Source organism: Castanea sativa, chromosome 8, assembly GCF_040712315.1.
Source record: "Castanea sativa cultivar Marrone di Chiusa Pesio chromosome 8, ASM4071231v1".
NCBI lineage: Eukaryota > Viridiplantae > Streptophyta > Magnoliopsida > Fagales > Fagaceae > Castanea > Castanea sativa.
In genome coordinates this window covers 30,577,311-30,637,264 of record NC_134020.1, presented here as the reverse complement: position 1 = coordinate 30,637,264, position 59,954 = coordinate 30,577,311, and the positions used below count along the sequence as shown (strand labels likewise).

Genomic DNA, 59,954 nt, shown 5'->3' with positions numbered 1-59,954 from the left:
TATGTGTGGACTTCACAGATTTGAACAAGGCCTGCCCCAAGGATTCGTTCCCAATGCCACGTATTGATCAACTGGTGGATGCTACCGTCGGACATCCTCGGATGAGTTTTCTGGACGCCTTCCAGGGTTACCATCAGATTCCCTTGGCATTGGAAGACCAAGAGAAGACTGTTTTCATTACTCCGACCGGGAACTATCATTATAAGGTTATGCCATTTGGGTTGAAAAATGCTGGGGCTACTTACCAAAGAATGATGACCCGAATGTTCAAACAGCAACTGGGGAAGACCATTGAAGTATACGTGGATGATATGGTAGTGAAGAGTAAGACAATACCTTCACACATGAAAGATCTGGCCGACACCTTCCAGATGCTAAGAAAGTATAAGATGCGCCTTAACGTCTCAAAGTGCTCTTTTGGCGTAGGGTCTGGAAAGTTCTTGGGATATATGATTACTCATAGAGGCATAGAGGTAAACCCAGTGCAGGTTAAGGCTATTCAGGATTTGCAGCCGCCTCGAAACCCAAAGGAGATCCAAAAATTGACTGGGATGATTGCCGTATTGAATAGGTTTATCTCTCGGTCAGCTGACCGATGCCATCCTTTCTTCCAGTTGTTGAATAAGTGGAAAGGGTTTCAATGGACCGAGGACTGCGTGTTAGCTTTCCAACAGCTTAAGCAATATCTTTCTCAGCCACCCATTTTGTCTCGCCCCGAGGTGGACGAGGTTTTGTTCGCTTATCTGGCAGTGGCCGTCCACGCAGTGAGCCTAGTCCTTGTAAGGAATGAAAGCGGGGTGCAAAGACCGGTCTACTACGTTAGTAAGTCTTTGAATGAGGCCGAGGTGCACTATCTGCCCTTGGAAAAAGTGCTTTTGGCCGTAGTTCACGCCACGCGCAAACTTCCTCATTATTTCCAGTCTCATACTGTGGTGGTCCTGACCCAATTGCCTCTCAACGCGGTGTTACGCGATGTCGATTACTCGCGGTGGCAAAATGAGGAACCATTTTGGGAGCCTTTGATGTTAAATACAAGCCTCGCACCTCGGTGAAGGGCCAGGTCCTTGCTGACTTGGTGGCAGAGTTTACCGAATCATTGCTAGAAGAAACTCCAAAAGAAGCACACATGGATGAAAAATCAGTTGGTATGATCACAGCTGCAATGCCTCCGATTTGGAAAGTGTATGTGGATGGGGCGGCTAATCAGAGAGGGTCTGGTGTTGGACTTGTTCTAACGTCCCCTGAGGGAATTGTCTTCGAAAAATCTTTGAGATTGGCATTCTCGGCTACTAACAATGAGGCCGAATATGAAGCAGTCTTGGTAGGCATGCAGATGGTACGTAGGATGGGTGGAAAGGAAATCCATGTGTTCTCGGACTCTCAGTTAGTGGTCGGCCAAGTGATGGGGACCATGGAAGCTAGAGACCCCAGAATGCAGGAATATTTGGTCCAGGTCAAGCGTCAGCAAGCTGAATTTGACTCCTTCGTCTTAGCTCATATTTCTAGGAGTGCAAACACCCATGCAGATTCTTTGGCTACGTTGGCGACTTCCTCGGTTTAGGACTTGCCTAGGGTTATCCTCGTGGAGGATTTGTTGGAGCCAACTCTTACCGTCGCCAATACAGTTCATATTCATCTGATAAGGCCTGGACCTAGTCGGGATCGACCCGATTGTAGCTTTTCTTAAGAATGATATCCTTCGAGGACAAATCCTAAGTAAAATACGTCGAAAGGCGCCACGTTTCCTGGTTGTCCGAGGACCAGAGCTGTACAAACGATCTTCTCAAGACCGTACTTGTCCGTGCGTGCACCCCGAATCAACGGAAGCATTACGGAAGAACCGCATGAGGGGATTTGTGGGAAGCCACACTGGGGAAGGTCCTTAGCCCATAGAGCTCGACTCAGGGTTATTGGTGGCCCAATATGCAGAGAGGTCAGGACTATGCTAGAAAATGTGATCAATGCCAGAGGTTAGCCCCTAATATTAATCAACCTCGTGGGGTTCTTAACCTCTCTCTCCTTGGCCCTTTGCCCAATGGGGATTGGATATAGCGGGGCCATTTCCGAGAGTCTAGGAAACAAAAGATGGCTTCTTGTGGAACAGACTATTTCACTAAATGGGTCGAGGCCGAGCCCTTAGCAATTATCAAGATGTTGATTCCAAGAAGTTTATCTGAAAAATATTGTCACTAGATTCGGTATACCACACACACTTATCTCGGACAATGACGTGAGGCAAACAAGGCCTTTAGGCAATATTGTGGTGACATGGGTATCATAAATAGATATTCCACCCCAGCTTATCCTCAGGGAAATGGGCAAGCCGAGGCCGTTAATAAGGTCATAGTCAGTGGGCTTAAGAAAAGGTTGGACGATGCGAAAGGCAGATGGGTAGAAGAACTCCCTCATGTTCTGTGAACGTATCAGACCACACCGCGCAGGTCCACGGGAGAAACGTCATTCTCTATGACTTATGGAGCTGAGACGGTGATACCTCTGGAATCTGGTTTTCCCACCCTAAAGACGAGCTCTTTTAGCCCGGAGAATAACAATGGACTCCTGGAGAAAGGTCTTGATTTACTCGAGGAACGACGCGAGGCAGCCATGGTCCAAATGGCTTATTATCAACAGAAGATAAAACGGGGATATGATGTCCACGTGAAGCTAAGGCCACTTGCACCTGGTGATCTTGTATTAAGGAAAGTTGTAGGCACTTCTAAGAACCCAGCTTGGGGTAGGCTAGGACCCAACTGGGAAGGCCCCTATCGCATTGTTTCAGTAGCAGGCATAGGGTCATATCGGCTAGCTGACCTAGATGAAAGAATTGAACCACGCCCATGGAATGTAAATAATCTTAGAAGGTATTATTATTAATAAAATGTGCTTTTGTCAGTTAACATTTCAAAGTTATGATTACCTCTGACGTTTGCAGCTGCTATTCTTAAGGATCAAACAGAAACTTGGTTAAGTGTAGTCCTCGGACCACAAACCTTGTGAAAATTGATATCTTATCATTTGTTAAACAGAACCTTAGTTATGCCGGGTCCTCGGACCTCCTACTTTGGGAAAATTAACATTTGAAACTGCTATTCTTAAGGATCAAACAGAAACTTGGTTAAGTGTAGTCCTCGGACCACAAACCATGTGGAAATTGATATCTTATCATTTGTTAAACAGAACCTTAGTTATGCCGGGTCCTCGGACCTCCTACTTTGGGGAAATTAACATTTGAAACTGCTATTCTTAAGGATCAAACAGAAACTTGGTTAAGTGTAGTCCTCGGACCACAAACCTTGTGGAAATTGATATCTTATCATTTGTTAAACAGAACCTTAGTTATGCCGGGTCCTCGGACCTCCTACTTTGGGGAAATTAATATTTGAAGTTACTATTCCTAAGAATCGAACAGAAACTTGGTTAAGTATAGTTCTCGAACCACAAACCTTGCCACTGTTCTTAATATCTTATCATTGTTTTTATTCTTATCACCCGTTTTGTGGAAATCATTATCTCACCATTCATTAATTTAGATCTCAAGTTCTTCATTTTTAAGTGTTAAATAAATTTTTGTGAGGAATGGTCTTCGGACCTTACATCCTACTGAAAGCAATATGTCAGATTACAAAGGTTTACCTCATGTGAGTTGTCTAACCGTGACATTATTTGATGTCTAAATTAAGTTATGTGACTGTTTTGAAGTCATAGTGGTTTGCATTGTGGAGTTATACTTATTTATACTGTTTTCCCTTTATCTATTTGTTATTGAAAACTTTTATGGCAAGCACAAAAAGAATAAAGTAAAATAAAGACGACATGAATGAAAGTTCAATAAAAATTGTCTTCATTAATTATATACAAAGAAGGGGAGTACAGAAGTTCCTATACTAGGCCCTAAACTAGGGAATGTGGGTCTTGAAGTGGAGCCTTGTCGACTCGTACTCTTCAATTCCACCAAAGGTGGACAAGGCTTGTTTCCCTTTGTCCGTTGAAGGCATGGGGCTCCACACTTTGGATCTCGCTCCTCCTGCACCACCACACTCGTCCTTCTCTTTATGGGAACCTTCGTGTTCGTAGGAGCAGGAACGAGCTCTTCCACTACAGGAGGAAGGGCAGGAGAGGCAGCAACAGGAGGGTCTTCAATTTCCTGTATGTCTAAGGGAAGCCAGATGTTCTCGGGCTTCCTCAGCTCGGAAGCTTGAGGAACCCCTACCGCATTCATGGCCTCTCCCTAGACCTGTTGACAGTACTCTCGGTACAAGGCCGCGAAAGCCTCTGTCAGCTCTTCTTGCGTTCTGGTCACCCCCTCTTGATAACTGGCCTTCTTCGCAACCTCCAGTGCATGCAGATGGGCACGAGCCTCCTCCTTAGCCCGCGTAAGCTCCTTTTCCAAGTCAGAGCGTGCCTGTTGGACTTGGGCGAGCTCGTCATCCTTTTGACGAAGGAGCTTACGCTGCCCCTCCACTTGGGTTGCCATCGTCTTCAAGCTGGCCTTGTCACCATCTCTTTCTCTTTTCAATTCGGCCAGCTAGGACGTGATTTTCCCATTCTCTGCTAGGGCCTGGCTTAGAGATCTTTCTGCCTCTTGCCTTAGCTCCTGCTCCATCCCAGCGCGCTTCCGAGAGTCGTCCACGAACTTCTCGGCCACGAAAACCTCTTGGATGGACTGTAAAAAGGTTAGGAGGTTAAATGCAGTGAAGTGTTTACAAACCAGTATAGAATGTTAGTGTAAGATGGAACTTACCAGAGCTAAACCCCTCTTTAACTAGAGGAACAGCTGCGGCTGGCCCATCTTCTCCAAGGTTTCCATGTCCTTGGGCAGTAGAAGAGGGCGCTCTTGCACCTCGGCTAGGTGGTGAGCGTGGCCTTGCTGGACCACCCTGATGCTGGAATGGCAGGGAATGGGAGCGCCGTCTAGTCTCAAGTCAGGAGACCAGGTAGCTGGTGCTCGGCGCACCTCGGCCACTTCTCTGATCTCCCCGCTTTCAACTGAGCGGGCGCGCCCTTTGCCCTTGTCCAACTTCTGCTGCTGGGCAGGCGCGGGCTACTTCATCTTCTTTTGCTTTTCACCTCTAGCCCCCTCAGCCTCCGCTTTCCTTTTCTTCTTGGGATCTTCGGCTGGAGGCTTAGGGTCGGATGGAGGAGGAGGAGGTAATGGTAAAACCGGGGGAGCCTGGGACCCTCTTGCTCCCTTCTTTGCCACTCGGGCGCCTCTATCGGTCATCAGGTCCTTTAGCTTGTCCATCTCTTCTTCAATAGAACTGTCGTCTGGACGCGCTATCACTAGACCCGCGATCCCAGAGGCCTCGGCTTCTTCTTCTTCCTCGTCAGAAAGGATGACAAACGGGTTTCCGCGAGGTCGTGGGGAGTCCTCGAGCTGAAACTGGTCTATCTCCTCGTCCAATGTATTCGAGGAAGACACTCGCTCCTCTGGGACGTCAATAGCCTGAGAGTGCACAGCGAGGGGAACTGCCGCTATGGGCTGTGTGTACAACACTGTATTTGGGGCGTCAGGAATGTCGTGGTCGGCCAAAAAGTGGGGTCTGGCTACGTTAATTTTCCTACGCCTTCGGTCACCCGCGATTATGGCGTTTTCGATCTCCTGGAAGTCCGAGGAGACGGGATCGTACGCCAAAATCAAATGGGCCGCTCTAAGTTGTAGGTCTCGGCTTACGAACACCTCGGAGCGTAGCACTCTGTTCAAATCTGCAATGTTGCAGTGGCTTAAGCGCGGGCGCACGTTTTGCTTATCTGCAGAGAGAAACATCAAAATAAGAAAATACAGTCAGATACGTAGAACATACAATAAATCAAAATCAGACACTCAAGTGAATGCCAATACATATTCCTAGATGATTTAGGAAGTTAGGGGAAATTAAATCGTAAGGTGTCGCACCTGGATCTCCCCACTCAACAGGGCAGTGGGGGCCATCGTGCCAATTTCCAGAGACGATGAGGTAGTCATCCTTCATGCCTTTATTGGACTTAGGCAAACATGAGATCAACCTAACTACACTGGAGCGGGATTTGATGTAGTAACCCACTCCAGTGAGTTTGTGGCATTCGTACATGAAGACGACATCATGCCAGGTGAGGTTCTGACCCATTTGCTCGTTTAGAGCGTCGACGCTACCCAAAACTCTAAAAACGTTTGGGGCGCACTGATCGAGACACAACCGGTGGTTGCAGAGGTACTCCCTGGTTACAGGCTTCATTGGGAGGGTCATCCCACCTTCTACGAAGGCTACCATTGGGATGATAACCTCTCCAGCCTTCCTAGAACCAGCCACGGCTTCCACCGGGCAGTATTTTAAACCTACGTCGCTGGGAATACGATACTTGGCTCTAAAGCCTTCCATCCCAGATGCGGTATCAACTAGACACTTGAATTTTCCCATCAGAAAGGAACGAAAGGCAAGATTCTAAGAGGGAGAATGATTACAAGGGGAGCTGAGGACAGGGTCCGAGGAGAAAGGGTGAAGAGAAAAAAAAAAAAGGGAACAAGAACTTATAGATTTGAAGTTGTGCGAGTTTCCACGGATTTGTGTAGACAAAAGGTGATCATTGACGTTTTGATGGGATTAGCCTTTGGAGAAATAAATGAAGGCGCAGGTTCCCGAAGCGTCACGACGTGTGGGAAGCGGCCTCGAAATTGTATTTGTCCCGCCCAAATTTTCACGGAGTAACAAGGACCGTTGGATGCTCATCTCACCGTTGAATATGGGGGACAAGTTATAACTTACGGTAATAAATGCGCGCGTTTTTGAAAATAAAACCGCCAAGTGGCACCCTCTGGAACGCGAAGCGGTTTTCACACGTGTACTTATTTACAGAAAGTGTGGGGAATGTGTTCGTTAGGTCAAAACCCTATTTTTCTCCTCGGATGATGAAAAATAGAGTTTTGAGGGGCTATTGTGGGGAGTAAAAGGGCCCAAATGGGCATATGGGCCTTTGGACTGTAGCATGGAGGGCCGACCTGCTCCAGAATTAAACTCTACGAGTTAGCCCATACGGCGAGGATCCGAGGATACCGCCGAGGGAGAGTTTCACCTCGGACAAATCCAAGAGAACTCAAAACTTCATTATGAAGGACGAGACACAACCCTGGAAAGACTGATGGTTAAAGGGGGACATCTTGAATCTTCTAAATGCACCAGTATTAAAGAAAATATCAAGAGCAAAGGCTGCCACCTCCGCATTAAAGGCTCTGCACCTACCTCCCTGGCCGCATTAATGGGGAGGTGACTCCTGAACAGTGAGGTGGAAACTTCTAGTCACTGTTCAAAAAGTATCAGGGAATGAAGTATAAAAGGGGGTAAAGGCCAAAAAGAGAGAGAAGAAAAAAACGAAGAAAGAAATTAAGAAATTGTAATCTTTAAGGAAGAAAGAGAAATAATAAAGAAGTAGTCCTCGGCTCGAGTTCGAGGAGATCCATTTGCAATTATTATTCGTTATTTACCTGTTTTTGTTTATAAAAGTCTGTTATCAAGCTCCCAGTACTTCTAACCTAGGTTTCAAGCCCACACTCTACAAATTTTATTGTTTAAGGCTCATTGGGCCTGAGCCCGTGATTGTCTTTGGGTCCAGGTGCAATTGTGCACTTACAGTATCCATGCAATTTTCCTCAATGTTCATATTCAAAATATTTTTAGTATATAATATATTTGTGAAGCAAGCTCCCAAGCATTCAAATATAGTATAAGGAAATTCAGCAATATATATAGTATAAGGAAAATTGAAAAAAAAAATCTAAAAGTTTTTGTACAATTTTTTAAATTCATATAAAATAACTTCATGTTAACTATTAACAAATTTTCTCAAATCTATTAAATTATAAACCTCATTCATAATTTTGAATACAATTCTAATAGTTCACACTAATAAGGGAAAAAAATTATTTCATTTATGCGTGTGCAATACAATACATTAGTATCAAAGTAAAAGTAAAAAAAATACAAAAAGACTATTGTAGAGAATAAGTAAAAAAATACAAAAAGACTAATGTAGAGAATAAGTAAAAAAAAAAAAGTGAAATAAGGGTTAAAGGTTCACAAAATAGTATACAGTGACATATATTTATCAAATCAAGTCTCAAAGCCCATAAAAGGTTCTTCATGGCTTCAGCCTGTTGGCAAAAATACAATCACACATTATCATAAACCCAACACAAAAGCTCCAACTCCAAAAATCTCAAACAACCAATGGCTCATATCCAATCACAACCCTCACAAAATCCACATGACCTCTGACTTCCACATCAAAACCACAAGTCGTTTACAATCTTCCTAGATTGGAGAATCTCATATGTGCATTTGAGTTAGGATAATGTAAAAGACTATGGGCAACGGTATATAAAGGAGTAGAAGTGCAAGAGGTGAAAACCTAAAGAGGAAAAAATAGTCCTGGAACTATGTACCTAAGAAAATAAAGAGTCATTATCTTTTAATTGATGTTTATTTAGTAAATAAAGACTACTTATCTTCGTGAGAGATAGGTGAATAGTCTTGAAACGATGAACCAAAGAAAACAAAAAAGTCCATATCTTTTATTGCAAAAGAATCCTCAAAGAGAGAGTCACTTGGCAAAACTTCATGTTCTCTCAAATGAGGTCTCTCCTTATATAAATTTCATATATATATATTGAATATTTTGTAATTTGTGCAATGCATAGAAAAGTTCAACATAATATGAATTTTTAAAGATCTTTCGATTTTTGTGTTAAATATGAAATTTAGCAGGACATGCACCACTACTCTACTGAATAGGGAATTGCACCCTAACCTTGTTCGCTTAGCCAATTTGAGAGGGATGATGTGTTTTTAGGATCATATTATGATTTTTCGTGAGAAAATGCCACAACCCCTATCAATGAAGCTCAATAATTACCCATTCCAAGTTACTGGACATGGTATATATTCATGTACTGCATTGTTACTATGTGATTTTTCTGACAAATATTTTTCACTTCCTTAATAACTTAACTTTCAGAATGCCTTTGACCAACCCCATTGATTGGCCTTTGGCTTAATTGGTAGGTTGGCGCTCTGTCATAGGTCTTTGATTGTTGAACTTGTAGTAAGTCAATCACTTGGCTTAACTGAAATCCTTGTTGTTTCTATAATCTTTGTATTAGTTTCTATTTATGAATTTAAACTAACATGTTATGGTGAAACCCAAATAGAAAACTAAGGTTATATATGGTAACAGTTATTCTTTTCTATTTTCAAAAACTTGTTTTTGGGAATATAAAGAAAAAATAATTTTCTTGTATTTTTTAAATAAAAAACATGTTTGGTTAGTTGAACTGTTGAAGTGAAAAAGATGGTTTTTTGAAGAAAAAAAAAATAGAAAATACTAAAATATGTTGTTACTAGGTTTTGAACTTTAATGTTAATTCATTAAATGAGACAGATTTATTAAATTAAATACGTGTTTTCATTGATTTTTGAAAATTAGAAGCTGAAAACAGCATTTTGCATGTTTTCAGTTTCCTTCACAAATTGAGTTTTGAAAACAGTTTTTATTTTTTGCTCATTTTAAGTTGTCAAACAAGTTTTTTAGTCTCAAAAATAGAAAATTGTTTTTGAAAACAAAAAATAAGGGGAAAAAACAATTACCAAGCATATCCTAAGCATCATGAATACTATTTTATCAATAACAAAACACAAAACATCAATAGCTCCTATATACTAATTACCTGAGAAAGTAATAATGTGAATTGAAGCCCTTTTTTCTTATGTAAAATTTTGTTTTTTGTTTTTAAAGAATCTATATAATCAATTAACTTTGCATGAAATTTGTCTCGTCCTTGAGTATAAACAAGAGAAAAGTGTATGCATGGATTATATTGGATTAAAAAACAATTTAATCCAACCTAACTCTTTTAGGTTGAGAAATTCCTAACCCCAAAGTGTAAAAACCAACTTAACTACATGGGTTAGGTTGTCTAGCAAAGCTATACACAAATCAAGACAAATTAATCCTCATTTTTTTTTTCCTTCTTTTTATTTTTTTCAAATTAATCTTCTAGAAAAGTATTGCAACTAATTTAAATACTAAAACCATTAATCTAACAAAGCTTAGCTTAGCTTAGCTAAAAATTAATTTGATCAAAACCCAAACCATCACATAACCTAAAAATAGGAAATTTCAATTTAAAATTTAAAACCCACCATTTTTCTTTAATTTTCTATCAAAAGATGACATCTACTCTATGGTAACTATTATTTACCATTAGGTTTCTTTTTAATGTAGACAAGATTTGAACTTATATATATATATATATATATATATATATATATATATATATATATATATATATATATATATATATATATATATATTTGATGAGATGAACTTAAATTTTTTATTTTACAATAAAAAAAATATTTATCAATTAAGCTTAACGATTAGTTTGTACCATCAAATAATAATAAAGTTATCCAAATAGCTAATCCCCATCTCCTCTTGTCCCCTATTGTAAGTTTGTAACTATGAAATAGAGAACATTCATAAGACCTTAACTCATATTTTATTTTATTTTTTAAAACCACAATTTTGTTTGTCCACTTGTTTTTTACTTTTTTACTTTTTTTTTTTTGGTTTTGCTGTGTCACTTTTTACATTCACATGCATCAAATATAACTAGCCTCATCACACGCGCTTCGCGTGTGAGATGAGGCTTTTTTTTTATTTTTTTTTTAGTGGTAGTAGCAAAAAAAAACTCTATGTTTTTTATTATATATATAATTTTTATTTTGAGAATCTAATTTATATGTGGATAAATAAATTTGAAAATTAATAGGAAAGTGACCCTATTTTTTAGGCAATGTTTTAGTGGAAGTTAAGGTTGTATTTTTACCGGATTGTCCTTTAGTTTTGTTTCTATTTAAACATAAGAATGTAAGGGTATTTTAGAACCAAAAAAAAAAATCTTGATTGTTCTTTAGTTTTTTTTATTTTTTTTATTTTATCTATACTACTATTTAAGCGGCTGCACCTGTTTGGAGTGGATTTTTTTTGTTCCAAAATACCCCTATTTTCCTAGATTTAAGTAGAGATAAAACTAAAGGACAATAAAGTAAAAATACATCTTTAACTTCCACTAAAACATTGCCTATAAAATAGGATCACTCTCTCACTAACCCATTTCTCTTATTTAGAAGCAAATTTCATAAAAACACAAAACAAAACCTATCTATATGGGGTTCTCTCTCCTCAACCGTAAAATCAAAAAAAAAACCCACCCTAACTTTCCCACCCTATTCAAAAACTGAGAGAGAGAAAGAGAAAAGCTTCTCCAGAAAACTCAAAAACACAATTCGGTCTTAGCGGCTCCGGCCAAAACTTGGTTGGGTAAGTTCTCAATTTTTTTTTTTTTTGGTTTTAATTATTCCAATCTTTTGTTAAATTTGATTGAAATAGTCAGTTTATAATTTAATCTCCATTATGAGTTTCAAATTTAATTTTTTCACCTGTTTAATAGTGGAAGTGTCAAAGTTTATAACTTTAGTCTAAATTTTATAGTTTGTTATTGGGATTTTCATGTTTAGATTATGTGGAAATTATAATAATGATGTTGTAAGTGCACAATTGTACCCGGACCCAAAAACAAGTGTTGGGCTCAGGCCCAATGAGCATTGTACAATAAATTTGTAGAGTATGGATTTAAAATCTAAGTTCGGGATGTTGGAAGTTTGATTAACAGGCTAGAGTGCCACTATCTGTGCAAATGGTAAACGAATATGACAAAGAGACATCCGAGGACGTAAGCCGAGGACGATTTGTATATATATATATATATATATATATATATATATATATATATATATATATATATATATATATATATATTCTCTTTCTATGCCAAAGTTTACAATTCTTAGTTCCTGTTTTATCTCAGCAGAAAGTGTAGATCCCCTTTCTCTTTCCTCTCTCGTTTCCTTATATACTTCTTCTTCACTGGTTCATTCACGTGTCATACAAATCTTCCCCTTGGATACTTGTCTCATCCACCACCTTCTTGAAGTCTTCAAATAATAGCAGGGAGGCTGAATCCTACTGTTCAGAGGTCATTTCCCCATTAATGCGGCCAGGGAGGTAGATGCAGGGCCTTTAATGTGGTGGTAGCAGCTTTTTCCTTAGATATTTCTCACATGTCTTTGCTTCTAAAGGGTGCTTGGATCACCCTCTTACCCACCAGTTCTTCCAGAGTTCTGCCTCTAACCCATTTAGCAAGTCCCAGGGTCATTGATGGACTTGTCTGAGGAGACATTCCTCCTCGGACAACTCCTCGAACTACTACAATGCGGATTGACTTGTGGGCCTAGAGGCCCTGATCAAATCAAACTGGAGCCATCCAATCAGGCCCAAAGCCCAAATGTTTATTCAAGAGTTTTTACCCCCCACAATAGCCCCTCAAAACTTTATTTTGCCCCTCCCATCCGAGGGGAGAAATAGAGTTTTGATCCGACCAGCACGCCTCCCACACGTTTTGTAAACCGCCACGCGTGTATGGGTCATTTCGTTCCCTGAAAACGCTTTTGACGCTTCGAAACCTGGAACACGCACATTTATGACCGCAAGTTACATCATGTTCCCCATGTTCAACGGTAAGATGAACATCCAACGGTCCAGGTTGGCCCTGAAAATTTGAGCAGGACAATTTTAATTTCGAGACCGCCTCCCGCACGTTAAAACGCCTAGAAACCAGCGCCTTCATTCATTTCTTCAGAAATCAATTGTATCAAAGTGTCAATCATTACCCTTTCTCTCTAGAGGCTCGTGAAGAATTGCATAACCAAATCTCGTAAGTTCTTACTTTCTTTACTCATTCCTTCTCGGCTTCTATCCTCAGCTCCCATCTAAACCTCTTTTCTTCTTTAAACTCTCATTTCCGCTTTTCCCAGATGGGTAGGTTTAAGTGTCTAGTTGATACCAACGCTGGTATGGAAGGTTTTAGGGCCAAATACCAAATTCCCAATGACATAGGCTTAAGATACTGCCCAGTAGAAGCCGTAGGTAACACTAGGAGAGATGGAGAAGTCATCATTCCCATGATCGCCTTCATAGAAGGTGGGATGACTCTCCCCATGAGAAATGTGACCAGCGAATACCTTCGCAACCATAGGTTATGCCCAGACCAATGAGCACCAAACGTGTTTAGGGTTTTAGGTAATGTCGACACTCTGAACGAGCAAATAGGCCTAAACCTCACATAGCACAACGTTGCCTTCATGTACGAGTGCCACAAACTCAAAAATGTAGGATATTATATTAAATCCCGATCTAGCATAGTTAGACTGATTTCCTGTCTTCCTAAATCCAACAAAGGCATGAAGGACGATTACCTCATCGCCTCAGGAAACCGGTATGACGGTCCTCACTGCCCAGTCGAATGGGGAGAGCCAGGTGTGACTCCTTAGGAGTTAAATTTCTTAACCCGTGATTAAATCCCGTTACCTTTACCGTTTCAATTCATATTGCACACTATTACTTCTTGTCTTAATGTTTATCACTAATCTGACCATGCTTGTTTTCTCGGATGCCTTTTTTCTCACAGATGAACAACACGTACGTCCATACCTCAGCCTTTGCAACGTTGCTGACTTGAACCGTGTCCTCCGCTCCGAAGCATTTGTCAGTGAGGACCTACAAGTGAGGGCTGCCCACCTGATACTGGGATACGACCCCATATCAGTGGACTTCCAAGAAATTGAAAACGTAATCATCACAGGGGATAGGCAACGCAGAAGGATAGACGTGGCAAGTCAGGCTTCCTTAACAACCGCGAACTTCCCGACGATCCCACCACCATTCTGTACATGCGCCCCATCGCAATGATTCCCCTCTCGGCGCACTCCCGGACAACCGCCGTCTGAGAAGAGCAAGCGTCCTCGCTACACTCGTTGGACGAGGAGATAGACAATTTTCAACTCGAGGACGTCGAAAGGCCTCAAGGAGATCCGTTTGTCATTCTCTCGAACGAGGAACATGAGCCCGCCGAGACTTCGGGGATACAAGGTCTGGTGATTGCCCAACCTGACTCTACCTTCAAAGAAGAAGAGATGGACGCTTTAAAGCAATCGATGCACAAAAGGGGCGCGAGAGTCTCCCAAAAGGGAGCAAGTGGGTCGCAAGTCCCTCCGTCCTTGCCCCCACCTCCTCCTCCCTTCGATCTCAAGCCTCCCGCTGCGGAGCCTAAGAAGAAAAGGAAGGGTGAGGCCGAGGAGGCAGATGGGGAGAGGCAGAAGAAGTTGAAACAACAACAACAACCCCCGCAACAAAAACCTAGCAAGGGCAAGGGACGTGCCTCTTCAGTAGAAAGCGGGGAGAACAGGGACCTTGCCGAGGTGTGCCGTGCACTGGCTAACTGGTCTCCCAAGCTTAAGCTGGACAAGGCACCAATCTCTTGCAAGTCTAACATTAGGGCGTTCCAACAAGGCCATGCTCTCCACCTGGCCGATGCCTTGGAACGTCCCCTTCTTCTACCCAAGGACATGGAAGCCCTGGACAATAAACCAGCCCCATCTGTTCCTTTCGCTAAAAAGGGACTTGGCCCTGGTAAGTATTTGAGTCTTATCCTCGTCTTATTTTTCATTACCCCTTATTGTAAGAAACATTCTTATATACTGGAGACTTGTGTTACTAATAGTGCATTCATTTTGATATTTCACCACAGGCCATCCAGGAAGTCTTTGCTACCGAGAAGTAGGTGGAGGATTCTCAGAAGAAGGCTGGACTTGAACTGGAGCTTAGGCAGGAGACCGAGAAGTCCTTAGGCTAGGCCCTCGCGCAAAATGAGAAGCTAACCACACAGCTGGTGGAGCTAAAGAGGGAGAAGGACGGTGCCAAGGCCAGCCTGAAGACAATGAGGACCCAGGTGGAGGGGCAACGCAAGCTTCTTTGTCAAAAGGATGAAGAGTTATCCAAAGCTCAACAGGAACACTCCGACTTAAAGAAGGAGCTTGCCAGGATGAAGGACGAGGCTTGTACCTTCAAGGACTCTATGGAGGCCGCGAAGAAGGATGCTTACAAGGAAGGGGTAGTGGCGACAGAAAACCAGCTAACTGAGGAGTTCACCGGGCTGTGTCGAGAGTATTGCCAGCAAGTTTGGGAGGAAGCCTTAAATGTGGCAGGGATTCCCTCAACTTTCGAGTTGAGGAAGCCCGAAAAAATTTGGCTTCCCCTAGACATCCAGGAGATAGAAGAACTTCCTCCTGTCACCCCTGCCCCTGAAACAGCACCTTCCATGCTCCCTCTTATGATCCCAGAGCCCATTCCTACTCCTACAGAACCTACAAGTTCCAATAAAGAGAAGGAACAGGGTGAAGGTGCCGAGAAGGCTACAAGCCAAAGCGCCGAGCCTAATGTCCCTCCACCTGTGGCAATAGACAAGGGAAAACAAGCACAGTCCTCATTTGAAGTGGAGCTGAAACGCACAGAGGCTGCCAACACTTCGGAGCAGAACCTCCCTTCAAAAGCTTCGGGTCTAGGCTAGCTAGGACTTCTCCCTTTTCTTGCTATGTAACAAATTTTTAAATTTTATGCTTGGAATGTACATTAGCAGTAATTAATGAGAAATTGTCCGGTTTAATTTTCATTTGACTTGAAATTTTTAGTATAAGAATACCCATCAGCACAAAAATGAATGATTGGAGTAGCTAACTCTACTTTCAATATTTGAACTATCATAACTTTAAATAGCAGTACACATACTTAGCTTATACTTTGCAAATTATGCCTCAAGAGTATAACATATATGACACAATGATGCACAATCAACAACCTAACTTAGAATTCAATTTGGGGCATAAAGTAATCCAAGTGTTTTATCAACATCTCAAAACTAATACGACATGGCTTTCTGCTAATGTTCTCAAAGTAAAGGGTTCAAAGACCCGACATAACCAAACTTCCTTTCTAGAACAAGTAGGATGCCAATTTTTACAAGGCATGTGGTCCGAGGACCATGCATGTCCAAATTTTTATCTAATACTTAGAAATTGCAACTTGAGATGTTAATTTCTCCAAAGTAGAAGGTCTGTGGACTCGACATAACTAAGGTTATGTTTAACATATGATAAAATATCAATTTCCACAAGATATGTGGTCCGACGACCATGCATGACCAAGTTTCTGTTTGATACTTAGAAATTGTAACTTGAAATGTTAATTTCCCCAAAGTAGAAGGTTTGTGGACCCGACATAACTAAGGTTCTGTTCAACAAATGATAAGATATCAATTTCCACAAGGTATGTGGTATGAGGACCATCCATGACCAAGTTTCTGTTTGACACTTGATAAGATATCAATTTCCACAAGGTATGTGGTCCGAGGACCATGCATGACCAAGTTTCTGTTTAACACTTAGAAATAGTAACTTGAAATGTTAATTTCCCCAAAGTAGAAGGTCTGTGGACCCGACAAAACTAAGGTTCTGTTTAACAAATGATAAGATATCAATTTCCACAAGGTATGTGGTCCGAGGACCATCCATGACCAAGTTTCTGTTTGACACTTGATAAGATATCAATTTCCACAAGGTATGTGGTCCGAGGACCATGCATGACCAAGTTTCTGTTTGATACTTAGAAATTGTAACTTGAAATGTTAATTTCTCCAAAGTAGAAGGTCTGTGGACCCAACATAACTAAGGTTCTGTTTAACAAATGATAAGATACCAATTTCCACAAGGTATGTGGTCCGAGGACCATCCATGACCAAGTTTCTATTTGACACTTGATAAAATATCAATTTTCACAAGATATGTGGTCCGAGGACCATCCATGACCAAGTTTCTGTTTAACACTTGATAAGATATCAATTTCCACAAGGTATGTGGTCCGAGGACCATGCATGACCAAGTTTCTGTTTGATACTTAAAAATTATAACTTGAAATGTTAATTTCTCCAAAGTCGAAGGTCTATGGACCCGACATAACTAAGGTTCTGTTTAACAAATGATAAAATACCAAGTTCCACAAGGTATGTGGTCCGAGGACCATCCATGACCAAGTTTCTGTTTGACACTTGATAAGATATCAATTTTCACAAGATATGTGATCCGAGGACCATCTATGACCAAGTTTCTGTTTAACACTTGATAAGATATCAATTTCCACAAGGTATGTGGTCCGAGGACCATGCATGACCAAGTTTCTGTTTGATACTTAGAAATTGTAATTTGAAATGTTAATTTTCTCAAAGTAGAAGGTTTGTGGACCCAACATAACTAAAGTTCTGTTTAACAAATGATAAGATATCAATTTCCACAAGGTATGTGGTTCGAGGACCATCCATGACCAAGTTTCTATTTGACACTTGATAAGATATCAATTTTCACAAGATATGTGGTCCGAAGACCATCCATGACCAAGTTTCTGTTTGACACTTGATAAGATATCAATTTTCACAAGATATGTGGTCTGAGGACCATGCATGACCAAGTTTCTGTTTGATACTTAGAAATTATAACTTGAAATGTTAATTTCCCCAAAGTAGAAGGTTTGTGGACCCGACATAACTAAGGTTCTGTTTAACAAATGATAAGATATCAATTTCCACAAGGTATGTGGTCCGATGACCATCCATGACCAAGTTTCTGTTTGACACTTGATAAGATATCAATTTCCACAAGGTATGCGGTCCGAGGACCATGCATGACCAAGTTTCTGTTTGACACTTAGAAATAGTAACTTGAAATGTTAATTTCCCCAAAGTAGAAGGTCTGTGGACCCGACATAACTAAGGTTCTGTTTAACAAATGATAAGATATCAATTTCCACAAGGTATGTGATCCGAGGACCATCCATGACTAAATTTATGTTTGACACTTGATAAGATATCAATTTCCACAAGGTATGTAGTCCGAGGACCACGCATGACCAAGTTTCTATTTGATACTTAGAAATTGTAACTTGAAATGTTAATTTCCCCAAAGTAGAAGATCTGTGGACCCGACATAACTAAGGTTCTATTTAACAAATGATAAGATATCAATTTCCACAAGGTATGTGGTCCGAGGACCATGCATGACCAAGTTTCTGTTTAACACTTGATAAGATATCAATTTCCACAAGGTATGTGGTCCGAGGACCGTGCATGACCAAGTTTCTGTTTGATACTTAGAAATTGTAACTTGAAATGTTAATTTCTCCAAAGTAGAAGGTCTGTGGACCCGACATAACTAAGGTTCTGTTTAACAAATGATAAGATACCAATTTCCACAAGGTATGTGGTCCAAGGACCATCCATGACCAAGTTTCTGTTTGACACTTGATAAGATATAATTTTCACAAGATATGTGGTCTGAAGACCATCCATGACCAAGTTTCTGTTTAACACTTGATAAGATATTAATTTCCACAAGGTATGTGGTCCGAGGACCATGCATGACCAAGTTTTTGTTTGATACTTAGAAATTATAACTTGAAATGATAATTTTCCCAAAGTAGAAGGCCTGTGGACTCGACATAACTAAGGTTCTGTTTAACAAATGATAAGATACCAATTTCCACAAGGTATGTGGTCCGAGGACCATGCATGACCAAGTTTCTGTTTGACACTTGATAAGATATCAATTTTCACAAGATATGTGGTCCGAGGACCATGCATGACCAAGTTTCTGTTTGATACTTGGAGATTGTGAGAGATAAACCCAAGTACATATTGATAATTTGAACAATGAAATATAAGAGTACTTTTTATTAATAATAATACATTCGTAGGTTGTTTACATTCCAAGGGCGTTGTACAATTTTTTCATCTAGATTAGCTAATCAATATGATCCTATGCCAGCTACAGAGATGATCCAATAGGGTCCTTCCCAATTTGGTGCTAGCTTTCCCCATGCTGGGTTTTGGCAGTACCCACAACTTTCCTCAACACCAGATCTCCAGGCGCTAGTGGCCTTAGCTTCACATGAGCATCATATCCTCGTTTAAACTTCTGCTGATAATAAGCCATTTGGACCATAGCGGCCTCTCGCCATTCCTCAACCAAATCCAGGCTTTTCTCCAGGAGACCATCGTTATTTTCTAGGCTAAAAGAACTCGTCCTTAGCATGGGGAAACCAGATTCTAAAGGTATCACCGCCTCAGCCCCATAAGTCATAGAGAATAGTGTTTCTCTAGTGGATTTGCGTGGCGTAGTCCGATACGTCCATAAAACATGTGGTAGCTCCTCTACCCGTCTACCCTTCGCGTCATCCAGCCTCTTCTTGAGTCCACTGACTATGACTTTGTTAACGGCCTCGGCCTGCCCATTTTCCTGAGGATAAGCTGGGGTGGAGTATTTGTTTGTGATGCCCATGTCACTACAATTCTTCCTGAAAGCTCTACTATCAAATTGAACGCCATTATCTGAAATAAGTGTGTGAGGTACCCCAAATCTAGTGATAATATTCTTCCAGATAAACTTCTTAGAGTCGATATCCCTAATATTTTCTAAGGGCTCAGCTTCGACCCACTTGGTGAAGTAGTCGGTTCCCACGAGTAGCCACCTTTTATTTCCCACAGCCCTCGAAAAAAGCCCTACTATATCTAATCCCTATTGAATGAAAGGCCAAGGACTGGATAAAGGATTAAGGACTTCGCCAGGCTGATGAGTATTGGGAGCGAACCTTTGGCATTGGTCACACTTTCTCGCGTAGTCTTGAGCTTCCCTCTACATATTGGGCCACCAATATCCCTGAGTCAGAGCCCTATGGGCTAAGGACCTTCCCCCAGTATGGCTTCTGCAAATTACCTCATGCAATTCTTCCAAGAGTGTCTCCGTTGCCTCAAGACGTACACATAGCAAGTATGGTCCGAAAAAGGAGCGTTTATACAATTTGTGGTCCTCGGACAACCAGAAACGAGGTGCCTTTCTGCGGATCTTATCTGCTTCAGACTTGTCCTCAGGAAGAATATCATTTTTTAGAAAAGAGACCACAAGGTCGATCCAACTAGGTCCAGGCCTTATCAGATGGATACGGACGACACTTGCAGTGGTCAGAGTTGATTTTAGCAAGTCTTCAACGAGGATAATCCTAGGCAAACATTGAGCCGAGGATGTCGCCAAAGTGGCCAACGAGTCTGCATGTGTGTTTCCACTTCTAGAAACGTGAGAAAGGATAAAAGAATCAAACTTGGATTGTAAACACTTGACCTGGGCCAGGTACTCTTGCATTCTTGGATCCCTAGCTTCCATAGTCCCCGTCACCTGGCCCACAACTAACTGAGAATCCGAGAACATATGAACTTCCTTTCCCCCCATTTTTCGTACCATATTCATACCAACCAAGACCACTTCGTACTCTACCTCATTATTAGTGGTCGAGAACGCCAATCTCAATGATTTTTCAAAGACAATTCCCTCAGGGGATACCAAAACAAGTCCAACCCCAGACCCCCTTTGGTTGGCTGCCCCATCAACATACATGTTCCAAATCGGTGGTCCTTTGCTTGTGATCATGCCAACTGATTTTTCATCCATGTGTGATTCCTTCTCAGTTTCTTCTAATGATGGTTCGGCGAACTCTGCCACCAGATCCGCGAGAACCTGGCCCTTCACCGAGGTGCGTGCCATGTATTTGATATCAAAAGCTCCCAGAATAGTTCCCCACTTGGCTACCCTTTCTGAATAGTCAACACTTCGCAATACTGACTTGAGAGGTAGTTGGGTCAAAACCACCACAATATGGGATTGAAAATAGTGAGGAAGCTTCCGCGTGGCATGGACTACAGCCAGAATTGCCTTCTCTAAAGGCAAATAACGCACTTCAGCTTCATTCAAGGATTTGCTGACATAATAGACCAGTCTCTGTACCCCGCCGTCGTCCCTTATAAGGACCAGGCTGACTGCATGGACGGCTACGGCTAGGTATGCAAACAGGATTTCATCAACCTCTAGCCGAGACATAATGGATGGCCGGGAAAGATATTCCTTAAGTTGCTCGAAAGCTAAAGCACACTCCTCGGTCCACTGGAATCCTTTCCATTTATTCAACAGTTGGAAAAAAGGTCTACACTTGTCAGCTGAGCGAGAGATAAACCTACTAAGAGCGGCGGTCATCCCGGTCAACTTCTGAACTTCCTTTGGATTCCGAGGTGGTTGCAAGCCTTGGATGGCTCTAACCTGTGCCGGATTCACCTCTATCCCTTTATGAGTCACTATGTAGCCTAGAAACTTTCCAGAGCCCACCCCTAAAGAACACTTTGAGGTGTTAAGGCATAGCTTGTACTTCCTAAGTATTTGAAAGGTGTCATCGAGATCTTTTACATGCATAGGCACTGTCTTACTCTTTACTACCATATCATCCACATATACCTCAATGGTCTTTCCAAGTTACGATTCAAACATCTGGTCATCATCCTTTGGTAAGTAGCCCGGCGTTTTTCAACCCGAATGGCATCACTTTATAGTGATACCTGTCGGAGTAATGAAAGCAGTCTTCTTCTGATCACCCGCGGCCAATGGTATTTAGTGATAACCCTAGAAGGCATCTAAAAAGCTCATCCGAGGATGCCCTACCGTAGCATCGACAAGCTGATCGATGCGTGGCATCGGGAACGAGTCCTTTGGGCAGGCTTTGTTTAGGTTTGTAAAATCCACGCATACTCTCCACTTCCCATTCTTCTTTTTCACCACGACTGTGTGCGCCAACCACTCTGGGTAGAAAACTTCTTTAACAGCACCAGCCCTTTTGAGCTTGAGCACCTTTTCTTTAACAGCCTCGAAATGCTCTTTGGAGGAATGCCGAGGTGGTTGCCTCCTAGGAACAACGGCAGGGTTGACATTCAGATAATGACAAATGAAGCTTGGGTCAACCCCTGGAGCCTCATAGGGATCCCAAGCAAAGACATCGATATTATCTTTTAAAAACTCCACCAATTCCATCTTCTCTTGGTGTGGTAACCGTATCCCAACTTGAAAGAACCTCTCGGGGTCATCGGCTATTAGAAACCTCTCTAGATCTTCACACATGGCCTTCTCTGCTGTCACCGCATTCGGCACATCTAGAGTTGTTAATTGCTATAAGTCCTTCCCAGCCGAGGCCGAGGACTCTAATTTGGCTTGATGCAGTACTGCAGCCAATATGCATTGCCTTGTCACTGATTGGCTGCTAAGAATTTCTTCGATGAGTCCCCCCGAAGGGAATTTTACCTTAACAAGCAAAGTCGAGGAGACAGCACCCAAAGCGTGCAACCAAGGCCTGGCAAGGATGGCCGTGTATGGGGAATATGCGTCAACCACAATAAAATCCACCTCGACCATTTTCGAGCCAGATTGTACAGGCAATCGAATCTGTCCCTTTGGTATGACGGTCTTCCCTTCAAAGCTTATCAGTGGCGAGTCATAAGGAGTGAGATCCTCCAGTTTTAACATTAGCCCCTTGAATAAGTCAGGATACATAATATCCGTGCCGCTGCCTTGATCGATCATCACCCTTTTGACGTCGTAATTCCCTATCCTCAAAGTGACTACCAGGGCGTCATTATGGGGTTGGATGGTCGCAACCTTATCCTCCTCCGAGAATCCCAAGACAGGCACAGTCCCTCTAATTCTTTTCAGCTTCGAGCCCGACTCCTCGACCTGGGAGTGTGATACCGCCATCATCCTGGTAGGACAGGAACCGGTCCTGCCAGGTGCAGCGAAGATGACACTAATCGTTCCCAAGGGCGGCCGAGATGAGTTGTTCTTCTGATTATTTGAATCTGATTAACTGCTCTGCCCGTTAGGTTGGTACAGGTGCTGCTTCAACTTCCCCTCGCTAACAAGCTATTCCAGATGGTTCCAGAGGGTTCGACAATTCTCAGTAGTGTGACCCACATCCTGATGGTACTGGCAAAAAAGATTCTGATTTCGCTTTGTAGGGTCCCCCGCCATCTTACTGGGCCATTTGAAGTAGGGTTCCTTACGAACTTTCTCCAGTAGTTGGTGCACTGGTTCTCGGAATACAGTATTAACTGCTTGAGGAGTGGCTGAGCCAGACTGCCCAGAGTAATCTCTCCTCGACTTATTGTTGTGGTACCTGTCCGACCTGAAATCCCTTCTCTCCTGCGGGATAACCTTCGCCTTACCCTTACCCTGCTGTTGATCTTCCTCAACCCTTTTGTACTCGTCAATATGGTCCATGAGGCGACGTACACTCCGTACGGGCTTTTTGGTCAAGGATTTTCTCAAATCATGATCAGTGGGAAGGCCCACTTTGAAAGTGTTAATCGCCACCTCGTCAAAATCTCCATCTTTCACGTTGAACATCTCCCAATACTTGTCGGAGTATGCTATCAACGTCTCACCCTCCCTCATGGCCATAGATAATAGCGAGTCCAACGGTTGAGGAACTCTACTACATGTAATGAACCGAGATGCGAATGCCCTAGTAAGTTCCCTGAACGAACCGACAGACCCCGACTTCAGCCCATTGAACCATCTCATAGCAACAGGTCCCAGGCTAGAAGGAAAGACTTTGCACATCAAGGTCTCGTTATGAGAATGCACTGCCATCCTCTGATTAAAGTGGCTCACATGTTCCACCGGGTTTATCCGGCCATTATAAATGGTGAAGGTGGGCTGGGTGAACCGCCTGGGGAGCCTTCCATTCTCAATCCTGCATGAGAAGGGCGATTTGGAGAGTTGGTGTAACGCTCGGCTCATAGCGTCGTTCCCCAAGCCCCTGGAGGGAAGCTTCCTATGCTTACGACCCGGTAGGTCATCCTCTTCGCAAGAGAAGGTTTTCCTGGGGGGAGTCCTAGACCTTGAACTGTAACTGCTTCCCCGAGATTCCCCTGAAGAAGGATTGGATGGGGGTGAAGCCCGCCTTCGTCTAACACGGCACAGCTTCTTCTCGAGGTGGTCAATCTCCCTCTGCATGGCCTTGGCATCATCCTCATGGGTGGGACTGCCTCCGCCACGGGTATGACTCGCGCCAGGATATACGGTATGAACACTTCCCTCTCGATCCCTCCAGCGCTCAAGACGCTCAAAAAGATCTTCGGGCTGTGATCCCTGAGATTCTGCATGATGCGAACCCAAGCTTGTCATGATGTTCCAATTCCTTCAACGCTAGATTTCCCACAGATGGCGCCAATTGTAAGTGCACAATTGTACCCAGACCCAAAAACAAGTGTTGGGCTTAGGCCTAATGAGCCTTATACAATAAATTTGTAGAGCATGGATTTGAAATCTGGGTTCGGGATGTTGGAAGTTTGATTAACAGGCTAGAGTGCCACTATCTGTGCAAATGGTAAACGAATATGACAAAGAGACCTCCTCAGACGTAAGTCGAGGACAATTTGTATATATATATATATATATATATATATATATATATATATTCTCTTTCTATGCCAAAGTTTACAATTCTTAGTTCCTGTTTTATCTCAACAGAAAGTGTAGATCCCCTTTTTCTTTCCTCTCTCGTTTCTTTATATTCTTCTTTTTCACTGGTTCATCCACGTGTTATACAAATCTTCCCCTTGGATACTTGTCCTATCCACCACCTTCTTGAAGTCTTCAAATAATAGCAGGGAGGCTGAATCCTATTGTTCAGAGGTCATTTCCCCATTAATGTGGCCAGGGAGGTAGATGCAGGGCCTTTAATGTGGTGGTAGCAGCTTTTTTCTTAGATATTTCTCACATGTCTCTACTTCTAAAGGGTGCTTGGATCACCCTCTTACCCACCATTTCTTCCAGAGTTCTGCCTCTAACCCATTTAGCAAGTCCCAGGGTCATTGTTGGACCTGTCCGAGGAGACACTCCTCCTCGGACAACTCCTCGGACTACTACAATGCGGATTGACTTGTGGGCCTAGAGGCCCTAATCAAATCAAACTGGTACCAGCCAATCAGGCCCAAAGCCCAAATGTTTATTCAAGAGTTTTTACCCCCCACAGATGCCTTTCTATTTTAATTTATGAAAGGTTCTAAGAATATATTCTGCTCTCAATCCTATTGGGATTCGGGATTCAGTCATCTTTATATGGCTGTTGGGTATGAATATTTCTTTAAAAAGATTCTATTGATCACGGTTGGAATGCAACGGGCTAAAGTGAGGCCTTGTGAATTTGAATCTCGAATGAATGAATCTCGAATGAATATTATTTTATCAGTCGGTTACTATATACTATATAGGCGTTAAAGTTGGCTGGCACATTGACAAAACAATTGACCGTAGAGCAATGGACTATGCAGATGGATGAAATGTGCTATATATATTTCCAATTATTTTGGGACTTCATTGGCTGAAGGCATATACCCAATTTGCGTTGAATGTACTTGGCACAAAGTTTGTGTCTTGAGAAAAAAATTTTAAATTGTTTATGTTATTACTAATTCACTGCAGTCATATTAATTTGTGGTGTAAGGATCCTTCACCTAAGGCTATATATGATTTGTAGGAATTGACTTACCTATGATGAGCGTCCACAAAAGAATTTACCAGGTGTGTATGCTTTAATGAATTTATTTATTTTAATAAATTCACAAGCTTAATCCTATTCTTGATTTATTTTTCCACTTAAGCAATGTTTTATTATATATTTTCTGATTTGGTAATCCTATTATTGTTCTTTTTCCCCAGTATTATGGTGGTGAGGGAGATTCAACGTAGATGGAGGTGGGTAGTGCCAACAAATATAAAATCTGATGCAGGTTCGGCTATAAAAATTTTGAGGCATGGAATGCTAATGTTTTCATTTAGGTAGAAAGTGTGTTGCTCTAGAAGATAGATATGTCAAGTTTAAAATGGGGAAAAAATAATCAAACACAAAGAACATTATGATTGGTAGATTATAAAGTGGAATACAAGATATTGTACAAAAGATTTGTATTCATTCATGTGATCTGTACATTGTAGTTGTAGTTTTTTCTCTTTTGTAGTGTTTGGCCCTTTTTAGATGGGTAAGATTTACATAAGAAATTTATGCTTTCAATTGGGGTTGATGGGCCTTTTTATGGAATAATTTTATGAAAAAGTTTTTGGTTGTTACTAACAAAAATGTTTTTACTTTAAAATGTATGGGTCTCTGAGCACGCGCGTAATGAAATTATTACATTTTCTAATTACAAAAAAAAACCTAGGGGTGTGATGAAAAATTATTTCACCACACATATTTCTCATCACACCCCTAGATTTTTTTTGTAATTGGAAAATATAATAATCCCAAATTATAATAAATGCTCTAAATTAACATTTACCTAAAAAATAGAAGAGTCTCTGAGCATACACGTGAGCGCCTGCTTAGAGACTAGTATATATATTTAGATTTATTTTTGGATAAAAGTGGGGTGTTTAACTTATTTTTTTATTTATAAAATAAATAAACGTATAATTGTTTTGAAGAAACGAGTTAGTGGAGAATTGTTCCTATTTTATAAGCAATATTTTAGTATAAGTTATACATGTATTTTTAAAACACTATTATTTAGTTCTGTCTCCGCTTAAACTTAGGAATATATGGGCATTTTGAAGGAAAAAAAAAAAAAATCGGTCTAAACAATGGCAGCGGCTTAAACAGCAGTATTGATACTATTGCTTTATTCTTTGTTCGTTAGATCATGAACAGTTTCATTTTATTCCCCAAAAAATTGAAAATTCCATGTTTCATTGCTTCTTTTTCTACTCTATAGATATCAGCTCTTGAAAAGTTCTCCACTCTTGGACGCCGCCGCACCGCGGCCACGATTTCGTTTTTCACTGGCTTATGCTCTCTCCCTCTCTCTCTATTTGGCGGCGTCTTGGACGGAGATTCGGCCGGATTTCATGGCTTTGCCCGGTTGTGGATAGCTTGGGTATGCCCAGTTATGGCATTTGGGTTTGCTCTGGGAGAGCCGTTGGTGGTAACTAAGCAAACAAAAAAAGTGCCAAAATTCATTCGGTTTAGCATTCTAGCTGACCTGATGGAGGGTTTTTTTGATCTGGGGTTTCTAGATTTTGGCTGAAAAAGCAGAATTTGAGGCTTGGTTGTAATCAGATTGAGATTTTGGGTCTGGGTTTGGAAGCAAATGAGAAATTACAAGGAAATCGGCATGTCTTGGGGCCTTATGACAACAACTATGGACAACCAGCCACCAGGTAAGTGATAGAGAATGTGTTTAACAATTAGTATTTTTTTTTTTTCACTCATAGGTACAATCACCATGTCAAAAAGTCTTGCATTTGTTTTGCTATTTTTTGACTTTTGTTGTAACTTGTACCTTAAACTTGTTCTTAAAACTGCTTTTAAGTAGTAGTATGATTAACTTTCAAATGCTGTCGGTTTTCTGCAATAATTCAATGGTATCATTCAAATCACTGGAAATGCCAGTGTAGTCCAAGTCAAGTCAATTCTATGATTTTTTCGTAGTCTAGAGAGACATTATTAAACGCGCTTTGCTGTCTCTGAGTGGGGAAAGTCTGACAAACTAGCACCAACAAGTGATCTAATTCATATATCCTCATTGTGTGGTTGAAGTTCTTTTATATTGGAGACAATTCTTGAACTCATTCGGTTGACTCAAGTCAATGTTTGGAAAATGTTCAATAGACAGCAACTTGAAAAATATTCCTATAAAAGTTCTGATATTTATGTTATCATCTATTTATTCTACTGGTTCTGTGGTGATAGTGAAGCTCACAAAGCCTGCTCAGAATGGGGAAAGTGGAGGAGGACATGAATTGCATTTACAGAGATCCCAATGAACCTGTGGAGGCTCGTATTAGGGACCTTCTTTCTCGAATGACTTTGAAAGAGAAGGTCGGCCAGATGACCCTGATTGAGCGCCGTGTTGCCACCCCTGATGCCATCAAAGACCTCTCTATTGGTACACACACTCTCTTCAGTCTCTTTAAAGTTTCTTCATGTTTGTGTGTATGTATGCGTTCACTTGTAAAAGAAAGTTCTTTTCTTTTTGTACAGTAAGTTATGTCATTTGGACTTGCATGAAATTACACATTTTGAAATTAACTAAAAAAAAGTTTTTTAAATTTAATTTTATTGGGTAAATCACACCAACTTCTTTTTAGGCTTTACAAAATGACACCCCCTCCCCCCAAAGTTTCATGAAATGACACTCCCCCTTTGAAGTTTTTATAAATGTAACAGTTTAGTAAATGAAACTAGAAGTGGAGTTAGTGCCAAATTAGGAATTTGGTGAGATGTCCTAGAATCTAGAGCTTTTGTTTAAGTTTGTTTAAGTAGGAGTACATGGAATGTAAGTTTAATAAAAGTAGAAATAGAGACGAAGGAGTGGTAAAACTTGATGGCTAAGAGATACTAAAGAGTGAGAGCTTTTGATATCTTGCATCAATACGTCATAATTCATAAGGATGGAGAGATTAAAGAGAATGTGAATCATAGAATAAGAACAAGGTGGATGAAGTGGAGAAGCATATCAAGAGTTTGTGTGACCGTAGAATATCTATTAAGTTAAAGGGAAAAGTTTGTAAAACTACTATACAACCAACTATGCTCTATGAAATTGTTAATAAGCAACATCATAAAATGAGTGTAGCTGAAATGAAAATGTTATGATGGAAAAGAAATACACTGAAAGATAGGATTCGAAATGAGGAAATTTGCTTAAAAATAGAAAAATAGGGATAGTCTTTCTTGAGATGAGGGAGAGTCGCTTGAGATGGTTTGATCATATTCATAGGAGATTGATTAATGAACCGGTAAGAAAGGTTGACTTGATCCAAGTTGAGGGAACAATAAAAGGTTGAGAAAGGCCAAAAATAACATTAGTAGAAGTAAAAAAAAAGGTTGGCTATTTTTTTTTTTATAAAATTTTTCATTATCTATCAAAAAAAAAAAAAAAAAAGAATGGAGAAAAAGAATATATATGGGTGACCCTAATTAATACGTTGAGAATCTATAGTCGACCCCAAAAAAGTTGGGACTAAAGCTCTATTGTTGTTGTATACATACCTAAGGAGGGGAGTGCCATTTTGTCTATTGTTTGAGCTAGTCTTTTTAAAAAATGGAATATTGGGTTAATAAAATAATAGTTTGAGAGGGCATAAACTTAAGTCAACTGATGCATTTATCATACAAATCTTGGGGGGGGGGGGGGAGTTTCATTTCATGAAATGTTTGAGGGTGAGTGTAATTTTGCGAATTCTATTTTGAGTAAATGGAAGGGGAAGAAAGTTTGCATTGGCTTTTCAGATATATAGGTGTCTATATCTGCCCCTGTATGTTTCATTTATATGATTTTCCATACAATTGGTGGACTATTTATGCAGGAGGTATACTCAGTGCTTGTGGTAGTGGACCCTTTCAGAAAGCATTGTCGTCGGATTGGGCTGATCTGGCTGATGGGTTTCAAAAGTCAGCACTAGAGTCACGGCTGGGGATACCACTAATATATGGGGTTGATGCAGTCCATGGTCACAATAGTGTTTATGGAGCCACTATATTTCCTCACAATGTTGGCTTGGGAGCTACCAGGTTTGTGTTAGACTCTGGTCCCTGGGAATCTTACAAAATTGTCACTTTTCAGTTTTTAGCAAAACTAAAACACACTCAAGGAAAGTAAGAAGCAAAAAAAAAAAAAAGAGGAAGCTAAAGCGGTTAGCTTTATAGCCTCTAAAATCATATATTGAATCCTAGTCATCATATTTCATCTGCAGGAGCATTCCCTGCTTCTTCATTTAATTAATTTGAAAATGTTGGAAAAAGAAAATGGAATTTATAATTTTAATTTAGGATCCAAGGAAACAGGTGAAGAGCAAGATCAATCAATCAATATCCTTTGTTGTGAACCACTATAACATGTCACTGTACCAGCCTATGAACCGCCAGCTTACTTTCTCTTTTAGTAGTTGAAACATAGGAAAGAAAAATGATTTCATTTATGGGGAAGGTAAATGACAAAGAACTATTACAGTTAATTTTTGTATTTCTTTACTTAAAATTTCTTAGGAGCCAAGTGGAAGGTTACTGGTCTTGTAGCTTCATAGCCATTTATACTTTTGAACATGTGATAGGGATGCAGATTTGGCTCAAAAGATTGGGGAAGCAACAGCACTTGAAGTTAGGGCAAGCGGCATTCACTGTACTTTTGCTCCTTGTGTGGCTGTAAGTATTGTAGATGTACTTTTTTTTCTTGGCCATTGTTTGTTATGAAGTGGTTGTAATGGTGAACTAGTAATTCTAAGTTTCAGAGTGTAATATCATTCTGAGTAAAGCTTCTTCTAGTAAACCGGCTTGGTGTAAACACATATTTGTTTGCAATTCTGCTGATGATTTCTAATTGGAAGAAGATTGCAATTATTTACGAGTGCAGCAACTGTTTATGTTTTGCAGTTGGCAATATCTGTTGATGATATTCACTTAGTTTTGTCTTTGAAAGTTGTCATCATTTTGATAATTTAGTTGATTCCTATAGTTTAGAAAGTAACAAACCTGTTTGAATGTAGAAAATTTGTGTCATATAGCTCAGTAAATAACTCACAAAAAAGGGATGACTGATGCAGGAAGCAAGGAAATATTTTTTTAATTTAGTTTTATTTAATTTTGGGAGTCAATTATATTTTAATTGGTCTACTTATCAGAAAATGTTTTTATTGGTCAATTAGATTTTTATTCAGCTATTAAATTTTTATTTAATTTATGAGATTTAAGGTTATTTTTGTAATTCAATAATTGGGATCTCCCAAATCAATTAAAATTTAGATTTCCTTTTTTTTATAAGTTAAAATTAAGATTTCCTATGTCAGTTAAGATTAGGTTTAATCCTAGTATTCAATGTAAGGACACTGTTGTACTATGGAGACAATTAACAGTTTGTTTGATAATAAAATTTCACTTAAAATTCTTCCACTAGTCTAGCACCGACTCTAGACAGTCCTAAGTGTTGACTCCTAGTGGTTTTTTTTCCCTTGCTTGGTGCTGACTTTAAGCAAGCTTAGGTGTTGACTAATTGATTTCCTATCCTTTATTTTACAGTTCTTTGACTCTTTAGGTTATCTATTCTAGAGTCAAGGGTATTTTAGTAATTCCCCATTTTTTGGTATGGGCCTTAGTCATGCGCCATGGGTTTTCTTCTATAAATAAGTCTTATTTAGTTTATGAACATGATGTATGGGTTTTGGTTTACTAGTCAAAGTAGAAGTCCTAGTTCTACTAGGATAAGCTAAGAGTAGGGTCTATATAAGTGTCTTTTTGTACTCGAACAAGTAAGAGTCAATAGATAAAATTATTGAGTAAGACTAGTGTCTATACAAGTGTCTTAGGATACTGTTCATAACACTATTTACTGGTTCTATTCACAGCACTGTCATCATTACTGTTCACATATTACAAAAAAAAATCTATTTCTATATTTTTTTTTCTTCTCTTTTCAACCATAAATCCAATCTTTTCTCTCTTGAACCCTAACCCCTCTTCTATAAAGGTTCCAAACCCCAAAATTTATGAATCCTCCTAAACCTTAACCCACCATAACCATGCATAGATAAATTCCCATAATTTTTCATATGTCAACATGTGTTTAAGAGTGAAGGGTTTTGTTGACAAGCTTCAATTGTAGTGGAGCAGGCACAATGTTCATGGTTTTCTTGTCTTTGTTTTGATAATTTAATAGTGACAACAAGGATGGAGAATTTGAATCCTAGATGCCTCCGTTAGAAACACATCTCAATCCACACGGGCTGATGGGATTGTTTTGACCCGTTAGGCCATTGCAATCTCAATTGGAGCAGTCTTAGAGACTTAAGTTCTTGCGTTCTCCAGATCTACTTTTATAGAACTTGAGTCTGAGAGAGACTCGAGTTCCACGTCAACTGTGTGCCAGCACTGAAACTCAAGTCTCAAAGACTCGATTTTGTCACCGAACTCGAGTTTCACAAACTTGAGATGCTAGTTTACAAAATAATTTAAAAAACATGCTTACTAACGAAAATGTTTCATAAATCATATTACATGGCAAATTTCCTCTCAATCTAGGTGTCATAAACTCTCCCACTTAAATCCCCAATCTCTTCGTCAAGGTCCACATTGTGGGGTAGTGTCTCTGGGTCCACATTGTGGGGTAGTGTCTCTGAGCCCACATGGGGCTATTAGGTTGTCTTTGATACCATTTATAACTACCTAAGGAAAAGCACTAGCCGCATTGTGTTATACCTCCCAAAAGGACTAGTCTAGTCACAATTGAAGCTCCTTGTAGTTCTTTATAAAGCCGAGATTGACCTAGTTTATGATTGATGTGAGACTCAACACACACCCACCTAAGGAAAAGCACTTGCCACATTGTGCTATACCTCCCAAAAGGACTAGTCTAATCACAATTGAAGCTCCTTGTAGTTCTTTATAAGGCCGAGATTGACCTACTTTATGATTGATGTGTGACTCAACACGCACCCACACAACACTCTCATCTAATTCAAATCAATATCCAATCAATTTGGGGTATTGACGTGGGTAACTTCCTATCAGATAAAATTGTGGGTTCTGAAAGTTTTAATTAACATTAAAATGAGATGATATCCAATCAATTTGGGGTACTGAGGCGGGTAACTTCCTATCAGATAAAATTGTGGGTTCTGAGAGTTTTAACATTAAAATGAGATGTATGATTTGTATTGTAGAATCTTTCAATAAGATATTACACTTGGGATTTTAAATTGTGAGCTGGAGTTTGACACTTTGAATAGAACATAGATTCTTATTGTTATTTATTTATTTATTTTTATTCTCTCCTGTAGAGGTTCATTTTATGAACAGAATGTTGAGAAAATTAATTTACACGTGGTTTTGACAGGTTTGCAGAGATCCCAGATGGGGGCGATGCTATGAAAGTTACAGTGAAGACACTGAAATCGTTAGAAAGATGACTTCCATTGTCACAGGCTTGCAGGGCCAGCTACCCCACAAACACCCAAAAGGCTACCCTTTTGTGGCTGGGAGGTATGAGGGGAGTCATTTATTTAATTCTATTCACAATTCTTTAAAAAACAAACATTTTATATCTTTGATTAGATTAACTTATTAGCAAATTCATTTTCCAAATAGAATATGTATCTTACTGGTAAAGTAAAAAACAAGACAATGGAACAACAATATGTTTCCTTTCTTTCTTTTCTGTTCAAAGCAATGAGTTTTTTCTTAGACTTGGGAAGAATTTTTCTTGATTCTTTTTTATCCCTACTTGTATTGTATTTGGTGTATAAAAACTTATGTTGTCCTCTTTCCATATCTTCTGATTCTAAAGTAGCTATACAGCTAACAGAACTTCATACAACAAGCTTTGTACTAGTACTCACCTTGTTTTATTCTTTCTGGAAATATCATGATTGTAAATTCCTCTTTTTGATCAATTTAGATTTGGAATATTTAATCCATACAATTAAATGGATTGTTGTTAATTCTTCCTTCTATAGCTGTCCATTGGATTCTTTCTCATAATCCCACATTCGATTCTAGGAACAAAGTTATTGCTTGCGCAAAGCATTTTGTAGGAGATGGGGGTGCCAATCAGGGAAAAAATGAGGGGAATACCGTATTATCATATGAGGACTTAGAGAGGATCCACATGGCACCTTATCTGGATTGTATTTCTCAAGGAGTTTCCACTATTATGGCATCCTATTCTAGCTGGAATGGGTGTAAACTGCATGCTAACCGCTTTCTCCTGACAGAAATTTTAAAGGATAAGCTAGGTTTCAAGGTAAAAATTGTGATATTTCTAATATTATGAAACAAATCAATTTCTTTCCTTGCCAATCCACAGTTTTTCAACATTGGGTTTGGATATTCTACTGAAAAAGTAGTTTGTACCCTTTAATTGATTATTTGCTAGATCTTAAGTCTCCAAATTTTATTGTTGATCAATGAGATGGAAAGATAAACCTATTTTGCTTTCATATTTGTTTTCTTTTCCTATGTTTTATGTGGGTCTGTCAGGATTTTTTTTGGGGGGGGGGAGTGGGGGGAGAAGGGGGAAGGCTATTAGAGAAATTGCACGTACAGTAATCAAATTCCTCTGCATCTCAATAATTCTTGGGTTAGTTTTCTGCTGCAGGGTTTTATTTTTTCTGATTGGTCTGGACTTGACAGACTTAGTGAACCTCGTGGCTCAAACTACCGTTCCTGCATTTCCTCTGCTGTTAATGCAGGAATAGACATGGTAGAGATTGAACTCCAATTCCAATGCTTAGGTTGCTCTTTTGATTTATGTCTTCTTTGCTTGACTAAGAAACATGCAGGTAATGGTGCCTTATGAATTCAAAAAATTTGTGGAGGGCTTGATAGATTTGGTTGAATCTGGCAAGATATCAATGGCCAGGATTGATGATGCTGTTGAACGGATACTTCGAGTAAAGTTTGTTGCTGGTCTTTTTGAATTTCCTTTCATGAATAGATCTTTGCTAGATACTGTTGGTTGCAAGGTAAGTTTTGCAGAATTTCTCACATGATTTATTGACATTTTTGGCTTGTCTAAATGTTTTCTCTAGAAATTATTAAAAGGTCTCCCATTTTTCATCAAGCTCAATTTGTATCTTTCCCTTGAACGTGTGTGTTTTTCCACTACTGCTTAAAATTATAAATTTAATTCACATGTTGATGGTATCTTGGCCCAACACTCTTTTGTAATGCTCAAGCAAATCTTTTCCTTTTCCTACCCAGCCCTAGTCATTCTTGAACTCTAACCTAGGTACTAGTACAGGTACAACACTGCGACACAACAATTTTTGATAAATTAGCCATTCCTAGCCCTTACCTAGGAAGTACTGACATGGGTATGGTGCCCCAAATGAAGTGTCTATGCTTCCTAGACTCTAACCCTTCTTTCCAAAGCTTTACACTTTAAAGCCACTAATTCTCCTAGCCCTAGGCTTACCACAAGCGCACACAGACAAATTTCCCAATTTGTCCTAACTAACAAATGCATTATAATTAGTTTCATTGTTATGAACTACAATATATCAAATTATAATGCATTGTGGAGATCATTGAATAATTTTTGTTAGCATCCAACTATAATATGCAAGTAAACTCAACTGAGTTATTACTTAAAAGCTGAGATGAAGTTTTGGGTTTGAAATTTTCTGCAGTTGCATAGAGATCTAGCACGTGAAGCAGTCCGCAAGTCCTTGGTTCTGTTAAAAAATGGAAAGGATCCTAAGAAATCTTTTCTTCCATTAGACAAAAATGCTAAGAGAATTGGTGTCTTTGGAACACATGCTGATAATCTTGGATATCAGTGTGGAGGGTGGACCATAAAATGGTCTGGAGGCAGCGGCAGAATTACAATTGGTACGCAATGACATTAATATTCATTATGAGCATTAACCTATATGTTGACTATCACAATGAAAGTGGCAAGATATTTAGCTCTCTAAGACTGATTTTTTATATTTAAATTCATTGTGCTATTTGCTAAGATTGTCATTCATTGTGCTAATTTTTATTTAACTTTGTAGGACTAGGTTTTTTTTTTTTTTTTTTCCTCTAGGTTCTGTTAATCACTGAAGCCATTTGGCATCTACCTTAACTCAGCCCTACGAAGTGCAGTTTACAAAATTCATGTGTTTAGAGTCTCATTTAAGCTAATTCTTGAGAAATTTGTGGCCAACTAGGAATATCTATATGTATCGAGTTAATTTCACTGAATTGAATGCAATGTGGGGAAGATTATTGAAATATGCAAAGGCTTACCCAGTTCGTTCTGTTTCTTCAGTGATATATGATTGTACATCTGTCATTGGTGGTGAAGAGAAATCATGCAAAATGTTACTATTTAAGCATGTCTAGGTTAATGTCTACCCCTCACCACGGCCCCCCCTCCCCCCAAAAAAAAAGTATCTGGGTATGTCCTGTCAGGGTTTCTTTAGTTTAATTGCAACAACATAGTTAGATCTTTTATTGAAACTTTCTTGCTAGTAGGTATGCACATTGGAACTGAATTTATGATGTCATTGGATTTTAGGCACAACCATTTTGGATGCTATTAAAGCTGCAGCAGGAGATGAAACAGAAGTAGTTTATGAGCAAGATCCATCAGCAGACACCTTAGCACGTCAGGATTTCTCTTTTGCAATTGTTGCTGTTGGTGAAGAACCATATGTAGAGAGCCTCGGTGATAATTCAGAGCTTGTAATCCCCCTCAATGGAGCTGACATAATAAGTTCAGTCGCTGACAGTATCCCCACATTGGTGATTCTGGTATCTGGAAGACCTTTACTTTTAGAGCCATTGCTTTTGGATAAGATAGATGCTCTGATTGCTGCTTGGTTGCCTGGAAGTGAAGGAGGGGGAATTGCTGATGTTGTCTTTGGGGATTATGACTTCAAGGGCCGACTACCGGTGACATGGTTTAAACAGGTTGAACAACTGCCTCTGCATGTTGGAATCGATTCACATGACTCTTTATTTCCCCTAGGCTTTGGGTTGACATGCAAGGAGAGATCTCTAGACTGAGTTGTGTAACCAAGGCTGGTCATAAAAATAATTTATCAGAACCACTTATGCAGAAGCAGCTGTTACATGATAGATAGATTTTGGATAGAGTTTCCTCCAAAGCACTACATGGTGGCTCAAATGACCATCTATGTGCACTTTTAGTCATATAACCTATTTAATGAGTCATGTTATTTAAAACACGTGGACGGTTTTTATAAATCGCAACATAATGAGATGGAAGAAATTACTCCAAAGTCCAAACCAGTTTGGTGAAAAACTCTGCCCATAGATTTTCTCTTGCTATCAAAGTTGTCTGTACTTCATATATGAATTTGCTCAATTCTCTTCCTATTCTAAGGCAGCCCTATGTATCAAAGTTGTCTGTACTTCGTGTATGAATTTACTCAATTCTCTTCCTATTCTATGGCAGCCTCATTTCCACTGAATCCTAGTTGTTCTCTGTAAACAGGGTATGAGGCCCTTTGCTTTTTGTGGAAGATGAATTATGTTTGTTGAATAAGGGTAAGCAATTTGGCCATGATCAGTTGTTTTATATGGATGAGTATTGATAATGGATCCTCATGATAGCTTATTATTGTGTCTCATGTATTAAAATCTCACATACCCCACAAAATTTTAAGATATCAACTAATGTCTCTTCTGTTTTATCGTTCTCCCTTGTCTTGAGATGCCTTTAATCTTGTTATAGTCTTATTTATTTTGCTTATAGGGGTACGAATTGAGTGGTGGCTGTATTTACTAATGTTATAGAGATATTTGTGTTTGATCAATTGAGTGTGAAACTAATTCACAGGGCAGTGAACTCACTTGACTGGCAACTAAAAAAATGGGGGAGCTAACCTGTGGGTGGACTATTTAATTTATTTATAAGAATATATTAAGAAGGAACAAGAGAGGGCCACAACAACCCACCTCCAACTTCTAAAACAAGAATCCAAGAAGGAAGAGGAGATTGAGATGGGAGGATTATCTCATTGCGGTCATCTTTATGCAATTATTTCATGGAAAGATAATTTAATAGTGGGAAAAATCTCTCATGCGCCAGGCGCACGAGACCTGTCTCTCACAAGCAGGTGAGCTCCACACGTGTGGGGCCCACTTGCTTGTGAGAAGTTGGTCTTATGCGCCTGACGCATGAGATACCAACTCTTTAATAGTGATATCTTATAGCTCATAAAGGTTTGTGCGTCAATAGTTAGTGTGCTTCTTTTTTTTATTTTTTTGTCAATCAAACAAAAATGTTTTTCCAAGTTTTAATTATAAATATACCACTAAATTATAATTTACACTTAAATTTAATGTAATTTTGATTTTACTTCATAAAGTTACATGTCTTTAGGATTCAAGCATTTTATCCATACTAGTCATTTCAACTGATATTGGTACTTCTTTAAAATTTATTGGATTAAATATCAGGTTGTAACAGTATGTATTTGCCAAATCAAGGATTTTTATGGAGTTTTGGCTAGTATAATAATAAATAAATAAATTAAAAAAAATGTTACAAAATTTGTTATTTAAGGTAGTACATTGGATTAATGTACTTAGGATAATATTTGAGTTTATAAAATATGAAAATTTTAAAATTTATATGAATTATTTACTTAGGGCATTTCTAACTATTCAGTTAGTATTTTTCATGCATTTTTTAAAGCATTATTATTCCTTAGTGTAGGTGTCCCTTATGAACAAAAAAAAAAAAAAAAAAAAAAGAAGCTAAAATCTACGCACATTGAATTTTTTTTTTTTTTCTCGCATACAAACATATATGTATTTATGTAAATATATAAGTCTTGGTAACTATGAAATAATACACTAATATTAATTGGTATCAAAATATATTGTTTCTTAAGTCAAACCAAAACACCCTCCAATATGAAAGTGACTCCCTTAATTACATTAGCGGCTAACACATCAATAAAAGATGTAGATAAATAATCCTCCAACTAATTATTTATATCAAACACAACCTCTAATTATTGGACAAAATTTAATTTAGTTTTTTTAATTATTAATTGCATTAATTTTCATTCATCAACTATTAAAAGTATGTCATTTCTAAAAATAAAAAAGTATAAAAAATTCCTCTCTCTCCTCTCTCTCTTATTAGTCATTTAACCAAAGTTAAATCAACAGTATCAATCAAGCTTAACCTTAAAAGCTCGAAGAGAAGTTGGATTTGAGAGTTGATTATAAGGCAAATCTCAATCATTTTGAGTTTTTAGTCTTTTAGAGGTTAAAAGATCAAAGAATGTTAGGAAAACCACTTGGATTAGAAAACAAAACAAAAAAACCAAAAACAAAAATTCAAGCCTTGTCCTTAAAAAACCAAAGGTAGTTCCCAACTTCCCCCCAACAAACCTCAATAAGTACTATCAACCTCACACACCTATCATTCCCGCTAATAAAATTATATTATATAGCAACCTCTCCTGTCCTCACAACAAGCTCAGCTCAAAACTTGATTGGGTTATTCCACTAGTTAGAATCGAAGCTGAAAAAAGCCTGATCAGAATGAGCAAAGCACAGGAGGACATGAATTGCATTTACAGAGATCCCAACCAACCCGTAGAGGCTCGTGTCAGAGACCTTCTTTCTCGAATGACTTTGAAAGAGAAGGCTGGCCAGATGACCCAGATTGAGCGCCGTGTCGCCACCCCAGATGCCATCAAAGACCTCTCTATTGGTACTCTCTCTAGCTCTCCCTCAATTTTGAGAGAGCGCTGTATCATGACTTTTTATCAATAAACCAATGATCAAAAACATGTAAACAGAGATTTTGATTGAACTTTATATCTTTTATCCAACTATCAAAGACTTTATCAGTTGAGCTAACTGGAATATTTGAATTTTGAGCGGCTTCAAAACACTAGGAAGTGACGAACAGTTAAGCTATAAGGCTTATTATTGTGAAATTTATTTCAAGTTTGTGTCTTTGTAAAGTGAAACTGCTTTTTCGTTTTGTGCAGTGAACTAGTCATTTGGACCCACATGAAATTTTTGTATTTATTTTAAGTGTATGGAAAAAAAAAAACATTAGAAAAAACAAATGTACGTTTCGTTCATGCATTATTTCATACAATTGATGAACTATATTTTTGTGTCTTTGTAAAGTGAAACTGCTTTTTCCTTGTGTAGTGTACTAGTTATTTGGACCCACTTGACATTTTTGTATTTATTTTTAAGTGTATGGAAGAAAAACATTGAAAAAAACAAATGTATGTTTCGTTCATGGATTTTTTCATACAATTGGGAAACTATGTTTTTGTAGGGAGTATACTGAGTTCTGGTGGCAGTGGACCCTTTGGTGATAATACATTGACAGCATTGTCATCGGATTGGGCTGATATGGTTGATGGGTTCCAAAAGTCAGCACTAGAGTCACGGCTGGGGATACCGCTTATATATGGGATTGATGCGGTTCATGGTAACAATAGTATTTATGGTGCTACTATATTTCCACACAATGTGGGCCTTGGATCTACCAGGTTAGTGTTGAATTCATTTCTATCCCTGCCAATCTTACATTATTTCTCACTTTTCAGCAAAACTAATACATACACAAAGAAACTAAAGGGTCTTGTGACTCAGCGGCGTTGTGTGTTTCTCTCCATGTGGAGAATTTGAAAAAATAGCTAGCAGCAATAGTATTCCCTAATTCTCTGTATAATTATTGTAAAAATGTTGGGGGAAAAACTATGAAAATTCTATTTTTAATTTAGGATCTAAGGAAACAGGAGGGGCAAGAGCTCAATATCCTTAGTTGTGAACTGCTATAATTTCTCCCATTGCGAGCCTATGAATCACCGGCCTAGTTTAGTTTATAGTAGTTGAACGTTGAAACACAGGAAAGAAAAATGATTTCATTTCTTGGGAAGCTAAATGACAAACAACTATAACAGTTAACCTGTTCTTTTTGTTTACTATCCATGAAATTTCATAGCATCCAAATGGAAGGTTACTGGTCTTGTAGCTTCAGAACTGCTTATAGTTTTGAATTTGTAATAGGGATGCAGATTTGGTTCGTAAGATTGGGGAAGCAACAGCACTTGAAGTTAGGGCTAGTGGCATTCACCATGCTTATGCTCCTTGTGTAGCTGTAAGTATACGTGTAATTTATTTTTATTGCTTGGCCATTATTTCTTTAATGTCAGTTGCAATGACTGAATCAACTAACAAAGTATGTTTCAGAGTGTAATACCGATTATGAATAAAGCTTCCTCTAGCAATCCAACTTGCTGTAAATGATGAAAAAACTAAATCAAGACCACATAATAAAATGAGCAAATAGATCTATAACACTCTCTAGAATCAATATGAGTGGGTACATGGACTCACCTTATGATGTTGATTATGAACCCTCCGTGAGAACAAGAAGGTTGCTTGATATATTAGCATGGAGTGTGTGTTTGTGTGGTGAGAAACATGTGCTACACCTCTTCCCTTACATTCTCTTGTTCATTTAGTTAGCACACTAGCACTACATATATTATATATGGGAGTATCAAAATATATTGATATTTAATGGGCCATACCAGTACTTTGACAAGCTTGTCCTATTAAGGGCTGCCTAAAACCAAACAAAACTCACATTACAAATCCATAGTCTTGTCTATTATCTATTACTGCAAACAAATGCTCAACAAAATGCACTCCAGCTAAGGCAGATTTTGTTAGATACTCAAAAAATGACTATGCTAGTCCACAAATTTTTTAGGGAAAAAAAAATGCTTACAAACACAGTTGCTTGCAATTCAACAAAGGGTTTCGAATTGGAAGAAGATTGCAGCTTTTTATTGATGTGGCAGCTGCTTATACTTGGCAATATTTGTGGATGATAGTAACTGAGTTTTGTCTTTCAATGTTGATGCCATTTTGATAATTTAGTTAAAATCTCTAGTGTAAAGAAATAACAAACTTGTTTAAATTTTGAAAAAGCTTGTGTCATAAGGTAGAAGCTCAATCAATACAAACAAGGATGACAAGCAAGATCTCTTAATAAGGTTTAGTAGATGATCCATATTCTAATATTATAATTTCTCAGAAAAGATTATTGTGTTTATCACATATCTATTGGTAATAGGAGCAATGATTTTCCACCTTGGGGAGACCTAGGCGAACGACCCATGGAATATGGCTAGAGAATTTAGCTATGTGTGAACTAGCTACCCAGTAAAGTTTTATACCCTGAATACCTAATGTTGGCTACGTGAATCCTGCTTTTCCGTTTGCTATATTTAGGGTTCTGTTTTGTTAAATTTGTAGGCCAACGTGTCCTTTTTTTATACCCCAATGAACTTTAGGTCTTCCCATCATTCTTGTGGTAAATCAAAACCATATGATACCTTATTGTTGCATTATTTATCTTCGTTGTAAAAGGCCGCACCATCAAACCATACTAATTTTATAGGATTGCACTGCTCCACAAGATTTAGCTTTTGCACCATATGAATTACAAAATTATATAATTTGAATGTTTTTTTTATGGGTGTGTGAGTTTGTAGATTCAGTTATTTATTTTTGTATGTATTTATACATGTATATTATAAAATCTAATCCAACATTTTACTGAGTCAAGGTAACTTTCTAATAAGATAAAATTGTAAATCTTGAAAGATTTAATATTCAAATACAACAAAAACAACCAAACGTTAATCCCAAAACTTTTAGGTTAACCATGGATACTCAATAGATTAGTCATGGTCAGTCAACCACATGTGTTGTACACTTATCTAAAGTATATCCTCTATTACCTCCTTAATTGTCATGACCCTTTTAACTACTTCTACTAATATTTTTTAGGTCTTCCTTTACCTTTTTTAATTTTCATTCCCTCAACTTGAATCAACTCACTCTTTTTCATTGGTACATTAGTTGCTTTCCTCTACACATGACTAACCATCTCAAGTGACTTTCCATCATCTTTTCATTAATAGTGGCCTCCCCTATCTTTAAGTGAATGTCTCCATTTCAAATCCTTTCGTTCCTTGTATTTCTACTTATCTGTTCTAACAATCTCATTTCCACTACACTCATTTTATGAACGCGTTGTTTTTTTAACAGCTCAATATTTAGTACCAAAGATTTAATATTCAAATGAGATTTAAGATTTGTATTGCGAAATCTATCAATAAGATATCACACTTGGGATTTAACCTATAATTAATATATATATATATATATATATATATATATATATAAAATTTTGAGTCTTGTAGTCATAACATAGTAACCCTGTTGTTTATCTTTTCTTTTAACATATTTATATCAATTCTCAAAAAAAAAAAAAAAAAAAATTATATCATGCATCATACAAGAGCACAGTTGTATAGGTCGAAGGTAAGCACAACAAGATGAACTATTAGAAATTTAAAACATGGATAGAAATAACAATAATGATTTAAATTAACTTGAAAAGGATCTTAGAAGAAGGTAAAGAAACTGTTTTCTCTCTGAGAGGCCGGCTACCTCGAATTAGCCAGAAATCCTTTTTTAGTTTCTATGTTTTAGGATCCGTATGGGGGGAGTCCGAAGTTTCTTTATTGAATCCAAGTTGTTTCAATTGGTGGTTGAGGAAGGAGGGAATGTTTTCTCCCTTCAGATCTTTGAACGGGGAAAATACTATATGCAATCGGTGTTTATGGGCAAGAGTGCAGCTCTTTGGATAATGCGGAATTTGGAACACATTGTGATTGGGGTTAGTCCTAAGCAATTTTTCACGCTCAGGGAAGGTGCTACTGCGTACACCTTGCAACGGGGGTCCAATTCTTTTGGGCAGTATGTATCAGTGATAGAGCTTAAGGTTGGTGGGCGGCGGCGAACTATCATTATTCCTGCCGGTAAATTACAACAAGGATGGAGAACTTTTGGGATTGAATTATGAAGGATGTTGGAACCTGCTCAATATGCGTTGGGTGGATTGAAGTTTGTACCGTACAGGTCTAAGCAGATTCCAAAACATCATCCTACTAGGTCCTTTGTGGAAGCTGTTAAAGCTCCAGTACAGGCAATGTTGAAGCATGTTCAGCAGCCCCTCTACAAAGATATGGTTAAGGCTGATACCGTGAAGAATACTGTGGAGATTCCAAGTGACAAGTCTCACACACAGGTTGTAGCTTTTGAAACTCGAATGGTAGTTTTCATCGGGCGGCCGTGGGTGGTGGTGGTGAGGGTGGAGCGAGGTGTTATTAATGGCAAGAATAAAATTGAGGAGAAAATCCGGAAGGAATTAATTGCAATATTCCTTTGAAGCCCAATTTGAATTCAAAAATGGTTGAGTTTGGAAAGTTGCGTGATAATAGGAAGGGACGTTGGTAGGAAAGAATTTGTGAGTGTGAATGAATATGGAAAGAGGCGGGTATCTTGGGATGTTGTTAAGGGAAGTCAACAAGCTGGCAAATGGGTACCAAGCAATTTTGATTCTACTAATGCGGTGGGTTACGGGCCCGTCCAAGATGGCCTCTAGCCTCGTTGGGTAGTAAAGAACCCATTTTGGGCACAGGTGGTCTGCTAAGCCCAACTATCTTTGGTGGAGAAAGCTCTTTTAGTGGTCTAAGAGGCCGGAGTCCTCTTTGAGAATGGGTTCACGGTGCCAAGTCCAGGTAGAAGTGAGCTCACTGCTACGAAGGAGCTTAGGTGCTCAAGAGCCAAACCCACCGCATCGGAGCAACCGCCAATGTCGTCGAAGGTATCGGTGATCACATCCATGACATCGGAGCAACCTGTGATGTCGCCGAGGGTATCGATAGTCACATCCACCATCACAGAGCAACCTTCATCATCGCCGACGGTACCGATGGACTTAGCAGTGATGGAAGTTGAGCTTAAGGGTGCTCAGCTCAGCTCGATGCGACTAGAGCAGCCACCCATTGAGCCGATAGGACCGGCGGTGGTGGTCCAAGTCCCCCACGAACAGATGTCGCTGACCAGTGCTCCGTGTGGGTCGAGACTGGTGCCGGTGGTGTCATCGGCCACGATATCGAAGCAGGGAATGAATTTGGTGGACCCGATAGTGTCGGAGTTGGTGCCTCTGTCTTCTTTAGTGGCATCGGAGGATGGGGATGAGGAGTGTATGGGTTTGGAAGGTTTGGGTATTTCTGACTTTGAGGGAGTTCAACTACCTGGCCCAACTATAAGGGACTTGGTTGAAGACTTGGATAAGTCTTGGGGTAACTCCAAAGACTGGATTTTACAAATGAGTGATGGCAGGCAATTAGTGCTCCCATTGTCACTGTATCGTTCTCAGTTGTATGTCGGTACGCTCGAGTCTAGGGGAGAGGGTGTACCAGGTACTGTTTCTTGTACTAATGAAGGGAAGAGGGTTACTTGGGTAGAAGAGAGTGAGGGGCTCGTAGATTCCTTGACTGTGGTTCCCGGGTTAGTAAGTGAGCTATGGGAGTCTGATGGAAAGTTGAGGTCTTGTGAGGGAGGTGATGAGCCATTAGTTGTGGTACCTTTGGCTACTGAAGGTCCGATGGAGTTGGAGTCTAGTCCTATGAAGGAGATTGAGTGTAAGGAGAGTGTGGATAGTTGTCAACTATCACAATGGGTAACTAGTAGGATAAAGGCTTTCAAGAAATCTGTGGGCACTTCACTGGAAGGTTTTGAGGAGCAGATTACAGGATTGTTATTAGCCATAGAGGCCAGTAAGAAAGATAGGCAGAAACTTGTGGTGGGTGATCAGAAGAAGTTGGTTAAGTCCAGTCGGAAAGGTTAGCGGGAGCTGAAGAATTTGTTGTCATCTTTAAATGTCGAGTATGATACAAATAAAGTAAGGAGTGCAAGTTCTGAGCGGGCGGTTGTGTCTTATCAATGAATGTGAAGATTATTTCTTGGAATGTTAAAGGGTTGAATGAGCAGGATAAAAGGCTCAGGGTTAGAAATTGATTAGGAAATGGGGGCCAGATGTGGTTTGTCTTCAAGAAACCAAAATGGGGCTGATTAATAGAGTAGTGATTCGTAGCTTGTGCGGTGGCCAACATGTTGATTGGTCTTACTTAGGTTCTTGTGGTGCTTCTGGTGGGGTGTTAGTGATGTGGGACACTCGGGTAGTGAATAAAATGGAGGAAGCAGTGGGGAGATTTTCGGTTTCTTGTAAGTTTACAAGTGTGTCAGATCAGTTTGTATGGGCGTTTACGGGTGTTTATGGTCCTAATTTACACCGAGATAGGAGGTTATTATGGGAGGAACTCTGTGGCTTGAATAGCTGGTGGAGTGTCCCATGGTGTGTGGGTGGTGACTTTAATGTGGTTAGGTTCCCTTCTGAACGATTGGGGTCTACTTCTTTCACTAATGCTATGAGGGAGTTTTCTAATTTTATCTCAGAACAGGGTCTTATTGATCTGCCCTTGCAAGGAGGTACTTTCACTTGGTCTAATTCTAGAGAAGTTGCTTCGAAGGCTAAATTTGGACGAGATTTTTGTTTTACGCAGATTGGGAGGATAAGTTCCCAACGGTTTCTCAAAGGGCAATTTTGTCTAAATTGTGCTCAGATCATTTTCCAATTGTCCTTGAGGGTGGTTCTTTTCAGAGAGGGAGTATGCCATTTAGATTTGAGAATATGTGGCTAAAGGATGAAGGTTTTATGGATAGGGTTCGGTCATGGTGGGATTCCTACCAGGTTCACGGTGCACCGAGTTTTATTCTGGCTAATAAATTAAAGCTCCTTAAAAATGACTTGAAAAGATGGAATGTGGAGGTGTTTGGTCATGTTGATGTTCGGCTCAAAAAATTGTGGAAGGATCTTAGTGTTCTAGAGAATAGGGAGGAGAGTCAGGGATTATCAGCGGAGGAAAGGGTGGAAATGGGAAGAATTCGTGATGAGTTAGAGAAAGCTACTCTGTTGGAAGAAATTTGTTGGAGGCAGAAATCTAGAGTTCTTTGTGTTAGGGAAGGAGACAGGAATACTAAGTTTTTCCATCGTATAGCCAATTCTCATAGGAGGGCTAATTCTATTGATAGGCTTATGGTGGATGGGGTGTTGTCTGCTATAGCAAACTGTATTTCTCAATTTTATAGGCAGCTTTACTTGGAGGAGGTGCCTCACAGACCTGTCTTAGATGATGTGGTTTTTTCTAGCATCTCGGTGGAAGATGCAAGTTGGCTAGATAGGCCTTTTGAGGAAGGAGAGGTGTTTGAGGTGATCCATGATTTTAATGGTGATAAGGCACCTGGCCCGGATGGCTTTTCCATGGCATTCTTCTAGTCTTGTTGGGGTGTTTTGAAACCTGTAATTATGGCTGTATTCCACAATTTCCATACTCAGGCGGTGTTTGAGAAGAGTCTTAATACTACATTCCTAGCCCTTATCCCTAAGAAAGTGGATGCTGTGGAGGTAAAGGATTATCGGCCTATCAGCTTAGTTGGTGGGATGTATAAGATTATTTCTAAGGTGTTGGCTAATCGGCTTCGTAGGGTGGCGCATGGTCTTATTTCGGATTCACAAAATGCTTTTGTGAAGGGCAGACAGATTTTGGATTCTGTCTTGATTGCTTCTGAATGTATTGATAGTAGATTGAAGTCGGGAGTTCCAGGTGTGCTTTGTAAGTTGGATGTGGAGAAGGCGTATGATCATGTGAGTTGGGATTTTTTAATGTATATGCTGCAGCGTTGTGGTTTCTTCGAAAAATGGAGAAACTGGATAAGGTATTGCATTTCAACTGTAAATTTTTCCATTTTGATCAATGGCAGCCCAACTGATTTCTTTGGAAGTTCTAGGGGGCTTCGGCAAGGGGATCTTTTATCTCCGTTGTTGTTTGATATTGTGATGGAGGCATTAAGTCGTATGTTGGATGTGGCTGCTTCCACTGGGCAATTCTCAGGTTTTTACGTAGGCGTGCGGTTGGTCCATCGGTGATGGTGTCTCACCTTCTATTTGCAAATGACACTTTGATTTTTTGTGATCTTTGCTGAACTGTCTCAGATTGCTAATTTGAGAGCGGTTCTTACTAGATTTGAGGAAGTGTCCGGGCTTCGTATTAATCTAGGGAAATCTGAGTTGGTACCTGTTGGTGGCGTACCCAATTTGGAGGCTTTGGTGGGTCTGTTGGGGTGTGGGCAGTCTTCTCTGCCCTTGAAATATTTGGGCCTTCCTTTAGGTGCAAAGTTTAAGGACTTATCTGTTTGGAACCCTATTCTTGAGAGAATGGAGAGGAGATTAGCAGGTTGGAAGAGAATGTATTTATCTAAAAGGGGTAAGGTGACACTCATTAAAAGCTCACTATCGTCCTTACCTACATACTTTCTTTCCCTTCTTCCTTTACCGGGTAAGGTGGCTAAGCGTATGGAGAAATTACAGAGAGATTTTTTGTGGGACGGGATTGGTGGTGAACCTAAAATTCATTTAGTTAATTGGGCCAAGGTTTGTAGGCCATTGCAGGATGGGGGGTTGGGTATAAGACAGTTGGGTAATTTTAATTCTGCCTTACTAGGTAAATGGTTGTGGAGGTATGGCATCGAGACTGATGCTTTATGGAGAAGGGTTATAGAGGCAAAATATGGGAATATTTGGGGTGGTTGGTGTACGAAGAAGGTGACAAGTCCTTATGGGGTCAGCTTGTGGAGATATATTAGAAGTGGTTGGTTGAACTTCTCTAAACTACTTGTTTATGATGTGGGGGATGGTACTAGAGTGAAATTTTGGAAGCATGTGTGGTGTGGGGATTGTACTCTCCAAGAGGCCTTTCCGGAGCTTTATTGTCTTAGTAGGTCCAAGGACTCCTCAGTGGCTGAAGTTATGAGTTGGTCTGCTGGGAGGTATCACTGGAATGTGCAATTTCGTCGTCCTCCACAAGATTGGGAAGAAGAAGCCTTTGATCGGTTTATGGGGCTAGTCTACTCCTCGTCAGCAAGAGGGTTTGGCTCAGATAAGGTTTGTTGGAAGCCTGCAAGGAATACAGGTTTTGAGGTTAAAGGTTATTACAGTTCCTTCTACCCTCATAATCTTGTTTCCTTTCCATGGAAAATGATATGGCAATCGAAGGCTCCTCCAAGGGTAGCCTTCTTTTCTTGGTCTGCTTCCTTAGGTAAGATCTTAACAATAGACAACCTTCGTAAAAGACGAGTGATTGTGCTTGACCGGTGCTTTATGTGTAAGAGGTGTGGGGAGTCGGTGGATCATCTTCTACTTCATTGTACCATAGCTTGGGAGTTGTGGTATTTGGTTTTCTGCTTGTTTGGTATTCAGTGGGTTATGTCTCGTACTGTTCTTGAGGTGTTTGAGGCTTGGCAAGGAAAGTTTGCGCGACATCGTCACATTGATGTTTGGAAATTAGTACCTCACTGCTTGATTTGGTGCATTTGGCGAGAAAGGAATGCTAGAAGCTTTGAGGGCTGCGAACGCTCTTTGCTGGAGATTAAGTCTTTTTTCTTACATACTCTCTTTGAATGGAGTGTGGTTTTTTCTCATTTTTCTTGTTCTTCATTTTCTATTTTTCTTGACCGTTGCTCTTTTGTTTTTTGATCTTTGCACCCATAGTACATCCCCAATGTACTCGGCTTGGCAACTTCTTTATTATTATTAATAATATTCTTACGTTGTTTATCAAAAAAAAAATATATATATATATTTATATATCACACCTGGGATTTCAAACTGTGAGCTGTAGTTCAACTAGGACATAGATTTTTTCTTTCATCTTCTTCTTTGTGTTGTAAACTGTAAACATTTGGTTTGTGAAAAGCAAATTGTTGAGAAAACTCACTTACTTGGGTTCTGACAGGTATGCCGAGATCCCAGATGGGGAAGATGCTATGAGAGTTACAGTGAAGACACTGAAATTGTTAGAAAGATGACTTCCATTGTCACAGGATTGCAGGGCCAGCCACCTCATGAACACCCAAAAGGCTATCCTTTTGTGGCTGGGAGGTAGAGAAGAGTCATTGATATGATTCCATTCGCAATTTTTTAATAAAAATTTTGTATCTTTAATCAAATTTACTAATTAGCAAATTCATTTTCCAAATTAGTCATCAATTTAATTATGTAACATTATGATCAGAAAACATGTGACAACTGAAGAACAATTTGCTTTTCTTTCTTTTATGTTCAAACCAAGGAGTTTTGGCTCTTAAATTAAACTTGTTTGCAATTCATCTGGACTCTAGGAAGAATATTCCTGCTTCATTTTTCTCCACAGTTATATTGTATTTGCTATATATAAAATTATGTGGTCCTGTTTTCATATCTTTTGATTGTTAAGTAGTTATACAGCTGATGTAACAGACTCCATACTTCCATTCTTCTACTCATAATGTAGACATACCTCAATGGTAGATTCCTCTGTTAACAGCCATCCTTTGGATTTTTTCTAATAATCTGACTTTTGATTCCAGAAACAATGTTATTGCTTGTGCAAAGCATTTTGTCGGAGATGGGGGCACGGATCGGGGAATAAATGAGGGGGATACCATATCCTCATATGAGGACTTAGAAAGGATCCATATGGCACCTTATCTTGACTGTATTTCTCAGGGAGTTTCCACTGTTATGGCATCCTATTCTAGCTGGAATGGCCGTAAACTCCATGCCGACCGTTTTCTCTTGACAGAAGTTTTAAAAGACAAGCTAGGTTTTAAGGTAAAAATCCTGATAGTACTCATTTTGTGAGACAGTTTTATAATCAATTTGTTTTTCTTGTCAATATACAGTTTTATAATCAAGCATTTGGGTATTCTACTGGAAAAAGGATTGATTTTTTTTTTTTTTTTATATATAGCTTTCAAGTCTCAAATTTTCTTCTTGTTGATCAATTACATGAAAAAAACCTTTAATTTTTTTTTTTCGAAATTCAAAGTATTTGGGCCTTTGAGGACTGGGGTGCAGAAAAGGTGGGAGGGGTGAGGCTATTAGAGAAATTTCCCTCACAGGAATCAAATTCCTTTATTTTTGTTGGGTTATGAGATTACAGTTTATATACAGCTTAATATGTCTTGAGGCAGTATTCTGCTACAGGGTTTTGTAATTTCTGACTGGGAAGGACTTGACCGTCTTAGCGAACCTCGTGGCTCAAACTATCGCTTCTGCATTTCCGCTGCCGTTAATGCAGGAATAGACATGGTAGAGATTGAACTCCAATTACAGTGCCTAAGCTAAGGTTGCTTCTTTGATTTAAGTTGTCCTTTGCCTAACTGAGAAAATATGCAGGTGATGGTGCCATTTAAACTTGATTTTGTGGAGGATTTGATATTTCTAGTTGAGTCAGGGAAGATATCAATGGCCAGGATCGATGACGCTGTTGAACGGATACTTAGAGTGAAGTTTGTAGCTGGTCTTTTTGAATTCCCTTTCACAGATAGATCTTTACTAGATACCGTTGGTTGCAAGGTAACTTTTGCAGAATTTAGCACATGGTCTATTGACGCTTTTGCATGGTTTAAATGTTTTATCTTTAGAAAATGCAGAAGCATTCCCAAATTTCATCAAGCCGAATTAGTAATCTCTTCCATGAATGTGGCCTCCTTTTCTGTCTTTCTGTCTATGATTAAAATACACTAAAGGAAGAAAAACAATCTGAATCAGGAAGTAGATTACTTCTTCTTCTTCTTCTTTTTCCCAAAGACAGAACAAACAGATTTTTTAGGTCCTTTTTCTCATATCCTAAATTGTCTACACTGACCCTGGTGAGAATGGTGGGATGGCCTGAGCCAAAGGCTAAAAGTCTATTCTTGTAAATAAATCTTCATAGTTCTTGCCAAATTTGCAAAATCTAACTTTCAATTTTGTTGCCAAATATTGCATTTATGCATGAATATTACCTGGAACCCCTTAATTACACAAGAATTGTAATGAAAAAAAGTGACGTACTATTATGTAAGAAGCATGGATCACTGGCAACTATGGACAGTAAAGGGAGAAAATAAGGCAAGAGGAAGAAGCATTATTTATTATTTTATTTTGGTAAGTAAAGGCTTCATTCAATTAAAAGATAAAGAAGCTCCAATAGTGGTTAACCCATTAGCATACACACCAACAGTGTCTAAACTAAAAAGGAAAGCTACATCAGGGGAGGAAGATGCATTTCTGAAGGCCAAGAATCACTAAAATTACTGCATCTTGAGTCCTCAAAAGTATTTTAACAGAGGATGAATGGATCCTGATAATAGATTAGAAATACTTGCATTATTACTATTTTTGTTGCTATGATTTACAATATATCGTATCATATTACATGTTGGAAATAATTGAATGGTTTTAGTTAGCATCCAACTACAATATGCAAGTAACCCATCTAATTTTATTGCTTCAAAGCTCAAATAAAGGTTTAGCTTTGAAATTTTCTGCAGTTGCACAGAGATCTAGCACGTGAAGCAGTCCGCAAGTCCTTGGTTCTGTTAAAAAATGGAAAGGATTCTAAGAAACCTTTTCTTCCTTTAGACAGAAATGCTAAAAGAATTTTTGTTACTGGAACACATGCTGATAATCTTGGATATCAGTGTGGAGGCTGGACAGCTACTTGGTATGGAGGCAGCGGCAGGATTACAATCGGTACAAATTACATTATACTTAGTTTTAAGCTATATATTGACTCTCAGAATCAAAGTGAAAAGATATTAGCTTTTTGAGGCACTTTTTTTTATTAAAACTCATTTTGCTATTTGCTAAGACTTTCAGTGTTATTCACTGTGCTATGTTTATTTACCTTTGTAAGGCTGGCTTTATATCTCTGGGTTTTGTTTATCACTGAAGCCATTTGGCATCTGGCTTAATCCCAGCTCTCCTAATGTAGAGTGCTCTTTGTTACCACGGAAACAAAACAATAAAATAAAAAAAATAAAAAAACTTATTGTAACAAGGAAAAAGGAAACAATAAAATTATCATAAATTTTGTTACAACTGATCTACATCAAAGTGTGTGGCAATCTATATGATTCAATTTAATTTGAACAACTTGCATTAAATGCATGGAAGATTTTTGAAATATTCAAAACTTTGTTGCAAGAAGATATCTATGGGCACAAATTTTATAAATTTAGATATTTCTTTTTATGAGTACATAACTCTTGGATGCACATTGGGACTGAACCTATGATGTCAATGGATTTTAGGCACAACCATCTTGGATGCAATCAAAGCAGCAGTGGGCAATGAAACAGAAGTAGTTTATGAGAAACTTCCATCAGCAGACACCTTAGCACGTCAGGATTTCTCTTTTGCAATTGTAGCTGTTGGTGAAGCACCTTATGCAGAGACCCCTGGTGATAATACAGAGCTTGTAATCCCCTTTAATGGAGCTGACATAATAAGTTTGGTCACTAACAGTATCCCCACATTGGTGATTCTGGTATCTGGAAGACCCTTAGTTTTAGAGCCATGGCTTTTGGAAAAGATGGATGCTCTGATTGCTGCTTGGTTGCCTGGAAGTGAAGGAGGAGGAATTACTGATGTGATATTTGGGGATTATGACTTCAAGGGCCGACTACCAGTGACATGGTTTAAGCAGGTCGAACAATTGCCTTTGCATATTGGAATCAATTCATATGACCCTTTATTCCCCCTAGGCTTTGGGTTGACAAGCACCAAGGAGAACTCTTCAGACTGATTAGTTGTGTAACCAAGGCTGGTTAGAAAAATTGTGTTTTTCAAAACCACTTATGCAGAAACAGCTTATCCGTGAATAGGTTTTCCCTTGGTATCAAAGTTGTCTGTACTTAGCGTATGAATTCACCCAATTCTTCTCTTTTTATTCTACCACAGCCCCATTTCTACTAAGGCTCATTGTTATTTTTCTGTACACAGTGCATGTGGTCCATCTCTGCTTTTTTGTGGAAAATAAATTAAAGTTCGTTGAATAAGGGTAAGCAATTCGCGTTAGCTTATTTTTTGATCTCATGTATTACAATCTCACATTCCCCACAAACTTCAAGATTTTAACATCATGTTATAGTCTGATGCGCAGATGTATTTTGCTTGTAGGAGTATAAAATCCTTGAGTGGCTTTTTTTTACCAATGCTGTGGAGAAATGATATATGCTGCTTCCCATAATCCCATCCCTATGTTCCTTTTAGGATATGTAATGTAAGCCCCCACTAGATTATTCATACATCTTTGTGGGAATAATCCCTTGTGGGCCATTGGAGCAATTTAGAGAATCACACTCACACTCACACTATAGTAGATGACAAAACTAACCACTGAACAGTCTGAACTTTTCCTCAGTTTCTTTATCTTTTCTAAGAATTGGAGCTTCACCCAGATACATCTGTTCCAAGTTTGATTCACTAAAAGCCGTTTAAGAATCAGAATCTTGTTCAACAAATAGAGAAAACCAGATAACCGAAAGTGTGAAGCTGCGATACTATGTATGTGGTTACAACTTACAACTTGTTAGGTTGTTGATCAAAGTAAGAATAAAGTGGACTATATGCTTTCCTTTGCAACTTGCTGAAATGCTTCTCCTTTTTTATGAAAAAGGTAGGTAGTTTGTCAGCTACTATAGGAAAAAAATAATTGGAAACGGCCATATTGCTCTTGTTGCCCTCAATTCCTTGCTTAATGGATGGGACTGAATATACCATATGCAAGTCATATGGGTGGTTACTAGGCTTTATATGATAGTTAATGCTACATAGTGCTACAGAAAAATAAATAAAATACTAGTAACAAAGTGAGGGAGGAAAAAAAATATAGGAGAGAAAGGGAATGAGATACAGTACCTAGAATATCAAATATTGTATTAAGCATTTGCCATTTTGTTATTAATACCAACTCATCCTAGTCAGTACCCATTTGAGAATTACTTATTTTCAGTAGTTTATTTGCATAATAAAGAAGAAGAAAAAAAAGTTAGATTATTTGAAATAAAGCTGAAACAAAAAAAGCATGAGACCCACAAAGAGTACATAAAATAAGCAAAAAACTAAATTATAATCGCTTCCCAAACTGACATTAGTAAATCCATCAAATTCATTGAGCAATCAATTAATCTTGTTAGAATAATGATTATGTGATTAAATTCATAATATTCTAATAACTTAAACTTTCAAAACAATTGGTAATTTATTATAGTATTATAGTATGAGGTTATGCATGATGGTGAGTGTTAGAATAATTGTTAAATAATTAAATTCACCATTTAAACTTGTGGAATAACTGATAATTTATCAGATTTTAATAAATAATAAAATTCAAGAATTTGAAGAAGGGGGAGAATTAGAATTACCAAGAGAAAGAAATTAGGGAATATTTTCTACTTTTTTTATTACAATATTATTGGCATGCATTGGATATATGCATATTTCATTTTACAGTTTGTGGACCTTATAACTGCGTGGGATCCACATACTATGAAAGGAATGATGCATATATGTGATTTATGAGATATCTTTTCATCACACTCTATAAAGTTCATGTGCATGTGTACGTGAAAGAAGGTACTACTATTTTTGTCTTTAAAAAAAATAAAATCACATAATTAGTGACTATTTTTAATGGATACTATTAACAAATGTCCTAAGGGCATATGTTAAAGATAAATAATTTCTCAATTATAAATTGCAATAAACATTTTTTGAAGAATAAAATATAGTTGTTAATAAGTCATTGACTTACACGCACACATTCATTGCAAAAATACATTATCAAATAAGGCATTAAATTTTTCTCAACTGCTTCCCTCTAGACATCTGTTAACAAAAACCTTCATTTAAAACTGGATATCTGTTAACAGAATAGCCTTCATTTAAATCTGGAATAAGTGGAGTTGTAGTTCATCAATCATCATGCTACCATGTCTGTATTGGGTGAAAAACCATAAGTTCAATGCCGCAATCAATTAGTAGCAATTCTTGGAGGGAGAGAGAGAGAGATATATCTAAGTTGATAGCTGAGCTAGAGTCTAGAGTGTATGTGCAACTTCACTGAATTGTGATGTTGGATAATAATTGCTACTTTGTCTTATTAGAAGATCATCATTAGCTCAACATAGCACTTAATTAAGAAGAAGATTCTTGTTCCAAGGAAAAAAGAAAGAAAAGAAATACGAGGGTCAATGAAATTTCTCCACCAAAAAGAGAATCTCAAAGGCCCATTTAGAGACATGAAAGTGTAAGCTACACTGATTAATAAAAGGTAAAGAACTCTTTCTGCCTAATGAAAAGCTAAGCAGTTTGTCTCCATGAACGGGATCACAATTTGTCTCTTAATGTAGAGAACAGTGTAACCATTAATTTTTAGTTTAGTTGGTTGGTGCCGTACACTTTGAATCACTAAACCCATGCATTATGCTTTCTTGGACAGACTCACAAATGGTCTCGTGCTTGTGCTACAGTATTTACCACCAATCCATGACCAAATCCAGGAGAGAGAGAGAGAGAGAGAGAAATCATAAGTTACTGAGGGTAATCCAACATGAATCTTACTTTGTACCATATATTATTATAATTTAATCATTAATAAAATACTTATGTGAGGAATCTTCTTCTCCATAACAAGATCTCTTGAAAAGATCTCACATGTAAGAATAGATACTGATTACCAAAGGGAAAAAAAAAAAAAGGCTTTAAGCCTATGATGCTTCAAGTTAGTGCACGTAGTGTCAGCATCGACTGTGCTCAGGAGTTCAAGGGCCAGTCAAATAGGCCATTTTAGGTCTAGGAAAAATTAGATTAGTGAAATAGTCAGTTAAAAAGAAAGGTAGGCAATCAGATACTAAGGAAAACCAAACTGAGTGTTAAACTGACTCGGCCAATTTTAAATGAGCATCCAATCTATTGGTTTAGTTTTGTGACTTTTGTCCCAATAATACGTGTAAAGCGCACAAATTTATATTAGACTGTTCATAGACAAAACACTATACCATTAGGCAAAGCCACCTAGGATTCCAAAAATGTTTTGAATTGATTTAAATAAGGAACTTTTGCTCTTGAATTCAGCCATGCTTGCAAATATTTGAGGTTTGAATCATTTGACAAATTCACTTAATATTCTTAAGGATGATATTAACTGGTCATGTGAAATACGCATAGAATTTAATAACCCTTCTTTTGCAAGTTGAAATATGTAGACAGGTCTATCCTAAAAAACATTCTGGCAAAGGATCCTCTCCAAATGAAATAGATACAATGCCTTCAACTTATGATTGAAGAAACTTATCTCACTAATGCCTTCATCTCATTCTCCATGCAAACTTGGACTTTCATAGGTTTGCTTATTAATGCATAATCACTCTGCATTCTAATCTCATCTTAGACAGAACCATTCTTGAGTATCAAATGATGGACTGTCAACTGTGTGATTGACCTTTTTGCTTCAAAACTATTTCCTATGTCTTTGCAGGAACTAGCATTATTAGGTCCTCTGAGTACAAAAAAATGTGACCTATCCAAAAACTTCAGAACTCCCATTTATCAGTCCCATGTTTGAGACTCTTTTCCACTCAATTTCACAGTTCAGAATTTGAAGTTTCATGAGGAAAAGACAATCCTTGTCCACTTCAAGTTGATATACTATGGACTAACCCATGTTCTGAATAACATATTCACATAAAACCATGAAAAAAGCACAAACACAGCTATACTAGCAAACAGAATAGAGAGATGGCGGTTCAAGCCATTGAGAATCAAAACAACTGCTATCTCATCCATGGGAGTAGTGCTGTGCAGAATGCATTTGGAAAACCATATTTTGAGGTCCAATATTGTAAGATTCATGAGCAACACCTCTGTGCAGATTTTGACCCTCCAATTTTATCCCATAAGAGTTATAAGGAGAGGTCATGAACACATTCCCATATGTTTGGTTGAAAGCCATGGTTGCTCCACCTCCACCATTTGGCTGATTCCATTGAAAAGGTGTTCTGCCCGGGGCTGCGGAATTTGACTGCTGCTGGTTGTGATGGTGGTGAAGCACTGTAGAGTGTTCCGGGGACGGGGGTCTTTTATTGTCTGGTGAAGGACTTTTCATGTCAATGAGATTAACAGTAGTAATATCATGGATGCTTGCTCTCCGCTTATCTTTCCCTCCAGAAAGCTGCCTGATGAAGTACTTCTGAGCATGGCTAGCCACCTGAGTTGGCGTCCTAGTCACAACAAAATTGCGCGAGATATTTCTCCAGTCTCCTTTGCCATACTTTTTCAGTCCCATCAGAAACAATCTGCAGGAGATGATTAAAATTTCATGTCAAAAAAAACATGGGAAAGACGAAGATTAAAACGAATAACTACCTGGAAAAGTTCCTCCCCTAAAACAGTGAAGGAATTTAACGAACTACAAATGAATGAAAATGTCGCAACCACAATCTCAACAGTGTTTTGGCCACTGGGTCACATGTACATGCATAAAATACCATAAACTTCATAAATTATATATCCCCTTAAAGACAATTCCAAGAATTTGTGCTTTGTTGTTATAACTTATAATATCATATCATATCCTAAAAGGTAGGTTTTTATTCATCTCAAACCAAACCAAACCAAACCAATCCAATCCAATCCTAGTTCAGGTTCTGAACTATATACTGAAGTTTTGTGCCGTATCAGATATCACATTTAAAACTCTAGCATTACGTAAAAACCAAGCAGAAGCAAGAAAAATGAAACAAAAATTGCAAAACTTAATAATAAAGACTTACTTATGCTCCTCCTCTGTCCATGGAACCCCTTTCTTTCTCTCCTGCTCAGCTGGGCGGGCCGAGGAAGATCTCTTTCCGGCGATGCTAAAGGATTGTCTAAACCCATCATAGGTATGAGCATGGCTATTCCAATCCAATGTGAATGGTGAAGTAGGGGTAGTGTAACCGGGAATTGGTACAAGCCCTGCCTCTATATTATTAACATCAACTTCCAAGTCTCTGTAATGCTTCATCACATCCCCAACAGTCTTTCCGGGGATCAAGGCCGCCACTTTGTGCCATCGATCCGGGGACTCCTTGTCGAACACTGCCAGCGCGTTTTCGAACATCTTGTTCTCCGCTGGAGTCCATTTCGAGCTCTTGCTCTCGTGGTCCAGACCCCAATTAGGGGACAGAATTTCAGTTTCCCACTTCATAACGTCCCAATTTACCATGCACAAACTAATTCCGATACCAATCACCTCTCCCAGACCCCGCAGAAGTAGGAGCTTTGTGTACTGGTTACGACTTTTATATATTTTTATAATTGCAAATTGCAAATTTGAGGTTTTTGAATATTGGTGAAAACAGAGGAAAGGCAGAGAGAAACAGAGGAAAATGAAAATGCAGAGTGAGTGGTGGACTGGAAGGTTGAGGTTTCAGGGAAATAATAATATCAATGTTAAATCATGAAGCATTTTGAAAGGAATCAGAATACCTTTTCCTTTTTTGTGCATAGCAATAGCATAGGCATACCATGAGCAAAAGGAATCTAAAAAAAAGGCCCACCTTTTCAAAGAACCAAAAACAAAACAAAATGTCACCAAATTAATTCAAAATTGAAAATTACTTTAGCTGCTCCTTTATTATACAACCCTAGAAGTACCACAAATTGACAAGCACTGACAACTGAGATCTGAAACCAATGGCCTTCCAAGGAAAACAAGCAGAAACAGAACAAAACAGCCAGGACCCTGATACTATTTCAAGAAAAATGGAGCAGAAAATTGATCAAAATTCAAAAGCTGAGAACTTTCAAGTTAGAGTTAACTAACACTTGTATCTTTAAATAGCTGAAACCCCTTGAAATCCCAATTCCAATTGGGTAAGAAAAAGGAAGCTGAGGAATCAGGAAAGGAATCAAACAAGCTAGAAACGAATACCCAATTGGCTTTTGAAGTTGAAGTTGAAGTTGAAGTCTCAAGCAAATTAGAGTTCAAGAAAAAAAGGCTGGTCAAGATCTCTTCTTTCTTTCTTTTCCCTGTGGCCTGAGCTACAAAGAAAAGAGAAGAAAGAAAAGAAGTAAATGAAACTAGAGAAAAAAAAAATTTGAGAACCTGAAAAGCAAGTTTAGTAAAGCTTCAAGGAATGAATCTAAATTTTGCTTAAAATCTTTGGGAAGAGAGAGAGAGAGAGAGAAAAAGCTGGGTTTGAAGGTGGTGGGCTATGATTGGTGGGGATGGTGTTTCTGGATAGTGCAACTTATGGAAAGTTTTCCCTTATTATGATACACCCTCCCTCTGTTGAAGACTGCTCTCTCTATATGTTTCAAAAATTAATTTAAATTAAATAAATACTTAGTGAAGGCCATTTTTTTTTTTTCCATTTTTTTTTTCCTCTTTTATTTTATTTTAATTTTGATGTGTGAATAAAACAAGGACTGGCAGCTCATGATGAATGATGGGAGCTCACCTGTACTGCACTCTAGCCATTATTGCACTTACCGTGCGATGACATGACTTTAAGAAAATAGTCTTTGACCAATTTTGATCAGATAATTATTGTGTTTTTTTTTTTGGTTGCTGTCTGATTCAAGATGTTGCCTAGCCGTCAAAACAACGGTCCAGATCAATGGTAAATTAGAAAAGAGAGATGTGAAGGGCAATCGGTGCTCAAATAAATAAAGAGAATAAGATGAGTCTTACTCTTACCTATATGTGGAAAGCAAAAAAACAAGTAAATAGAAGTTGGACTAAATTATTGAAAGTGGCTTGACGGTTTAAAAGGGAGACAAAAATTAT

General features: G+C 38.8%; 3 protein-coding genes across 7 annotated transcripts; 2 read left to right on the top strand and 1 right to left on the bottom strand.

The window, feature by feature from the left end:
• The first annotated feature begins 26,518 nt into the window (after positions 1–26,518).
• LOC142608350 (uncharacterized) lies at positions 26,519–36,971 on the top strand. Of its 5 annotated transcripts, none has more exons than XM_075780108.1 (10): positions 26,519–27,056; positions 27,594–27,784; positions 29,208–29,412; positions 29,952–30,042; positions 32,726–32,871; positions 33,388–33,631; positions 33,986–34,090; positions 34,170–34,352; positions 35,019–35,220; positions 35,894–36,971. In XM_075780108.1, the coding sequence occupies exons 2-10, from the start codon at positions 27,613–27,615 to the stop codon at positions 36,382–36,384; spliced, it is 1,839 nt and encodes a 612-aa protein (XP_075636223.1). In that variant the 5' UTR covers positions 26,519–27,056; positions 27,594–27,612; the 3' UTR covers positions 36,385–36,971. The 5 variants fall into 5 exon arrangements, with proteins under 5 accessions (XP_075636223.1, XP_075636222.1, XP_075636224.1 ...); XM_075780107.1 differs by having other exon boundaries at positions 27,589–27,784; XM_075780111.1 differs by having other exon boundaries at positions 26,520–27,056; positions 29,960–30,042.
• Positions 36,972–38,646: 1,675 nt separating this feature from the next.
• On the top strand, positions 38,647–53,330 carry LOC142607714 (uncharacterized). The gene is made up of 9 exons (XM_075779310.1): positions 38,647–39,073; positions 39,659–39,875; positions 40,396–40,486; positions 49,107–49,252; positions 49,720–49,963; positions 50,339–50,443; positions 50,531–50,710; positions 51,670–51,871; positions 52,432–53,330. The coding sequence occupies exons 1-9, from the start codon at positions 38,902–38,904 to the stop codon at positions 52,923–52,925; spliced, it is 1,851 nt and encodes a 616-aa protein (XP_075635425.1). The 5' UTR covers positions 38,647–38,901; the 3' UTR covers positions 52,926–53,330.
• Positions 53,331–56,791: 3,461 nt separating this feature from the next.
• Positions 56,792–59,384, bottom strand: LOC142608121 (transcription factor DIVARICATA). The gene is made up of 2 exons (XM_075779833.1): positions 57,955–59,384; positions 56,792–57,477 (listed from the first exon to the last, which is right to left on the bottom strand). The coding sequence occupies exons 1-2, from the start codon at positions 58,386–58,388 to the stop codon at positions 56,961–56,963; spliced, it is 951 nt and encodes a 316-aa protein (XP_075635948.1). The 5' UTR covers positions 58,389–59,384; the 3' UTR covers positions 56,792–56,960.
• Positions 59,385–59,954: the final 570 nt, after the last annotated feature.

Coding starts and splice junctions, on each gene's coding strand:
- LOC142608350 (XM_075780108.1), top strand. CDS start 27,613: ATGGGGAAAGTGGAGGAGGACATGAATTGCATTTACAGAGATCCCAAT. Junction 34,091..34,169: donor TTAATGCAGGAATAGACATG/GTAGAGATTGAA, acceptor AGAAACATGCAG/GTAATGGTGCCTTATGAATT. Junction 35,221..35,893: donor CAGCGGCAGAATTACAATTG/GTACGCAATGAC, acceptor ATTGGATTTTAG/GCACAACCATTTTGGATGCT.
- LOC142607714 (XM_075779310.1), top strand. CDS start 38,902: ATGAGCAAAGCACAGGAGGACATGAATTGCATTTACAGAGATCCCAAC. Junction 40,487..49,106: donor CTTATGCTCCTTGTGTAGCT/GTAAGTATACGT, acceptor GGGTTCTGACAG/GTATGCCGAGATCCCAGATG. Junction 51,872..52,431: donor CAGCGGCAGGATTACAATCG/GTACAAATTACA, acceptor AATGGATTTTAG/GCACAACCATCTTGGATGCA.
- LOC142608121 (XM_075779833.1), bottom strand. CDS start 58,388: ATGGTAAATTGGGACGTTATGAAGTGGGAAACTGAAATTCTGTCCCCT. Junction 57,478..57,954: donor TGGACAGAGGAGGAGCATAA/GTAAGTCTTTAT, acceptor CATCTCCTGCAG/ATTGTTTCTGATGGGACTGA.